This window comes from Panthera onca, chromosome B3 (assembly GCF_046562875.1).
Source record: "Panthera onca isolate mPanOnc1 chromosome B3, mPanOnc1 haplotype 2, whole genome shotgun sequence".
Taxonomy (NCBI): Eukaryota; Metazoa; Chordata; class Mammalia; order Carnivora; family Felidae; genus Panthera; species Panthera onca.
The window spans coordinates 36,429,652-36,501,740 of record NC_138344.1 but is presented as its reverse complement, the minus strand read 5'-3'; the positions used below and the strand labels follow the sequence as shown (position 1 = coordinate 36,501,740).

Genomic DNA, 72,089 nt, shown 5'->3' with positions numbered 1-72,089 from the left:
TGTCGCGTACCTGCTGAATTCTATGGTTCAGGTTGTGCAGATTGTTGTGTTAATCTTCCAATCGGTTTTCTAGGTGTGTAGGATGGTTTGGTATTGGTCTGGCTGTATTTCACGGATGTGAGACGCACAAAAAGCGTCCATGCTGTTCTGCCATCTTGGCTCCTCCCTAGGTAAGTGTACTCTTAATCCCTATTCACCTATAGCACCCATCCCCTCACGCACCTCCTCTCTGATAACTATCAGTTTGTTCTCTACAGTGAAGAGTCCGGTTTTTGGTTTCTCTTTTTCTTCCTTTGGTCACTGTTTTGTTTCTTAAGTGTCACATATGAGTGAAATCAGATGGTATTTGTTCTTCTCTGATCAGCTCACCTTGCTTCAGCATTATACTCTCTAGCTTCATCCATGTTGTTGCAAATGGCAAGATTTCATTCTTTTTGATGGCTGAATAATATTCCATTATAGATCTCTATCTATCTATCTATCTATCTATCTATATACACGTGATTGAAAAGCCTGGCGGCCAATTTGAACATCACCCTCATCAATGACTTGGTCACCTTTGACACAGTTGACCAGAATTCCATTCTTTTCTTTAATTACAAAAATGATTTTATTGTTTGTATATATAATAAAACCTATGCCTACACACAAATGAAAGTTTAGAAAACACAGACAAGGAGGGGGAGGGGGAGGAGGCAGGAGAGGAGAAAAATGCAAGCAAGCATTGACTCAGGCCAGTCACTTAGAGCACACATGTATACTCACTTTGCAAACATGATGCCATGCTGCACATCCACTTTTCTTATTTGCTTTCTTAAGAATCTCTAACATTATATTTTAATTTTTTCCATGTCAAAACATACATATTGTCATTGTTTTGCAGCTATTTTTTAGGGCTTTTAAAAAAAGTGATTATTTATTTTGAGAGAGAGCATGTGCAGGGGAGGGGCAGAGAGAGAGGGGGAGAGAGAGAGAGAGAGAAAGAGAGAGAGAATCCCAAGCAGGCTCCCGAGTGTCAGTGTGTAGCCTGATGTATGGCCTGTGTGTGTATCACATCTTTATATACACACACACACACACACACACACACACACACACACATATATATATGTCACATCTTTTTTTTGAGATGAATTTTTTTTAAATATGAACTTTATTGTCAAATTGGTTTCCATACAACACCCAGTGCTCATCCCAACAGGTGCCCTCCTCACTACCCATCTCCCACCCCCATCAACGCTCAGTTTGTTCTGTTTTTAAGAATCTCTTATGTTTTGGCTCCCTCTGTCTCTAATCTTTTTTTTTTTTTTTTCCTTCCTCTCCCCCATGGTCTTCTGTTAATTTTCTCAGGATCCACGTAAGAGTGAAAACATATGGTATCTGTCTTTCTTTGTATGGCTTATTTCACTTAGCATCACACTCTCCAGTTCCATCCACGTTGCTACAAAGGGCCATATTTCATTCTTTCTCATTGCCACGTAGTATTCCGTCGTGTATATAAACCACAACTTCTTTATCCATTCGTCAGTTGATGGACATTTAGGCTCTTTCCATAATTTGGCTATTGTTGAGAGTGCTGCTATAAACGTTGGGGTACAAGTGCCCCTATGCATCAGTACTCCTATATCCCTTGGGTAAATTCCTAGCCGTGCTATTGCTGGGTCATAGGGTAGGTCTATTTTTAGTTTTTTGAGGAGCCTCCACACTGTTTTCCAGAGTGGCTGCACCAGTTTGCATTCTCACCAACAGTGCAAGAGGGTTCCCGTTTCTCCACATCCTCTCCAGCATCTATAGTCTCCTGATTTGTTCATTTTAGCCACTCTGACTGGCGTGAGGTGGTATCTGAGTGTGATTTTGATTTGTATTTCCCTGATGAGGAGCGACGTTGAGCATCTTTTCATGTGCCTATTGGCCATCCGGATGTCTTCTTTAGAGAAGTGTCTATTCATGTTTTCTGCCCATTTCTTCACTGGATTATTTGTTTTTTGGGTGTGGAGTTTGGTGAGCTCTTTATAGATTTTGGATACTAGCCCTTTGTCCGATATGTCATTTGCAAGTATCTTTTCCCATTCCGTTGGTTGCCTTTTAGTTTTGTTGATTGTTTCCTTTGCAGTGCAGAAGCTTTTTTATCTTCATGAGGTCCCAATAGTTCATTTGTGCTTTTAATTCCCTTGCCTTTGGGGATGTGTCAAGTAAGAAATTGCTGCGACTGAGGTCAGAGAGATTTTTTCCTGCTTTCTCCTCTAGGGTTTTGATGGTTTCCTGTCTCACATTCAGGTCCTTTATACATTTTGAGTTTATTTCTGTGGATGGTGTAAGAAAGTGGTCTAGTTTCATCCTTCTGCATGTTGCTGTCCAGTTCTCCCAGCGCCATTTGTTAAAGAGACTGTCTTTTTTCCATTGCATGTTCTTTCCTGCTTTGTCAAAGGTTAGTTGCCATACGTTTTTGGGTCTAGTTCTGGGGTTTCTATTCTATTCCATTGGTCTATGTGTCTGTTTCTGTGCCAATACCATGCTGTCTTGATGATTACAGATTTGTAGTAGAGGCTAAAGTCTGGGATTATGATGCCTCCCGCTTTGGTCTTCTTTTTCAAAATTACTTTGGCTATTCGGGGTCTTTTGTGGTTCCATACAAATTTTAGGATTGCTTGTTCTAGCTTTGAGAAGAATGCTGGTGCAATTTTGATTGGGATTGCATTGAATGTGTAGATAGCTTTGGGTAGTATTGACATTTTGACAGTATTTATTCTTCCAACCCATGAGCACGGAATGTTTTTCCATTTCTTTATATCTTCTTCAATTTCCTTCATAAGCTTTCTATAGTTTTCAGCATACAGATCTTTTACATCTTTGGTTTGGTTTATCCCTACGTATTTTATGCTTCTTTGTGCAATTGTGAATGGGATCAGTTTCTTTATTTGTCTTCTGTTGCTTCATTATTAGTGTATAAGAATGCAACTGATTTCTGTACATTGATTTTGTATTCTGCGACTTTGCTGAATTCATATATCAGTTCTAGCAGACTTTTGGTGGAGCCTATCGGGTTTTCCATGTATAATATCATGTCATCTGCAAAAAGTGAAAGCTGACTTAATCATTGCCAATTTTGATGCCTTTGATTTCCTTTTGTTGTCTAAATGCTGATGCTAGCACTTCCAACACTATGTTAAGCAACAGCGGTGAGAGTGGACATCCCTGTCGTGTTCCTGATCTCAGGGAGAAGGCTCTTAGTTTTTCCCCATTGAGGATGATATTAGCTGTGGGCTTTTCATAAATGGCTTTTATGATGTTTAAGTATGTTCCTTCTATCCCGACTTTCTCGAGGGTTTTTATTAAGAAAGGATGCTGAATTTTGTGAAATACTTTTTCTGCATCAATTGACAGGATCATATGGTTCTTATTTTTTCTTTTATTAATGTGATGTATCATATTGATTGATTTGTGAATGTTGAAGCAGCCCTGCATCCCAGAAATGAATCCCACTTGATCATGGTGTATAATTCTTTTTATATGCTGATGAATTCAATTTGCTAGTATCTTATTGAGAATTTTTGCATCCATATTCATTAGGGATATTGGCCTGTAGTTCTCTTTTTTTTTTTTTTGCTGGGTCTCTGTCTGGTTTAGGAATCAAAGTAATTCTAGCTTCATAGAATGAGTCTGGAAGTTTTCCTTCCCTTTCTATTTTTTGGAACAGCTTGAGAAGGATAGGTATCATCTCTGCTTTAAACATCTGGTAGAATTCCCCTGGGAAGCCATCTGGTCCTGGACTCTTATTTGTTGGGAGATTTTTGATAACTGGTTCAATTTCTTTGCTGGTTATGGGTCTGTTCAAGTTTTCTATTTCTTCCTGTTTGAGTTTTGGAAGTGTGTGGGTGGTTAGGAATTTGTCCATTTCTTCCAGGTTGTCCAGTTTGTTGGCATATAATTTTTCATAGTATTCCCTGATAATTGCTTGTATTTCTGAGGGATTGGTTGTAATAATTCCATTTTCATTCATGATTTTATCTATTTGGGTCATCTCCCTTTTCTTTTTGAGAAGCCTGGCTAGAGGTTTATCAATTTTGTTTATTTTTTCAAAAAACCAACTCTTGGTTTCATTGATCTGCTCTACAGTTTTTTTAGATTCTATATTGTTTATTTCTGCTCTGATCTTTATTATTTCTCTTCTTCTGCTGGGTTTGGGGTGTCTTTGCCGTTCTGCTTCTATTTCCTTTAGGTGTGCTGTTAGATTTTGTAGTTGGGATTTTCTTGTTTCTTGAGATAGGCCTGGATTGCAATGTATTTTCCTCTCAGGACTGCCTTTGCTGCATCCCAAAGTGTTTGGATTGTTGTATTTTCATTTTCATTTGTTTCCATATATTTTTTAATTTCTTCTCTAATTGCCTGGTTGACCCACTCATTCTGTAGTAGGGTGTTCTTTAACCTCCGTGCTTTTAGAGGTTTTCCAGACTTTTTCCTGTGGTTGACTTCAAACTTCATAGCATTGTGGTCTGAAAGTATGCATGGTATGATCTCGATTATTGTATACTTATGAAGGGCTGTTTTGTGACCTAGTATTTGATCTATCTTGGAGAATGTTCCATGTGCACTCGAGAAGAAAGTATATTCTGTTGCTTTGGGATGCAGAGTTCTAAATATATCTGTCAAGTCCATCTGGTCCAATGTATCATTCAGGGCCCTTGTTTCTTTATTGATCCTGTGTCTAGATGATCTATCCATTGTTGTAAGTGGAGTATTAAAGTCCCCTGCAATTACCACATTCTTATCAATAAGGTTGCTTATGTTTGTGATTGTTTTATATATTTGGGTGCTTCCGTATTCGGCGCATAGACATTTATAATTGTTAGCTCTTCCTGATGGATAGACCCTGTAATTATTATATAATGCCCTTCTTCATGTCTTGTTACAGCCTTTAATTTAAAGTCTAGTTTGTCTGATATAAGTATGGCTACTCCAGCTTTCTTTTGACTTCCAGTAGCATGATAGATAGTTCCTCATCCCCTCACTTTCAATCTGAAGGTGTCCTCAGGTCTAAAATGAGTCTCTTGTAGACAGCAAATAGATGGGTCTTGTTTTTTTATCCATTCTGATACCCTATGTCTTTTGGTTGGAGCATTTAGTCCATTTATATTCAGTGTTATTATAGAAAGATATGGGTTTAGAGTCATTGTGATGTCTGTAGGTTTCATGCTTATAGTGATGTCTCTGGTACTCTGTGTATAACACATCTTCTTTATTCATTCATCTATTGATGGAAACTTGGGCTGCTTCCATAGTTTGCCTATTATAAATAATGCTGCAATAAATATAGAGGTGCACGTATCCCTCTGAATTAGTGTTTTTGTATTCTTTGGGTAAATACCCAGTAGTGTGATTGCTGGATCATTAAAATTTTTAATTTTTTAAAATTACACCATTTGCATTCCCACCAACAGTGCATGAGGGTTCCTTTTTCTCCACATCCTCACCTACAGGATGAGGTAAGTTTCCTGAGTTTTTTATTTTAGCCATTCTGACAGGTGTGAGGCGATAGCTCATTGTGGTTTTGATTTGCATTTGCCTGATGATGAGTGATGTTGAGCATCTTTTCATGTGTCTGTTGGCCATCTGGATATCTACTCTGGAGAAGTTTCCATTCATGTCTTCTGCCGATTTTAATTTGATTATTTTTTTCCCCTTTTTGGTGTTGAGTTGTATAAGTTCTTTATGTATTTTGGATACTAGCCTTTTATGGGATATCTTATCTGCAAATATCTCTCCCACTCAGTAGGTTGTCTTTTAGTTTTGTTGATTGTTTCCTTTTCTGTGAAGAAGCTTTTAAATTCGACATAGGCCCAATAGTTTATTTTTGCTTTTGTTTCCCTTGCCTCAGGAGACATATCTAGAAAGAGGTGGCTATGGCCAGTGTCAGAAAAATTATTGTCAGTCCTCTTTCTAGGATTTTTTGTGGTTTCAGGTCTCACATTTAGGTCTTGAATCCATTTTGAATTTATTTTTGTGTATAGTATAAGAAAGTGGTCCAGTTTCATTCTTTTGAATGTAGCTGTCCAGTTTTCCTAACACCATTTGTTGAAAAGACAGTCTTTTTTCCTGTTACATATACTTGCATCCTTCATCAACAATTAATTGACCATATAATCTGGGTTCATTTTTGGGCTTTCTATTCCATTGATCTATGTGTCTATTTTTGTGCCAGTACCATATTGTTTTGATTACTACAGCTTTGTAATATAACTTGAAGTCAGGAATTGTGTACCTTCAGTTTTCTTTTTCAAGATTTCTTTGGCTATTCAGGGTCTTTTGTGGTCCCCATACAAATTTCAGGATTGTAATAAACAATAGCTAGAATAACTACGTCTGTGAAAAATGCTATTGGTATTTTGATAGGGGTTGCATTAAATGTGTAGATTGCTTTGGGTAGTATAGACATTTTAACAATATTTGTGCTTCTAATCCATGAGCATGGAATGTCTATTTCTTTGTGTCCTCTTCAATTTCTTTCCTCAATATTTTATAGTTTTCAGAGTACAGCACTTTCACCTCTTTGGTTAAGTTTATTTGTAGGTATTTTATTATTTGGGTGCAATTGTAAATGGGATTATTTTCTTTTTTATTATGTGTTTTTAGAGAAATATCTTTATTTTTTTTAATTTAGATTCAATTTAGATTCAATTTATATTAGTTAACATATAGTGTAATATTGGTTTCAGGAGTAAAATTTAGTGATTCATCACTTAAATGTAACACCCAGTGCTCATCCCAAGTGCCCTCTTTAATGCCCTTAACCCATTTAGCACATCACCCCACCACCTCCCCTCCATCAACCCTCAGTTTGTTCTTTATATTTAAGAGTCTCTTATGGTTTTCTTTATTTTTCCTTCCCTCCCCCTATGTTCATCTGTTTTGTTTCTTAAATTCCACATGAGTGAAATCATATGGTATTTCTTTCTCTCACTCACTTATTTTGCTTAGCATAATACACTTAGTTCCATCCACATTGTTGCAAATCACAAGATTTCATTTTTGATCACTGAGTAATATTCCATTATATATATATATATATATATATATATATATATATATATATACACACACACACACATACATACCACATCTCCTTTGTCTGTTCATCAGTCGATGCACATTTGGGCTCTTTCCATAATTGGGCTCTTGTTGATAGCACTGCTATAAACATTGGGGTACATGTGCCCCTTTGGATCAGCACTTTTTTTATCCTTTAGATAAATACCTAGTAGTACAATTGCTGGGTTATAGGATAGTTTTATTTTTAACTTTTTGAGGAATCTCCATAGTGTTTCCAGAGGTGGCTGCACCAGTTTGCATTAATAGGATTTTTAAAAATTTATCTTCCTGCTGCTTCATTATTAGTGTATAGAAATGCTATGGGTTTCTGTACATTTATTTTGAAAAAAATTTTTTATGTTTATTCATTTTTGAAAGACAGAGAGAGACAGAGCACAAGCAGGGGTGGGCGGAGAGAGAGGGGGACACAGAATCTGAAACAGGCTCCAAGCTCTGATCTGTCAGCACAGAGCCCGACACGGGGCTCAAACTCACGAACCGTGAGATCATGACCTGAGCCGAAGTTGGATGTTCAACTGACTGAGCCACCCAGGCGCCCCTTGTACGTTTATTTTGTATCCTGCCACTTTACTGAATTCATTTATCAGTTCTAATAGTTTCTTGGTGGAGTCTTTAGGGTTTTCTATATATAGTATCATGTCATCTGCAATTAGTGAGAGTTTGACTTCTTGCCGATTTGGATGCCTTTTATTTCTTTTTTTTTTTAATTTTTTTTTTTCAACGTTTTTTATTGATTTTTGGGACAGAGAGAGACAGAGCATGAACGGGGGAGGGGCAGAGAGAGAGGGAGACACAGAATCGGAAACAGGCTCCAGGCTCCGAGCCATCAGCCCAGAGCCTGACGCGGGGCTCGAACTCACGGACCGCAAGATCATGACCTGGCTGAAGTCGGACGCTTAACCGACTGCGCCACCCAGGCGCCCCAAGGATGCCTTTTATTTCTTTTTGTTGTCTGATTGTGGTGGCTAGGACTTCCAGTACTATGCTGAATAAAAGTGGTGAGAGTGGAATCCTTGTCTTGTTTCTGACCTCAGGGGGAAAACCCTTAGTTTTTCCACATTGAATATGATGTTAGCTGTGGGTTTTTCATATAAAATATTTATTATGTGGAATTATATTTCCTCTAAACCTACTTTGTTGATTTTTTTTTATCACGAATGGATATACTTTATCAAATGCTTTTCTGAGTCTATTAAAATGACCATACAGTTCTTATTCTTTCTTTTATTGATGTATTGTATCATGCTGATTTACAAATGTTGAACTACCTTTGCATCCAAGGAATAAATCCCACTTGATTATGGTGAATGATTTTTTAACATGTTGTTGGATTTGGTTTGACAGTATTTTGTTGAGGATTTTTGCAATATTCACCAGAGATATTGGTCTGTATTTCTCTTTCTCCTTTTTAAGATTTTAAGTAATCTTTACACTCGAGGTGGGGCTCGAATTTACAACCCTGAGATCAAGAGTTACATGCTCTACCGACTGAACCAGCCAGGTGCCCCTGTAGTTCTCTTATTTTGTGGTGTCTTTATCTGCTGTCTTTATTTGGTATCAGAGCCTCATACAATGTATGCTGGCCTCATACAATGAATTTGGAAGTTTTCTTTCCTCTTCTGTTTTTGGAATAGTTTCAGAAAAATAGGCATTAACTCTTTTAAATGTTTGGTAGAATTCACCTGTGAAGCCATCTGGTCCTGGACTTTTGTTTGTTGGGATTTTTTTTTATTATTGATTCAATTTCATTGTCAATAATCAGCCTGTTCAAATTTTCTATTTCTTCCTGTTTCCATTTTGGTAGGTTATATATTTCTAGGAATTTATCCATTTCTTCCAGGTCATCCCATTTGTTGGTATATAATTTTTCATTATATTCTCTTACAACCCTTTGTATTTCTGTGATGTTGTTATTTGTGATTTCATTTATTTGAGTCCTATCTCTCTCCGTCTCCCTTGCTCTCCTCTCTCTCTCTCTCTCTCTCTCTCTCTCTCTCTCTCTCTCTCTCATGAATCTGGTTAAAGGTTTATAACTTTTGTTGATCTTTTCAAAGAACCAGCTCCTGGTTTCATTGTTCTGTTGTTTGTTTTTTAGTTTCTATATCATTTATTTCTGTTCTAATATTTATTATTTCATTCCTTCTGCTGGTTTTGGGTTTTGTTCTCCTTTTTCTAGCTCTTTTAAGTGTAAGTTTAGGTTGTTTATTTGAGATTTTTCTTGCTTCTTGAGGTAGACCTGTTTTGCTATAAACTTCCCTCTAGAACCACTTTTGCTGCATACCAGAGATTTTGTACCATTGTGTTTTCATTTTCATTTGTCTCCATGTAATTTTTTATTTCTTCTTTGATTTCTTAGCTGACCCATTCATTATTTAGTAGCATGTTATTTAGCCTCCATGTATTTGTGGTCCTTCCAGATTTCTTCTTGCGGTTGATTTCTAGTTTCATAACATTGTGGTCAGAAAAGATGCATGATATGATTTCGATCTTTTTGAATTTGTTGAGTCTTGTTTTGTGGCCTAATATGTGATCTATTGTGGAGAGTGTTCCATACGTACTTGGAAAGAATGTGTATTCTGCTGTTTTAGGATGGAATGTTCTGAATATATCTGTTAAGTTCATCTGGTCTAGTGTGTCATTCAAAGTCACTGTTTCCTTATTGATTTTCTGTTCGGGTGATCTGTCTACTTATGTAAGTGGGGTTTTAAAGTCTCCCACTGTTATTGTATTACTGTTGATTAGATCCTTTATGCTTGTTATTAACTGTTTTATGTATTTGGGTGCTTGCATGTTTGGTGCATAAATCTTTACAGTTGTTATATCTTCTTGTTGGATTGTCCCCTTTATGATAATATAGTGTCCTTTTTAATCTCTTGTTACAGTCTTTGTTTTAAAGACTATTTTATCCAGTAGAAATTTTGCTACTCTGCTTTTTCCTGATATCCATTTGCATGATAAATGCTTCTCCATCCCTTCACTTTCAATCTGCATGTGTCTTTAGGTGTTAAATGAGTCTCTTGTAGGCAGCATATAGATGGGTCTTGTTTTTTTTTTTATCCATTCCATCACCCTATGTCTTTTGATTGGGGTGTTTAGTCTGTTTACATTCAAAGTAATTATTTGTAAGTATATACTTATTGTCATTTTGATATTTGTTTTGTGGTTTTGTAGTTCTTTTCTGATTCTTCTCTTGCTCTCTTTCATGGTTTACTGCCTTTCTTTGGTGTTATACTTGGAATCATTCGTCTTTATTTTTTGCATATCTATTACTGGTTTTTTATTTGTGGTTACCATTAGGTTTGTATACAACATCTTCTGCATGTAGCAGTCTACATTAAGTTGATGGTCACTTAAGTTTGAGCCCATTCTTTACTCTTCCTCCCTCACTCCCACCATATTTTTGGTATATGGTGCTAACTTTATATCCTTTTATTTTGTGAGTCCCTTGTCTGATTTTTACAGATGTATTTATTTTTACTGCTTTTGTGCTTCCTACCCTTTTTACTCTTACTTATGGTCTTTCCTTTCCACATAAAGAGTCCCCTTTAGCATTTCTTACAGGGCTGGTTTAGTGGTCATGAACTCTTTCAGCTTTTGTTTGTCTGGGAAAGCCTTTACCTCTCCTCTTATTCTGAATGATAGCCGTACTGGATAGAGTATTCTTGGCTGCAGACTTTTTCCTTTCAGCACTTTGAATATATCATGACACTCCCTTCTGGTCTGCAAAGGTTCTCCTGAAAAATCCACTGATAGCTTTATGGGGTTTCATTTCTATGTAACTATCTTCTTTTCTTTTGGTGCTTTTAAGATTCTCTTTGTCATTACTTTTGGCCATTATAATTACTATGTGTCTTGGTGTGGACCTCCTTGGGTTGATTTTGTTGGAGGATCTCTGTGCCTCCTAGATCTGGATTTCTGTTTCCTTCCCCAGATTAGGGAAGTTTTCAGATATTATTTCTTCAAATTAATTTTCTGCCTCCTTTTCTTTCTCTTCTAGGATCCCTATGATGTGAATGTTATGCTTGATGGAATCACTGAGTTCCCTAAGTCTGTTTTCATTTTACATAATTTTTTTCTCTCACCTGCTCAGCTTGATTACTTTGTATTACTCTGTTCTCCAGGTTGCAAATTCGTTCTTCTGCTTCTTCTAGCATGCTATTTATTCCATCTAGTGTATTTTAAATTTCATTTATTATGTTCTTCACCTCTGATTGGTTCTTTTTTTGTTTTCTATTTCTTTGTTAAAGGTCTCATTGACGTCCTTCAATCTTTTCTCAAGTCCAGTGAGTATCTTTATAATCATTACTTTAAATTCTCCATTGGATATATTACTTATACCTGTTTTGCTTAGGTCTCTTGTTGTGGTTTTGTCCTGTTCTTTTATTTGGGTCATATTCCTCTGTCTCCTCATTTTGTCTACCTCTCGGTGTCTTTTTCTGTGTGCTAGGAAAGCCAGCTATGTCTCTAGCTCTTGAAAGTAATGGCCTTATGAAGAAGAGGTCGTCTAGTGCCCTGAAGTGCAGTGTCCCCTGCTCACCAGAACCTGGTGCTTCAGTGGTGTCTTCTATGTGTGTTGCTGTTGTGTTCTAGCCACTTTTACTTTCAGTCCAATACTCTGCAGAGGCTCTCTTTGCCTGTTATGGACAGTATTTGGTCCCTGGCTGGGGTGACACATGCAGTTTTAAGAAGGTGCACATCAGTGAACTTGCCAAATGAGACCTGCTGCTAACACTAGGACTGGGATTGGGACTGTCTGGATGGGGTGCTCAGTTTTAAGAAGGTATGCCTTGGGCTTGTACAGCGCCCACAGCCACCACCACTGCCACAACCATGACCAAGGCCCTACAAAACACATTGGTGGAAAGACATGGTGTTTGGAAGATTTGTGTCAGTCTTCTGGGAAAGGGAATCCACAGTGCCTGGACTGAGGTAAAGTGATTGGGAAGGGTGGATACCCAAAGCATGGGGTAGGTGTGTTGGTGTAAGTAACTTCAGTGGTGTGTTGGCACTGGGCTGGTTCCTACAGGTGGCCGTGTGTTTATGCTGGGGAGTGGGAGAGGGAGATGGTGCCTGCCACCTTCTTAGTTCCTGGAGAAGTACCTCCTCAAATGCTGCCCCTCTGGGATGTGCTCTGAGATGCATAAATAACTCTTGCTTCTATGTGCACCAGACATTTTTTTCAAACTGCTGTTTTTGTGCTGTAATTCACAGGCTGTTTGTCATGCTATATCTTTAAGGGTAGAGACTCAGCTTCCTATTGCCCTCCAGGCTCTCCCAGAGCCAAGTCCTCTGAGTTTTAAAATTCAGGCTTTAAGTCTACCTGGTTGTAAGAACTCACAAAATTTGACTTCTCTAGGTTTCAAAGTCAAATATTTTGGGGATTCATCTTACTTGCACAGGCTCCCCAGTGTGATAGTCTGTTTCTCTTTCTTCTCTATGCCTGCAGCTCTCTCTTCATGGTCAGTCACAGTCCCCACCGCATCTCTGCTCTTCCTTCCCTCTTTGATGTGGCCTCTTATCTACCTTTAGTTGTGGAGTTTGTTTTGTCAGTCCTCAGGTCATTTTCTGGCCTTACACTGATGTGAGTGCTATCTAGTTGTATCTATGAGAGGAGGTGAGCCTAGGGTTCTCTTTCTCTGCCATCTTGGGCCCCTTTTCAATTAAAGTAAATTAAGATATTTTAAAACAGGAAGCAGAAACTGTCAGTGAGTGCCTCTAAAAGAAGGGTTATTTCTGGAAGGTTCCAAATGGGCCAGGGGAATGGAGTGGGTCAGGACATACTTGTGAGACCTAACAGTTATGAAGAGACTGAAGAACAACTACTCAAAGACCAAGGATAACTCTCTCCCCACCCATTAACAATGCCTGCCAATCAGCTTAGTACTCTGTGAAAGCAACCAAAGAATTAATGGAGAGTATTAGAAATTTAGGAAATTAAGAAGAATGGCTTTGAACGACATCAGTTTAATCTTGGAAAACATCATTTGAACTCTTATAAAGGGATTGAAAATAAACTTTTAATTGAAGTATAATATACAAACACAAAAGCTCAATATAAAAAGTGTACAGTTTATTAATTTTCACAAACTCAACACACCCATGTAACCAGCATCCAGATTAAGAAAGAGTACATTATCAATACCCCAGAATCCCCCGTTGTTATTTTTTAAATGTCAAGTGACAGTGTGGGCCTGTTTCTGGGCTCTCTTGGGAGGGACTGACATTGTCACAATACCGAAGTCTCCAATTTTTGAACATGGTCTATCTCTTACAAAAGGAAGATTTATGATTCAGCAGCCTCCCTGGGAAATGCAGGAAAATCAGGAAGAGATTGGCTGAGCTCCTCAATTTCTCTGGGGCTTCTAAAAGTCCCTCAATGAAGCAGATGTCCCACCTCTTCATATGACCCAGGAGGAATATGATTGTGCTCTTTGTCTTCGTGTAGTAAGTAAAGTTGTCACCTGGAGCCTCTGGTTCTAGTCACCACTCCATTATTCATCCAAATCACTGCAGGTGTTTGGTGTCTTTCCCTCTCCAGAGGACATCCTCCATAATTTTGTGTCACTTTTTCTCCAGCTCTTCTGCTAAGAATTTTAGTCTGATCCAGTACTTTTGGTGGCAGGGATGTTGGTCTATCCTCTATTCTTGCTGGTCACTTTGGAGTGGTACTCCTGGCTGTTCCTTGTGGACTTGATCTCCCATCCTGAGATTGTCCTTGAAATTTGTTCTTCATGCCTTTGTGTCTAAAAGGAAATCAGGGACACCTTCTTAACCTGGAATGCTTCCTCCCAATTCCCATGATAAAGTTTTCGACGTAAAAAAAACTAGGACAAATCACATAGTTTATATCCACCAACCAATCAACTAGAGTTAACAACTGTTAATATTTGCCATTTTGCCATATTGGTCTTATTATTGAGATGTTGTAAACATGGACATCATTATATTTCACCCTAAGTATTTCAGTAGGCATCTCTGAAAAGTAAGGTCATGGGGTGCCTGGGTGGCTCAGTCAGTTGAGTGTCTGACTCTTGTTTTGAGCTCAAGTCATGATCTCACGGTTCATGAGATCAAGTCTTGCATCCAGCTCTGAGCTGACAGTGCAGAGCCTGCTTGGGATTCTCTCTCTCTCTCTTACTCTCTCGCTGCCCCTCCCCTGATCATCCTCCCTCCCTCTCTCTCTCTCTCTCTCTCTCTCTCTCTCAATAAATAAACTTAAAAAAAAGTAAAAAGGTCACTTCCCTACATGACCACAATAACTTTATCATCTCTAACAACAATTCTTTCATATAATCTAATATCTAGAAGTTACTCAAGATTTTCCAACTGTCCCCCAAATATCTTCATAGCTGATTTATTCATTTATTATCTTATTGTATGTCTCCTCAATCTTAAACTATCTTACCATTCATTTGTTGAAGCCACACCTTCTGGACTTGTCTGCTTGCTTCTTCATCCAGTGGTATGAGTTGTTTTTCTATCCCTTCTCCTTCCTTTCAATCAGAAGTTAAATATTTTTGGCAAAAAATTACCTCATAGATGGTGCTGTGTACTTCATATTTCATCATGTTAAAAGGCACATGAATCTAGTTCTCCCAATATTTGCAATGCTAAGTGTGATCATTGGGTTAAGATGATGATAGCCTGTTACTAGAATTATTACTTGCTTAGCAAGTAACCTGTGGGGTAAAATCTTGTGAATATGTAAAATACCAGTTTCCCATCAGTCTTTCACCTAATGCTTTTAGCATATTTTGTTGATCCTTGCATGAATCAACTATTTCATTAGGGGTTGTAAATTGATTTTCTAATTCTATTATTCCTTCAACATTTATTATCCAGCATTCCTCTATATATCAGACTCTCCCTCATCAACAAGGTTAATCTGATTATCCTGATAACTGATCCTAATGAAAAAATGGAATAAATGCTTAATTACTTTCCTTTAATTACCAATTTTCAAAGTTAATGGTATAGCCACCGCTACTGGTAATAAATGAGCTTATTGTTTTACTCTTATTCAAGCTGCATTGTGAATTTGTAATATAATATCACTATGAATTCTAAATACTTCAACCAATTACATTAAATATTTTTTGATCCTCAGTTTATTCCTGTTGACAAGCTTTTATAAGCCTGTGAAAGTTTCCTTACTTTATGACATAAGAAGATCATCCAGGCTCACCAGCTCATCAACTCACTAGCTGAACAATTTTCTTAAACTTACCAAGCTTCAGCATCCTCATTTATAAGATGGAAATAATGATACCTACCTCAGAGTATTAATATGAAGAATAAATGAATAAATGAATAGTGTTCATAACTGGCATTTAGTAGGCAGGTAATAAATCATAGTTATTATTATTGGTCCAGGTTCTGCCTTCAACAACCTTAGTGAACTTGGGTAAGACATGTGGCCTCAGCTTCTCTATCTGTACAATGTGAGATTTGGACTATAAACTCTGAGGTCCTTTCCACTTCCAACATTCTGTGCTTCTCTTCTGTAATAAGATCAGTGGTTCTGTATAGGCTTGATGAAAACAAAAGCTAAAATAACAACAACAACAAACCAAGAAGGGCATTTATGAAAAACCCACAAATAACACCATATTCAATAGTGAAAGACTAAAATCTCCCTTTAAGATTAGAATCAAGAGAAGCATGCCCTCTTTTGTCACTACTATTCATCATACTGGAAATTCCAGCCAGAGAAATTAGGAATTGAAACAAGTTGAAGGAGCACTGAAGGAGTGTCCTAGAACTGAGCCAATGTATGAAGACTGGAGAAGTCTCTCTGCCATTGAGTTCCTGGCATTCAAGGAAACCTGTTAAAACATTATGTGAATACAAACTGAAAAAAGACTTCAGACATCACTTATAACAAAGATTAAAGACTTTACAGGATAATTTAGAAAAGTAACTAGGCAAACAAATAGCTGAAGCTTATAGCAAGGAACAATAACAAACACTGAAGGAGTAAACAGTCTGATTTCCAGAGTTGCCACATTATAATATTCAAAAGGGTCAGTTTTCAAAAAAAATATGAAGTACAAAAGGAAACAAGAAAGTATGGCTCATTCACAGAAGATACGAACAGAAACTGTCCCTAGGGAAGACACTGAACTTACTAGGAAAAGCCTTTAAGTCAATTGTCTTTAATATTCTCAAACAACTTAGGAAATCATGAATAAATAGATAAAGGAAAACTGGAGAACAATTTGAAGAAGAATATTAATATAGAATAGAAATGATTTTTAAAAAGCCACACTGAAATTCTGAAACTGAAAATACCATAATTGAATGAAAAACTCACTAGAACATTTCAATATATTTGAACAGGAAGAAGAAAGAAATGGTACACTTGAAGATAGAAAGTGAAAATATCCAATTTAAGGAAGAAAAAGGAAAAACAATGAAGAAAACTCAACAAAGTCTAAGAGATGTGTAGGACACTATCATACTAACATATGTACTATGGGGGTCCCAGAAGGAAGGAACAGAGAGAAGGGTGCACAAAGAATATTTAAGGAGATTATAGCCCCATACTCCCCAAAATAAATAAAAGATATGTATCTACACACTCAAGAAGCTCAACAAATTCCAAGAAAGATAAACACAAAGAGACACATAATCAAATTGTCAATAGCCAAGGACAAAGAGAATCTTGAAAGTAGCAACAGGTAAGTTGACTAAATATATAAAAGGGATCGTCAATAAGATTAACAGTAGATTTCTCATCAGACATATGGAGGCCAGAAGGGAGTGAGATGACATTTTTTAATGTTCCGAAAGAAAAAAACTGGCAGCTGAGAATTGTGTATATGGCAAAACTATCCTTCTAAAATGGAGGAGAAATTAGGACACTCCTAGATAGGCAAAAAGTAAAGGAATTTGTTGCTAGTAGAAATGCCATATAAGAAATACTTAAAAGTGTTCTTTGGGTTGAAATGAACAGACTTTAAGCAGTACTCAAAGCCATATGAAAAATATAGCTCTCCAGTAGATGTAACTACATAGGTAAATATAAAAGCCAACATTGCTGTATTTTTGGTTTCTAACTCTACTTTTTATATCCTACATGATTAAAAGACAAATGCATAAAACAATCACTGAGTCTATGTCATGGGTGCACAATGTATAAGATGTAATTTGTAAAAAAACAAAAAACAAAACAACCTAAGGAAGAAATGGAGCTGTATAGGAGCAGAATTTTGTATGCTGTTAAAGTTAAGTTGGAATCAATTCAAACTAGATTGCTGTTTGGGTAATCTTCATGGTAACCACTAAGAAAATATCTAAAAATGATATACAAAAGAAAATGAGACAGGAGTCAAAATGGTACACTACAAAAAAATTAATGAGCACCAAAGAAGCAGTAATGGAGAAAATGGAGGAACAAAAAAGGTATAAGATATACAGAAAAAAAAAAGGTAAATGAAATGGTCTTTTATCAATAATCACGTTAAGTATAAATGAATTAAACTCTCCAACAAAAGGCAGAGATTGGCAGAATGATTTTTAAAAAACTATGGTGCAATATTATTGATTAAAATAGACTCATTTATTTTATTATTATTATTATTATTATTATTATTATTATTATTATTTTAGTTTCAGGTATAGAATTTAGTGATTCATCACTTACATACAATGCTCAGTGCTCATCACAACATATTCCCTCCTTAATACTCATCACCCACTTAACCCATACCCCCACCCACCTCCCCTCCAGTAACCCTGCTTGTTCTCTAATAGTCTGTTTTCTGGTTTGTCCCTTTTTTTTTTTTCTTTTTTTCCCCTACGTTCATCTGTAATGTTTCTTAAATTCCACATATGAGTGAATTCATATGGTATTTGTCTTTCTCTGCTGACTTATTTTGCTTAGCATAATGCTTTCTAGCTCCATCCATGTCATTGCAAATGGCAAGATTTCATTCCTTTATATGGCTGAATAATATTCCATTACACACACACACACACACACACACACACACACACGCACGCCTTCAATTTGGCTATTGTTGATAATGCTGCTACAAACATTGGGGTGCATGTGCCTCTTTGAATCAGAATTTTTGTATCCTTTGGATAAATATCTAGTAGTGCAATTGTTGGGTCATAGGGTATTTCTATTTTTAACTTTTTGAGAAACCTCCATACTGTTTTCCAGAGTGGCCACACCAGTTTGCATTCTCACAACAGTGTAAGAGGGTTCCCCTTTCTCCACATCCTTGCCAACACCTGTTGTTTCCTGTGTTGTTAATTTTAGCCATTCTGACAGGTGTAAGGTGATATCATTGTAGTTTTGATTTGTATTTCCCTGATGGTCAGTGATGTTGAACACCTTTTCATATGTCTATTAGCCATGTGTATATATTCTTTGGAAAAATGTTGATTCATGTTTTGTGCCAGTTTTTTAACTGATTATTTGTTTTTGGTGTTGAGTTTTATAAATTCTTTTTATATTTTGGATACTAACCCTTTATCAGATATATCACTTGCAAATATCTTCTCCCATTCCAAAGGTTGCTTTTTAGTTTTGTTGATTGTTTTCTTCACTTTGTAGAAGCTTTTTATCTTGATGTAATCCCTATAGTTCATTTTTGCTTTTGTTTCCCTTGTCTCAGGAGACATATCTAATAAGAAGTTGCTATGGCCAATATCAAAGAGGTTTTGCTTGTGTTCTCCTCTAGGATTTTGATGGTTTCCTGTCTCACATTTAGGTATTTAACCCATTTTGAATTTATTTTTGTGTATAGTGTAAGAATGTGGTCCAGTCATTCTTTTGCATGTTGCTGTCCAGTTTCCGAAACACCACTTGTCAGATTGTCTTTTTCCCATTGGATAATCTTTCCTGCTTTGTTGAAGATTAGTTGACTATATAGTTGTGTGGTCATTTCTGGGCTTTCTATTCTATTCCATTGATCTATGTGTCTATTTTAGTGCCAGTACCGTACTGTCTTGATTACTACAGCTTTGTAATATAACTTGAAATCTGGAATTGTGATGCCTTCAGCTTTGCCTTTCCTTTTCCAAGATTTCTTTGGCTATTTGGGATCTTTTGTGGTTTCATACAAATTTTAGTATTGTTTGTTCTAGCTCTGTGAAAAAGGCTGTTGGTATTTTGATAGGGATTGCATTAAATGTGTAGATTGCTGTAGGTAATATAGACATTTTAACAATATTTATTCTTCCAATCCATGAGCATAGAATGTTTTTACATTTCTTTGTGTCATTGATTTCTTTCATGAATGTTTTATAGTTTTCAGAGCACAGACCATTCACCTCTTTGGTTAGGTTTATTCCTAGGTATCTTATGGTTTTTAGTGCAATTGTAAATGGTATCAATTCCTTGATTTTTCTTTCTGCTGCTTCATTATTGGTGTATAGAAATGCAACAGATTTCTGTACATTGCTTTTTTATCCTGTGACTTTACTTGATTTATGTATCAGTTCTAGCAATTTTTTGGTGGAGTCTTTTGGGTTTTCAATATATTGTATAATGTCATCTGCAAATAGTGAAAGTTTGACTCCTTTTTTGCTGATTTGGATGGCTTTTATTTCTTTTCATGTTTAATTGCTAAGACTAGGACACCCAGTACTATGTTAAATAATAGTAGGGACAGTGGAAATCTCTGTCTTATTCCTGATAGTAGAGGAAAAGCGCTCAGTTTTTCCCCATTGAGGATAATCTTAGCTGTGGCTTTTCATGTCCCCTCTATCCCTACTTTGTTGAGGGTTTTTTTTTTTTAATCATGAATGGATGTTGTACTTTGTCAAATGCTTTTTCTGTATCTGTCGAGAGGATCATATGGTTCTTATCCTTTCTTTTATTTTTAAAAGATTTTTTTTAATGTTTATTCACCTTTGAGAGAGAGAGAGTGAGCAGGGGAGGGGCTGAGAGAGAGGGAGATACAGAATCCGAAGCAGGCTCCAAGCTCTGAGCTGTCAGCACAGAGCCCAATGCAGGGCCCAAACCCACCAACCGTGAGATCATGACCTGAGCCAAAGTCGGATGCCTAACCAAGTGAGCCACCCAGGCGCCCCATATCCTTTCTTTTATTAATGTGGTGTATCATGTTGATTGATTTGCAAATATTGAACCACTCTTGCAGCCCAGGAATAAATCCCACCTGCTCGTGGCAAATGATTCTTTTATGTACTGTTGGATTTGATTTGCTAGTATTTTGTTGAGAACTTTTGTATCTGTGTTCATCAGGGATATTTACCTGTAGTTCTCTTTTATAGCAGGGTCTTTGTCCAGTTTTGGAATCAGGGTAATGTTGGCCTCATAGAATGAGTTTGGAAGTTCTCCTTCCATTTCTATTTTTGGAATAGTTTGAGAAGAATAGGTATTAACTTTTCTTTAAATGTTTGGTAGAATTCTCCTGGGAAGCCATCTGGCCCTGGACTTTTGTTTGTTGGGAGATTTTTGATTACTGAAACAAAATCTTTGTTGGTTATCAGTCTGTTCATGTTTTCAATTTCTTCCTGTTTCAGTTTTGGAAGTTTATATGTTTTTAGGAACTTACCCATTTCTTCCAGATTGTTCAATTTGGTAGCATATAATTTCTGATAATATTCTCTTATAATTGTTTATATTTCTGTGGTGTTTGTTATTTCTCCTCTCTCATTTGTGATTTTAGTTATTGGGGTCCTTTCTCTTTTTAATAAGTCTGGCTAAGGGGTTATCAATTTTGTTAACTTTTTCGAAGAACTAGCTCCTGGTTTCATTGATCTATTCTGCTGGGTTTTTTGTTTGTTTCTGTATTATTTTTTTCTGCTTTAATCTTTATTATTTATCTTCTGCTGCTGACTTTAGGCTTTGTCTATTGTTCTTTTTCCAGCTTTCAGGTGTAAAGTTAGATTTATTTGAGATTTTTCTTGCTTCTTAAGGTAGGTCTGTATTTCTATATACTTCCCTCTTATGACTGCTTTTGCTGCATCCCAAAAGTTTTGGACTGTGTCGTGTCCTCGTTTTCTTTTGTTTCCATGTATTTGTTTCCTCCTCCTCCTCCTCTTCCTCCTCCTCCCCCTCCTCCTTCATCATCATCATCATCATCATCATCATCATCATCATCATCATCATCAATTTCCTGGCTGACCCTGTTATTCTTTAGTGGCATGTCCTTTCACCTCCATGTATTTGTGTTCTTTCCAAATTTTTTCTTGTGGTTGACTTCAGGCTTCATAGCATTGTGGTCAGAAAATATTCATGGTATGATCTCAATCTTTTTGTAGTTGAGGTCTGGTTTGTGACCTGGTATATGATCTATTCTGGAGAATGTCCCATATATACTTGAAAAGAATGTGTATTCTGCTGCTTTAGGATGAAATGTTTTTACTATATCTGTTAAGTCCATCTGCTCCAGGGTGTCATTCAAAGTCACTGTTTCCTCATTGATTTTCTGTTTTTGGGTGATCTGTCCATTGATGTAAGTGGGTTGTTAAATCCCCTTACTATTATTGTATTATAATAGTATTTTCTAGTTCCTTTATGTTTGTTATTAATTGTTTTATATATTTGAGTGTTTCAAGTTGGGGGCATAAATATTTTCAATTGTTAGATCTTGTTGGATCTAGTCCCCTTTATTACTTTATGGTGCCCTTCTTCATCTCTTGTTAGAGTCATTGGTTTAAGATCTAGTTTGTCTGATATAAGTATTGTAACTGGTTTTCTTTTGACACCATTTGCATGATAAATGTTTCTCTATCTCCTCACTTTCAATCTGCAGGTGTCTTAGGTCTAAAATGAATCTCTTACAGGCAGCATATAGATGGGTATCTCTCTCTCTCTCTCTCTCTCTCTCTCTCTCTCTTCTCCCTCTTTCTCTCCCTTTTTTTAATCCATTCTGATACCCTATGTCTTTTGTTTGGAGTGTTTAGTCCATTTACATCCATTACTGATAGATATGTATTTAATGCCATTTTCTTTTTTTTAAACGTTTATTTATTTTTGGGACAGAGAGAGACAGAGCATGAATGGGGGAGGGGCAGAGAGAGAGGGAGACACAGAATCCGAAGCAGGCTCCAGGCTCTGAGCCATCAGCCCAGAGCCTGACGCGGGGCTCGAACTCACTGACCGTGAGATCGTGACCTGAGCTGAAGTCGGACGCTTAACCGACTGAGCCACCCAGGCGCCCCTTAATGCCATTTTCTTATTTGTTTTGTTGTTGTTTCTGGAGATTTTCTCTATTCTTTCTAGTTTTTGTCACTTTTGGTCTTTCCTTCCACTCAAAAAGACTGCTTTAATAATTCTGGCAAGGCTGGTGTAGTGGTCACAAACTCCTTTAGTTTGTTTGTCTGAGAAACTCTTTACCTACAAGAGAGTCACTTTAGATCTAAAAACATGCATAGGTTGAGAGTGAAAGTTTGTAGAAAGAGATCCCCATGCAAATAGTAACCCAAACAGAACTGTATGACTATACTAAAATCAGGAAAAAATAGACCTTAATTCAAAAACTCTAATGAGACAAACAAGGACATAATATGTAGAAGAGTCAATTCATCTGAATAACAGCTAAGTTGTTTCCAACACTTTTGGTTATTATGAATAAAGTTGCTATGAAGAATCATGTCAAGGTTTTTGTATAAACCTAAATTTTCAATTCTCTTGGATAAATGCCCAAGATTGAAACTGCTGAGTCATATAGTTGTTTTGTTTAGTTTTATAAGAAAATGCCAAACTGTCATCCATAATGGTTATGCCATTTTACATCCCAACAGCAATTATGAATAATCCTGTTTCTCTTCATTTTTTTAATCTAAATAATCTCTGTACCGAACATGGGGCTTGAATTCATGACCCCAAGATCAAGAATAACACGCTCTACTGACTAAGCCAGCCAGCCCCTTTCCCTGCATTCTTGGCAGCATTTGGTGTTGTCACTATTTTTATTTTAGTCACTCTAATTAATGTGTGAAGTCGTATCTTGTGGTGATTTTAATTTGCAATTCTCTAATGGCTAATGATAATTAAATATCTTTTCATGTGTATTATTTGCCACATGTAGAATCTCTTCAATGACGTGTGTCTCGCCCATTTCTAATTGAATTTTTTCTTACCTGCTGAGTTTTGAGAATTCCTTATATATTCTAGATAATAGTGCTTGTCAGATTTGTTGTTCACAGATATTTTCTCTAAGCTATAACTTGTCTTTTCGTTCTTTTAACAAGGGTCTTTCTTGGAAAAAGTGTCATTTTGATGAAGTCCAATTTTTCAATTTTTTGTTGTATAGATCATGCTTTTAGTGTCAAATGTAAGAAATTTTTGCCCAGCTCTAAATCCTAAAGAGTTTTTCTATTTTTTCCCTAAAATTTTACAGTGACCCTTTTTGAATTAATTTTTGTGAAAGGTGTGAAATTTAGGTTCAGTTATATTTTTTAACCTATGGATGTCCAGTTGCTCCAGCTCTATTTCTCGACAAGTTTATCCTTTTTGCACGGAATTGGTTTTGCTTTTATCTATCTATCTATCTATCTATCTATCTATCTATCTATTTTGAGAGAGAGAGAGAGAGAGAGAGAGAGAGAGAGAAAATCTTAAGCAGGGTCCCTGCTCAGCATGGAGCCTGTTGTGGGCCTCAGTCACACAAGCCTGGGATCATGAGCTGAGCTGAAATCTGATTTCACTCTGAGCTGAAATCAAGAGTCAGACATTCAACCAACTGAGCCACTCAGGTACCCCCACTTTTGCATTTTGTAAAAAATCAGTTGGGCACATATGTCTGAGTCTCTTTTTGGATTTTCTATTCTGTTCCATTGATCTATGTGTCTATCCCTCTGCTGCCAATACCACAGTCTTGATTACTGTTTATTTTTAAGAAGCTCTGTACTGGGGCACCTAGACAGCTCAGTCGGTTGAGTGTCCAACTCTTGATCTCGGCTCAGGTCATGATCTCATGGTTCATGAGTTTGAGCCCCACGTTGGGCTCTGCGGTGACAGTATGGAGCTTGTTTGGGATTCTGTCTTTCCCTTTCTCTCTGCCCCTTCCCACCAAAGTAAATAAATAAACTAAATAAAAATTTTTTAAATAAATAAAAAGCTCTGTACTAACTCTGTGCTGTGAGGACTGAGAACCATTGCTGGGGCCAGAAAAGCAGTTTGAGGAGACTGACTAGTACAATTATCTTTTTAAAAAATTTTAAATGTTTATTTATATTTGAGAGAGGAAAGAGAGAGCATGGGTGGGGGAGGGGCAGAGAGAGGGGGAGTCAGAGGATCTGAAGTGGGCTCTGTGCTAACTCAGTGAGCCCAATGTGGGGCTTGAACTACAAACTATGAGCTCATGACCTGAGCCGAAGTCAGGTGCTCAACTGACTGAGCCACCCAGATGCCCCGTCTGCAGGTACACCCAGAGAAGTACAGTGAAAAGCATGCTGTACTTAGAGGCAAAGACCTGTGTTTTGTAGTTTTAGTGCATGAGGATGTGGTGAGGTAACCAAATCTTTTAGCCTGAGTCTCAATTTTCTCATATATGGCACTGGGATGCTAATACATATTTAATCTACCCTTCTGTTATACTTGAGTATAAAAGGAAATATAGAGTCTGTAAGGTTTAGACTAAACCAAGTATTCAAATACAAAGGATTATTATTTGAAGGAAAAGGAAAATGAGATCCAGAGAGATTAAGGTCCTTCTTACCCAAGGTCACTTTCTATTTTATTTGGTGGTTTTGGCAAGAAAATTTCAAGTTATTCAACAAATACTTATAGAGTACATTCTGTGAAAAGTCCCTGGGACACAAACACAAAAAGATACAGTCCCTGTCCTTCAGAATCTTTCTATTTAGTGGGGACATGTAACATTTTTCAAAAGTTAAGTGAATTAAAATTTAATTTGTATTGAGAACTCTTTTAGAATTCCAGGACCCTCCTAAGTAGATGGATCCATGGGGCAATAAATCATTGTTCTGACATCTCTGTAAGTCACCAACTACATTCTAAGACTTTCACGGGATTTTGCACACTGACTTTGTAGAGCTAAAAGGAAAGAGGGAGGGTTTCCCTGGAAAGAACTAAAAACATTCCTAGGTTCATATACTTCCAACCCCTTCCCAGCTCTTCTCATCCACATTCCAAAATTTCTTTGCCACTCATAAATTAAAACAAAGTAAATACATCCCATGGATCCAATTCAGAATCCTGTATTGGGAATAAAAAATGCATTTGCCTACCTCAAGTGGTGCAGAGCCTAGTGAAAGAGGGCAACCCTAACAGTAAGCCTACCTCCTCCGTGTGCTTCCAGGTCTCATTTTACAAACTGATTTCAGGCAAGGTCTGTCTTTAATGTAAGTGCAAATGGAGTAGCTTCAGCAGTTAGTGGAGGACTTGATGTGCAACATTCCTCTAGACTGCCTGCGCTGAAGAAAATCTCTGTTGGAGGACAAAGGCTATTATTATGTAATCATTTTTACTATTATTAAATGCTATTTGGTGTGTTCAGAGTGCAAGGCATGAGAATAAGACAAAACACACAAGAGCAAAACATGCTCCGGCACAACAAAATCAGAACCCACTTCCCAGACTCCCAGCCGGAGTGATGCTCAGAAGTAATTACAAGTACCATGCCAGCCATTGGCGAGGCTCTGCCGCCCCCAGGTGGCTGAAGTCCTTCTCTGACAAAGTCGCTGGTGCTCCTGTTAGGATTTTTAGTGTTAGGATTTTTAGAACTGTGGAGTAGATGGTTGGGTAGGGAGATGGGTGGATTCATTTAGTAAATACTGAACTTCAACTATTCTTCCAGAATAGTGCCAAGTGCCGTTAGGAAGTGACATTTGAGATCTCAGATCTGAAAATTGCATTGGCATTACATAAGGCAAGGGCTATGGTCAGGCTGCCCTGTGCTTTGGTTCCAGAATAGTGGGGGCAGTGACAAAGATTGGGGAAATGACTTACGGTGATAGGGGCAGGACTTCCCAAATATGCTTCATTCTCCAGGGAGACAAACATAACTGTAGCTAACCATAGCCTATGAATTCAAATCCATTGGATCGGGGCATCCGGGTAGCTCCGTCGGTCAAGTGTCTGACTTTGGCTCAGGTCGTGATCTCTCAGTTCGTGAGTTGGAGCCCTGCGTCAGCTCTGTGCTGACAGTTTGGAGCCTGGAGCCTGCTTCAGATTCTCTGTCTCCTCTCTCTGCCCCTTCCCAGCTCATGCTCTCTCTCTCCCAAAAATAAACATTAAAAAAAAATCTATTGGGTCAACAGGTGAAAGAATACAGAGCAGGTAAATGCAGGCTTCAGATACACCCTAGAAGAAGTATAGGGCAAGTTCTAGGTGGGGGCATGGAGGGAGAGTAGGCAGAATTCTTTGCCTCACTGAAAAACAAAGTGAGACAGATTAAAAGAACAAGATACCATATTTAATATGGTTGGTCTTCAAAGATGATGACACCCAGGATTAGTAAGTCATTATACTATTGATGGATATGGAAGTTGGTACAATCCATTTGACAGAAATTCCACAATTAGGAATTTATTGTTCAGAATTACTTGGAGGGGTATATGGAGAAAAGAGCAGATGATGAGACCAGTGCCATTTGTTTCACCTGGGCTTAAATAATGGCGTCACAGACACTTCAGAGCTGAGGAACTCCTTGTTCCTCCTTGAGGAACTCCCTGAAGTTGTCTCTGCAGCTGAGTAACTATTCTTAGTTTCTTTTGGGATTCTGTAAAAGCCTACATAAAAATCCCAACCTTTTGATTTCCTTTGAACTCAAACATGCATTTATCGAGCAATCCGTGAATGCAGGACGTTGGCTGGGCTGGGGAGGGTGCAATGCAGGGATAATTTAGATCTGCTTCTTTGACCTCAAAGACTTTAGTCAAGAGGGTCGACTTGTAAAAATGAAATGCAGTAATTCAATGAAAAATGGCTGTAATAGAACACTGTGGAAATATGGGATAGGGAAAATACAATATAATCTAATTGAGGAAGGGGTGGATTCCTAGCAAACGTGGCATTTGAGCCTTGAAACAAGTGGATTTTGATAGGTCTGGGAAGTTCAGAGGGAGGGAAGGTTGGTGTCTCTTCCTTTAGGTTGGAAGAGCATGAGCTGTTATGTTAGTATATCTTTATGGGCACCAACAAGGTGCTGTGTGTGATAGAGAAGCATAAGAATCATGATAAAGCGGAGATACAATACATCCCTGAGAAAAAAAAATCATATAATAGTAAATGATATTTAACTTAATACTGTGTGATTAAGTTTCAGAACAGTCCACAGACAGAGTCCAGAGGTGAAACAGAGATACAGGCAAAATACTATTTTTGTTTTGTTGTTGTTAGTGAATTAGTCACCTTAAAAATATTTCAGTTAATCAGTAGGAGAAAGTACGAGGCATAAGATATCCATTACTTTTGCTACTGTTTCTCTTCTAAGCTTCTAGATTTTGTAAAAAGTTTTCATTTTTAATTACATGAGGAATTAATATATAATACACTCTTCTTTGGAAAAATTCCAGGGATAAGGAAAAAATTAGAGTAAAGAGAAAAATTCTCCCTTCAAAATCTCTTCTTTCCACCCAATCTCATTCCTTTTCCTAGAAGCAAGCACTGTTATCAGCTTGCTGTGTTTTCTTCCAGAAAGATTTCTGGAGTATTCATGTAAATATTTAACTGTGCTATGATTTCACATAAATTGATATGTATTTTTCTGCACTTTAAAAGATATTCAATACCCTATTTTGGATATTTTCCTATGTTAGTACATAGATCATAAAGTACACAGAGTTAAAAGTCATTCTTGGTAACTAAAATTCCACCGTAAGGATATCCTTTGGCTACTTCACCAGGTCCATTTGGGGTTTTTTTTTTGTTTTTTTAAGCTTATTTACTTAAGTAATCTCTATAGCCAACATGTGGCTTGAACCCACAACCCCAAGACCAAGAGTTGAACGCTCTTCCAACTAAGCCATCCAGGTGCCCTTCAACACGTCCATTTGGATGATCCATGAGAGCCGCTAAGGTGTTACCGGATTTATATAAACACACAAAAAAGCAAAAAACAACCCAACCCTGGGTCTAACAAACTGACATCGTATTTGAACCTCTCACTTACAGCCTTTCACGCAAATTTGGGAGAACAAATCTCTGCAACCACCAAAACCTATCAGGGAGGTTCTGTCTGCAAACCGCAGTCTGTGTTGGGGTGATACCCCCAATCTATAGTTTATGCTCCCCTGTCCTCAGTTTCCTTGGCTTTTGATATTCAAAGTCAAGCATGTCCAATAAAAATACAAACAAAACAGATGAACAGAAACAAAACTTTTCACCTAAGCACCCGCTCCTATAAAGGTGGTTTAACTTTCAACCACATCATGAATTCAAAAACAAAATCCAGCCCCTCTTTTGACTTGTCTGTTCAAGATTCTAGCTGTCTTTCACTGAGGCTCATGCATTAAGGTGGAATGAAAGGTAGTGGGGCAAGGAAGCCCAGGGAGGGTGGGACCTCAATTAATAACTCAAATATAATCCACTCCAATGGGAACATTTCCCCCAAATTAGATATAATTTATGAACCCCATTTTAATAGTTGCCCAGTATTCTAACAGTATTTTAGAATGTTCTTTTATAAACAAAATGTACCATTCTCTCATATTTTTTATTATATTATAGATAATGATCCATTACGGCTATCTTGGGACATATCCCCCTCTGAATTTATGTTATATAACTTATAAAATAGTATTTATAGTACGTTAAGGGTTGTTACATATTCCAAATTGCTTTCCAAGTAGTTGTAATCATTTGATTCTAGAAGGCTGCTAAGACACTGGTAGAGCACATCCAAGACTCCCGCACCAACCTTGAAAAAGTTGTCTGGACTAGCTGTCCCTATTTCCTTGGCTCTTGGTCATTCCTCAACTCACATGGTCTGGATTCTGCATAAACCACCCCACTGAAACTGCTTCTGCCAAGGATCCTGTTGCTAAATGGAAGTTCTCAGAAGCATGTGACAGCCTTAGACTCTCCCCCTCCAATGAAGCTTTCATTCTCTCCTGGTTTTCCTCTCCCCACTTTCAGTCTTCTTTGCAGGTCCCTCCTCCTCTTGCTAGCCTGCCATGTTTCCTAGGATCTGACTTAGGCCCAGTGGCCTTCAACTCTGAAAGCTCTCCTCAGGCAATCTCACACTTCTCCTCTTCTAGATTCTGACGCCTCCTACACCTCCCTCTTCACCTCAGCTCTCTCTGGGGCCCTGCATCCATCTGCTCACTGGACAGGCCCCGCCAGTAGTAGTTCCAAGCCCATCTCAACAGAACAATGTTGAAACTAAACTTCTCTTTCTCCACCGCCCCTCCCAAACTCCTGTATTCCCCATCTCACACCACATGCCAGGGGCTCCAGCCAGAAACATGAGCATGATCTCCTCCCTCAGTCCTCACATTCAGACAATTTCCCAGTTTTGTCGATTCTAATTAAATGTCTCTCAACTCTGTCCACAGGCCCCATTGTCCTCTGCCAGTATGAGTCCAGGTCTCCGTCAATCCATGCCAGGATTTCTGGAACAGCCTTCTCACTTGGCTCCCTGCCTCTCAGTCTTGCTTCCTTCCTGCCAACCCATTCCTGACATTGCAAGGAGAGCTTTCTGAAATGCAAATCTAATTATACCTTTCCCAGCTCTGAACCTTGCAGTATTTCCCCATTGCCTCAGAATAAAACCCAGGCCCTTTGTTTCCTGAAGCAGAGATATGGGTGCCTATGGATTTTTTAAATCACCATATGGTAAACTTATTCTTGGTGGTGTACAGTTCTAAGAATTTTAAGTTTTGTTTATTTATTCTTGAGAGAGAGACAGTGTGAGTGGGGGGTGAGCACAGAGAGAGGGAGAGAGAGAGAATCCCAAGCAGGCTCTGCGCTGTCAGCACCAAGCCCTATGCGGGGCTCGAACTCACACATGTGAGATCATGACCTGAGCCGAAACCAAGAGTCGGACTCTTAACGGACTGAGCCACCCAGGCGCCCCAACAGTTCTAAGAATTTTAACACACGTATAGAATCTGAGGCCACCACAACTCTCCATCACTCCTATTCTCTCATACATACTCTTTTATAGTCACGCTCTCCCCATTCCTAACCCCAGACAACCCACCCATCTATTCGCCATAGCTTGTTTCCATAGTTTGTCTTTTCAAAAAAAAAAAAACAAAAACGGGGGGGGGGGCCGTCTTTTGAACAAAACAAACCCAAGCCCCTTAAAGTGGCTTTAATGACTACCTAGCTCTCCTCTCTCACTTCCAACATGTGCTCCCTCCCAATCGCTGCAATTAGACGGAACGATTTCCGGTTCTCTGGGAGTGGGAGCGCCCAGCTTTCTTCACGTGGGGGGACCTCCTCCCCGCCCTTTTGGGTTGGGGAGGGGGGGCTCCTCTGTGCCCACGGTGCCTAGTGCTTCCCCCACTACAGCACTTCCACGCGGCTGCGACTGCCACGCTACTTGTCCATGTCTTCCATCACATAGCTCCCTCCAGGCACCGCCACACGCCCAGCTTCCACCGGCCGGCCGAGCTCTGCCACATCCCAGCCCTCGTAGCTCCAGAAGTCGCCCGGGCGTCAAGACATTCGGAGCCGGCGCCTGCCACGGAGCTTGGAAGCCAAAGCGAGCATGCGCACCGGGGCGGGGCAGAACGTTGTGGCCCAGTCTCCTGCGCGCTGCTCCAGGAAGGGGCGGGCCTCGGCCACTCGCGCTCCCCTCCCCCAAGCCCTCGCTGCGCCTGCGCGCTGGGGACAACCGTTGCAGGGCGCCCACGGCCCTGAGGAGGGACTGTCGCGGCTGACACCCTCTCTTTTCGGCCCTGAGGTACCCGGCCTGGTGGCCCAGGACGTTCCCGTCGCATGGCGGAGTGCTGCGGACGGTGCCCATGAAGTCCTTAGTCCTAGTTGTGCTGTTGCTATGGCTTTCATCCGTGCCTGCCTTTCCGAGTGAGTGACCGACCTGCGGCGGCAGCGACCCAGGGGACAGTCCTGGGGGAAGCTCCCTGCTCCGGGGTCCGCCGGAGACCCGGTCCTGCACTCTTCCCACACCTCACTGCCCGGGGTCCTGGCCTCCGTTGTGGAGGTGTATCCCTCCCCTACTCGCGCCTTCCTCCGCCGCGACCTCCGCGCCGCCGGTAGCGATGCAGCGGGTCCCAGGCGTCACCCGGGATGCGCTGGGCTGGCGGGTGTGACCTCCTCGCCCTTGGCGGACACATTCCTTGACATTAACCTCGTTCCCCTTGGCCAGAGTCGCTGCGTGTGAGAGAAAGCAGGGGTCTGCAAACTGCTGCCCGTGGGGCCAAGGGGCCCTGTTTTTGTAAGGTTGGCTGGCCAAGAATGGCTTTTACGTTTTTAAAGGTGAATATGAGATATACTCTCTCCTGACTTGTGGAAAACTATGAAATTCCAGTGGCATTGTTGATAAATAAAGTTTTATTGGAACACAGCCATGCGCATTCCTTTATTAATTGGCCATGGCTGCCTTACCGCATTAACAGCAGAGTTAAGTAGTTGCCACAGAGACGGGATGGCGTGCAAAGCCTAAAATGTTTACTTCGGGCCCTTTACAGAAAAAGTTTGAACCCTGTGGTGAAACACGGAGAGCAGGTGGATTGTGGTGGCTGTCTAGGACACTCTGTGTCCCCCTCTGCCCCCCAACAGTGGATCCTCCAGTGCACAGGATTCAAAACCTCCGTTGAGCAGAATTCTAACTTACGACTTGTTCCTGCCCCTCCCCAATAGCTGAAAACTAGTAAGATCAAGATCAGACGTGCTAAGACTACTATGTTGACGAGGACACCTTGAAATATTTAAGTGCATGTCTGATATTCCAGATGTAACTGTGAGGCTCATCCATCTAGTTTAACTGTAGTTCATTGTAACTTTTATTAATGTTGGGGTTGACCTACCCAAGTAAATAAATAAAGTTTAACAGGTAGGTGTGAAAAAAGTACTAAGGAGCATGCCAGTTATGAAGAACTCTGTTTCAGAATTGTTAAAAGGTCTTAGTAAAAAATTAGATTTAAGAAGTGAAAATACAACACAACCTAAATCGTGAATACTGGTGAGAAAAGTTCTGGATAAAGTGCCGTATACCAAAGTCATCCCTTTAAGTACTAGCATTTATGATTGTTAGCTATTTTGAACAAAGATCTTTTGTAAAAATTTTCTTCTTTGCCATAAAGGAACAATATACTGAAGATGATATCTTTTCGTGATGTCTGATGGTCATTATTACTAACATCAGTTATTGCATTTTGGTAGCCATAGATCAGTAAGTCGCAACTGACTGACATGTATGGAGACTTTAATTGAAGTGACGTTAATATTGTCACACACCACACTCTGCGATTGCTGGATCCTTAACTCAGTGCAGTCTCCTGCTTAACCGCATCATTTCATGGCTTGTTCTTTTTTGTATGTGTGCCCTCTTCCCTAAGCTTTCGTAAAGCTCACAGGAAATGAAAAGAAAAAAGAGTGGTATTGTGTTGAAGATACAGATGACACAAGACATAAGGAAAATATATACAGATCACACAGGATATCTTGGAAAATGTAATTGACTTCCACAGGATTGGATTAAGGGATATGTAGAGCAACGTTTACATGGCTACTTTCTCTGTCTCTCTCATTCTCTTTCTCCTGGTAATTTTAATTCTGCTTATTTATTTTTTGGAGTAAGTACACCAAAAGAAACCAGGCTTATCCTTGTGTTTGGTTTAAATCCAATTTGTATTTTTTATTTTATATGGCCAGTATTCCAACATGTGTGGGTGAGAGTCATATAAAAAATGCTGTCATGCCAAAGAAAAGGCACATAGATTTTTATAATGAAAAGTACAGTTTTGCCTTTTTTTTCAAGAATACTAAGACAGTTTTGAGGTCATCTTACACAAATATCATAGGTATTTTATTAAGTAATTACATTTTTTTGAAAACCTCAGTACTTCTTTTAACTGTCCATACCTTTCTAATGTGCCCAACCCAAGTTTAGCTAGTACCACTTTAATCCAAGTTCAGTTTGACATGAGTGAGGCTTGGATTCTTCCACATGCATACACCTCCTGATGGTGCATGCATCACCTTTGTACCATATACTTAAATTTGTATACACTCAATTAATTTTCTTGTATCTTATTTTTCCATAGTTTTAGTTTTAAATATTACCACATTTAAAAATCATACCCCTTTCATGTGTTGGTGGTGTATAACTTGCTTTACTTCTTAATGAGAGTTCTGGTTGCTTTAAAAGAAAATTGTAACTGGGGCGCCTGGGTGGCGCAGTCGGTTAAGCGTCCGACTTCAGCCAGGTCACGATCTCACGGTCCGTGAGTTCGAGCCCCGCGTCAGGCTCTGGGCCGATGGCTCGGAGCCTGGAGCCTGTTTCCGATTCTGTGTCTCCCTCTCTCTCTCTGCCCCTCCCCCGTTCATGCTCTGTCTCTCTCTGTCCCAAAAATAAATAAAAAACGTTGAAAAAAAAAATTTATAAAAAAAAAAAAAAAAAGAAAATTGTAACTTTGAAAGTATCTATAGTTATATATTTAAATTTTTTAAATTTTTTTTTTTTCAACGTTTATTTATTTTTGGGACAGAGAGAGACAGAGCATGAACGGGGGAGGGGCAGAGAGAGAGGGAGACACAGAATCTGAAACAGGCTCCAGGCTCTGAGCCATCATCCCAGAGCCTGATGCGGGGCTCGAACTCACGGACCGTGAGATCGTGACCTGGCTGAAGTCGGACGCTTAACCGACTGCGCCACCCAGGCGCCCCTATATTTAAATATTATTAAAATAAATTATACGATTTGCCTTTTATAATTTTAAGTCACCAAATATTCATAAGCCTGAAGCTACAAACACAAGAATGTGAAATATTAGCTTTTGGGCTCTTTTTCTTTCTTTTTTTTTTTTTAAGTTTATTTATTTTGAGAGAGAGGGTGGTCATGTGTGCTCACACATGTGAGCAGGGGAGGGGGAGAGAGAAAAGAAGAAAGAATCCCAAGCAGTCTCCCAGCTATCAGCGGAGAGCCCCACGCGAGCCTTGATCACATGACCTGAGCCAAAATCAAGAGTCAGACTCCTAACCAATTGAGCCATGCAGGCTCTTTTTTATATCTTATAATTAAATTGTTTTTTTTTCCCCTGGTTATCTCTTTGGATCAATCAGCGAAAGTAGAGTTATTGACATAGGATTGTTTCAAGCTAGGATCAGAAAACCTCTTAACTTGCTTCTCTAGATTGGTGTTTAAAGAAGGCTAAATATATAAGTTTTTTGGCATCTATCTTTGTCCCTAGGAAGGCCTTTGTCCTAATAGACCACAGAAGGCAAAGGAAGTAGTAAAGCAGCAAACAGCAATAATAATTGTTGAAATGTATTGGCAAATAAATTCAAAAGAAAAGCAGATTCCTTTTATTTATTTCAAGTACAATCAAAAGATCAAATTCACTTGGTTCTGGTGCTGCAAGTTCACTTTACACTGTTTCAAGGCCCAAGGCTATGGCTCTGGGAGGGTCTCTCAAACCTGTACATGCAACGTTGTAACATACCTCATTAATGTTTATGAGGAGCATGTTATCTAATATGGAATGTCCAGAGGGGAGGCGTAACAGTAGTTGCATTAGGCTGTCCTTCGATGTTTTATCAGAAAAAAGTCCTGTCTGTCTGTTCTTTTGAGCTGTTTTTTGTGTTGTTTTGGTAGGATCTCATGTGTTTTTAAAGACTTCTTATTTTCTCTTATTAGCTGGTTGTCCCAAGACCACTTTTTATCTTCCCTTCTTTCAGTGGGATCGACCATCCTTCTGAGGAGACATAGGACATAGTATTAGAGACTAAAGTACCTGGGATACATATCGGACTTACATGATGGGGTGATATTGTTATTTACATCATTTTATTGAACAGAACTAGAAGAGATATATTTCAAAGTCATCAGTTTGTTTTGGTTCCAATTAAAATTTAACATTACTCCTGGGATAACTTTCTGATTTTTAACCTTTTACCTGAATTAAATTTGTATCCCTTTTAAAAAATGTAATTTGGGGTGCCTGGCTGGCTCAGTTGGTAGAATATGTGACTCTTCAAAAAAAAATTTTTTTTAACGTTTATTTATTTTAACAGAGAAAGAGCATGAGCGGGGGAGGGGCAGAGAGAGAGGGAGACAGAATCTGAAGCAGGCTCCAGGCTCTGAGCTGTCAGCACAGAGCCCAATGTGGGGCTCAAACTCACAGACTGCGAGATCATGACCTGAGCCGAGTCAGACACTCAACTGACTGAGCCACCCAGGTGCCCCAAGAATATGTGACTCTTGATGTCAGGGTTGTGAGTTCAAGCCCCATGTTAGGTGTAGGGATTACTTAAAAATGTGTGTGTGTACATAAATATATGACACTTTTTTGGTTATGTGTTGCAGAATAAAGTAACACCCCCCAAATTTATTATTTCTCATGAGTCTATGGGTTGACTGGGCTCAGCAGGACAGTTCTGCCTCATAAGGTGGAGTTGAGGTCAGTCATTCAGCTGTATTCAGCTGGAAGCTCAAGTGGGATGAGAACATCCAACATGGCTTCTTATCTTCCAAGGTCTTTCTCTACATGATTTCTTATCTTTCAGTAGTCTAGCCCAAATGTCTTTCTACCATGGCAGCTTGCTTCTAAAAGGGAGTTTTACAGGACCCCAGTATGCAAGTTCTTATCAAGCTTAAGGTGTGTCAGACTCACTAATGTCTCTATAGGCCAAGATAGTCACATTGGGCAAGCCCATATTCATTATGGGAAGACACTAACCAAGAACATAAATACCAAGAAGTGCAAAGCCCAAAGTTACAGTTCTTTTTTCTCCCCCAGCCTTATTGAGGTGTAACCGAGAAAACTAATATATTTAAAGTATACCATGTGATGATTTGATATATGTCTATACTGTGAAAGGATTCCCACTATTGAGTTAATTAGTGCATCACCTTACATAATTACCTTTTTGTGTATATATCAACCATAGTCCCCATGTTATATATGTTATACATTATCGCTTCTTGGCCTTTTGGCTAAGATCAAGTGTATATATGTTATACATTAGATCCTCAGGCCTTACTCATTTTATAACTGCAAGTTTGTACCCTTTTACCAGACTCTCTCTCTATTTCCTCCACCCCCAACCCTAAAGTTATATTTCTTTAACTGGAACACTTAATTCATGGGAACATAATTGTTCATTTTACCTGTCAGCAAAAATTTAAATGTGAATTAACAAATTATAGGAAAACTGCTGGATGAATAACAAGATAGAATGTTTCTCTTTGTGACCATTCTTTGAGTGTACCCCCCTAATGAAGCAGTTATTAGAACTTTGATTTGAGTTGGAAGTACTTCATCTTTGTGATTTAAGTTCATTTTAATTTGAAGGTGTTGGTGTGTTAGCTGGCAGTTCTTATGTGATGAAATATTTCAGATATTAATTCTTATTTGCAGCACTTCTGTAGAATAAGGGAAGTCTATTTGTGAGCCCACTTAATGACATGGGTGGAAAATAGAAAGAAATTGTTCTCCAAAGTTAAGGACATTCAACCAGAGTCTGGTCCACCTATACATGATTCCTTGCTTGGGTCTATATTAAGCTTTATATACATGAGTTCCTTATCAATAAAACCATTCCGTTTTTCATTCTTGTGGTAATAAAAATCCTAGTTATATTTGAACCTTTAAAAAAATGGGCATCCATGATTCTTAGTTAAATTTTGAGTGTGATCACCAGTTTCCCTATCGAGGTTACAGGCCATGGGCAAAGTAAAAACATGTGAGTCCTTAAAGCACAAGGACCAGAGGTATTCCATTGAACTTTAACTTCTTTGTCTTTGTATGAAAGTTAAAAAGTTTACTAAGTTTCCCCCAATTATAAGGAACATTTTACTACTACCTTACCAGGTATGTATTCTTATACCAAACCACACATTTAAAAATTAACAGTATTTTTGGGCTTTAAAGCCTTCGTTTTTTAGGGGCACCTCGGTGGCTCAGTCAGTTGAGCTTCCAACTCTTGAGTTTGATTCAGGTCATGAGCCCTGGGTCGTAGGATAGAGCCCTGCAGCGGGCTCTGTACCGAGCATGCCACCTGCTCAAGATTCTCTCTTCCTTTCTCTATCCCCCCACCACTTTTCCTCTCCAACACTACTCCTCTCCCCTTCTGCTCCTCTCCCCCATTCGTATGCTCTCTCTCTCTCTCTCTCTCTCTCTCTCTCTTTCCCTAAAATTAAAAAAAAAAAAAAAAAAAGCCTTTGTTTTTTAAACATAAGTTGTATATTACATGGTCAGATAGCACCCATCTTATATTGAGAGATACAGATTTTTTTTTTAGAATTCCATCTGACTTAAGGTGTTTTTGAGTGTATTTCTTTGTATAACCTACGTATTACATTATGCATATATAACTTATCACGGTCTATTGGTATCAACATTTTACCAGTTTGAATGAAATGTCAAAACCTTACCTCCCTGGGGCACCTGGGTGGCTCAGTTAAGCATGCGACTTCAGCTCAGGTCTGATCTCACGGTTTGTGGGTTCGAGCTCACATTGGGCTCTGTGCTGACAGCTCAGAGCCTGGAGCCTGCTTCGGATTCTGTGTCTCATTCTCTCTTTGTCCCTCCCCCATTTGTGCTCTGTCTCTCAAAAGTAAATAAATGTTAAAAAAAATTTTTTTAAACAAAACCTTACCTCCCTTTATGTCCTTTACCTCTCCCATTTGCAGTATAATTGCCTAATTGCGTTAAATATTTCGTCTACATACACTGAGAACCAGAGTATTGCAAATTTTGCTTCAGCTGTCAAATGTAATTTGGAAAACTCAAGAGAAAGAAACTGTTGCATTTACTCAGGCTTTTACTCATGCTTTTGCTCTTCCTTTTGTTCTTTCTCCCTTCTCAGTGTTCCAATATTCCTTCTTTTATCAGTTTCTTTCTATTGAACAAACCTCATTTAGCCATTCTTTTAGGGTAGGTCTTTGGACAGCAACTTCTTTCAATTGTCCTTCATCTGAGAGGTATTGATCATTCTTTCATTCCTGAGGGATATTTTCCCTTGATAGAGAATTCCAGGTTGACAGTTTTGGGTTTTTTTTTTTTTTAACTCTTGACAAATATTGCTGATCTCCATCGTTTCTCATAAGAATTCCAGTTGTCATTCAGATTGTTTTTCCACTATAGATAAGGTGTTATTTCTTTTTTTTTTTTTTCTTTGTCTTTAGTTTTCAGAAGTTTGACCATATGTCTTAGCATGGATTTCTTTTGGTTTATTTTGTTTGAAGTTCACTTAGCTTTTTGAATCTATAAGTTCATGTCTTTTGCCAAACTTGGAGTTTTTTCCAGTTATTATTAATATGTCTTTGATTACTTTTTCAGACTCAACCTCTTTCTTCTTGGATGACTTGAATGTTCCAAGACTTAGATGACATGAATGTTAGGCCTTTTCGTTACAGTCTCACAAGTCTCTGAGGCTCTGTTCATTTTTTTGTTTCCAGTCCATTTTCTATTTTTCACATTAGGTATTTCCCATTGTTCTGTCTTCCAGTTCACTGATTCTTTCCTCTGTCCCCTCCATTCTGTTGTGAGCCTATCCATGAAGGTTTTTTTCATTTTAGTCTTTGTGTTTTTCAGTTCAAAACTTTCAGTTTGGTTCTTCTTTATATATTCTGTTTCTTTGCTGAGATTTTCTTGTTCTTTGCTGAGACTTTCTATTATTCATTTGTGTCAAGCATGTGCATGATGGCTTGTTGTAGCATTTTTATGATAGCTGCTTTTAAATCCCTGTCAGATGATTCTAACATCTGTGTCATCTTCGTGCTGGCTTCTTTTGCTGCCTTTGCTCATTCAAATGGAGATTTTCTTGGTTCTTGTTGTGACCAGTGTCTTTTGATTAAAACCTGGGTATTTTTGGTATTATGTTGTAAGACTCTAGATCTTATTCATATCTTCTGTTACAGATTGACTGAATTAGAGATTTAACTGATTTATAGATTTAAATGAATGTTGCCTTGTTACCACATGGTAAAGATGAGAGTCCCAGCTGTTCCTCAGCCTTCTCTACCGGAAGAGAAGGTATTAATTCATACCTGGTAGCAGCACTTCTATGAGATAAAGGCAGAGAGGTTGGAGCACCTTACTGAAGCCTGCCTGATGAGGGTAAAAGTCTGGGTTCTCCACTCAGCCTTTGCTACTGGCCATAGGGCTATAAGGTTTTCTATGGTGTTTGGCTGGAATAGGATGGTTATTGCCTAAAAGCTTTCTGTCTTGCTAGGCTACTGTTCTACTTGTCCTTTGGCTATAGAGAGCAGTCTTCTCTCGGAAAATTTTTTGTCTGCATCCATTGGTGTTTCTCAGTTGCCAGCTTCTCCAGTCTCTAGTTTGAGGTGTGTGTGGGCAAAAAGAAAACCCAGGGAACTCACTGCTGTGTCATTCCTTAGGTCTTGAAGTTCCTAGTTAGTCTGTCTTCTCTCTGCCTTTCAGATTACTTGTTTTGTATATGGTATCCAGGGTTTTTAACTCTACTTAGTGGGAAGAATAGAGGAAAAGTGCATGCTATCTTTTTGGAAGTGAAAGTCCAGATACATTGTTTTAAAACATTTTATTTGGGACTTAGTAGAAGAGACCATCTGTTTTACAAATAAGCAAGAATACCTAAGTAGAGCATACATGGGAATTATGTGATAACCTGATTTTATTTTTAATTTTGGTCAAAATATGTTGGAAGTATGTTTGCAATGCTTTTCTTTATATTATTTCCTAGTTTGTGTATAAAGAAAGTACTAGATATTAGAAAGGAGAGAGGAGTCTTAATAGACCATCAGACATCTAAATTTAGATCGAATTTTATCTGACTAGTGATTCATAATACTCTACCTAAATAATTGAGATAGAATGTAAATAAATTCAATATTTTGAGAGTTTGTCTAAAATTCTCCCTTAATTTTTTATTTTTATAGGCAGTTAACCAATGTACATTACTTTATTAGCAACATTCCTTTTAACTTACAGGCAGTTTGATGCCAAACCTCAATGTTTTTCTTCTAAGTCTTTAGAGAAATACATATTATTAATTTAAATGTTAGCTTATACATCCATAATTAAGAATGTCAGGAAATATAATCAAGTTAATGTCAAAATAAAATACAATTCATGTTAAACATTATCAGTGAATTATAACACTTAAAATCTATACATAAAACATTTTAATGGAAGAATTCTGTTGGTCATTATGATTTTATAATATTATAACTAATTTTTAAGACACCAGATATTTTGTTTGTAGCACATTTTAAGTGAAATTGCATATTCACATTATATTTATGTTTTTCAGTACATTTCTCAAAAAGTTTAGGTACATTAGCTTAAATGCAGAAATCCAAATTGTGCATAGGTTTGGATATGCCTTATTTACTTTTGAGTTTTGTATTCTGTGATAGCAATACAATCACCACACAAATGAAGCACATAAAAAAAAAATACTTTTTTAAAAAGTAAAGTTTTTTAAAAGAGCTACATTTTACCAATATTCTTCCAGAATTTTAAATTGTAGCATTAAGTAAGAAACTCCCCAAAGAAATATTAAAATTACTTACTTTTATTAGAGCCCGGTATTTTTTTTATCCTTTAAAGTATAAGTTCTCAAATTTGAATTACATGTATATTTTTATTTATTTTGAGAGAGAGAGAGAGAGAACACAGGAGGGGCAGAGAGAGAGGGAGAAGGAGAGAATCCCAAGCAGGCTCCACACTGTCAGCACAGAGCCTGACATGAGGCTTGAACCCACAAGGTGAGATCATGACCTGAGCTGAAATCAAGAATCAGATTCCCAACCGACTAAGCCACCCAGGTGCCCGTGAATTACATGTACATTTTTTAAAAATTATATTCCCCCTCCTTTTTTTTTTTAACCAAAGGAGGTAGGAGTGGTTTAGTTTTCCTTAAAAAAATTTTTTTAATGTTTATTTATTTTTGAGAGAGAGAGAGCATGAGCAGGGGAGGGGCAGAGAGAGAGGGAGACACACATCTGAAGCAGGCTTCAGGCTCTGAGCTGTCAGCACAGAGCCCAATGTAGGTCTCGAACCCATGAACTGTGAGATCGTGACCTGAGCCGAAGTCAGACACTTATCTGACTGAGCCACCTAGGCGCCCCTAGTTTTCCTTTTTTTTTTTTTTAATTTTTTTAATGTTTATTTACTTTTGAGAGACACAGAGACAGAGCTTGAGTGGGGGAGGGGCAGAGAGAGAGGGAGACACAGAGCCTCTAAGGAGGCTCCAGGCTCTGAGCTGTCAGCACAGAGCCAGACGCAGGGCTCGAACCCATGAACCATGAGATCACGACCTGAGCCAAAGTCAGACACCCAACCGACTGAGCCACCCAGGCGCCCCTAGTTTTCCTTTTTAATTCAGCTTAGAAACTATTGACTCTTTGCCCAAGATTCAGAGTGACATGTTTTTCCTTATTTTTTTTAAAAAAAATTTATTATTTTATTTTATTTTATTTTATTTTATTTTATTTTATTTTATTTTATTTTATTTTATTTTATTGTTCTGAAATTAGTTAACATACAGTATAGTCTTGGCTTCAGGAGTAGAACCCTGTGATTCGTCTCTTACATATGACATGCAGTGCTCATCCCGAAAAGTGCCCTCCTTAATGCCCATTCCCCATTTAATCCACCACCACTCCCCTATCAACCCTCAGTTCATTCTCTGTATTTAAAAGTCTCTTATGGTTTGCCTCCCTCTCTGTTTTTATCTTATTTTTCCTTCCCTTCCCCTATGTTCATCTGTTAACTTTCTCAAATTCCACATATAAGTGAAATCATATGATACCTGTCTTTCTCTGAGTGACTTATTTCACTTAGCATAATACCTTCCAGTTCCATCCATGTTGTTGCAAATGGCAAGATTTCATTCTTTTTCATAACCAAGTAGTATTCCATTGTATATATACATATACCACATTTTCTTACTGCATTCATCAGTTGATGGACATTTGGGCTCGTTCCATAATTTGGCTATTGTTGATAGGGCTACTATAAATGTTGGGGTGTATGTGCCCCTTCAAATCAGCATTTTTGTATCCTTTGGCTAAATATCTAGTAGTGCAATTGCTGGGTCATAGGGTAGTTCTAGTTTTAATTTTTTGAGGATCCTCTATACTGTTTTCCAGAGTGGCTGTACCAGTTTGCATTCCTACCAACAGTGCAAGAGCATTCCCATTTCTCCACATCCTCACCAACATGTGTTTCCTGTGTTGTTAATTTTAGGCATTCTGAGGTAGTGTCTCATTGTGGTTTTGATTTGTATCTCCCTGATGATGAGTGATGTCGAGCATCTTTTCATGTGTCTGTTTGCCATCTGGATGTCTTCTTTGGAAAAGTGTCTATCATATCCTCCGCCCGTTTCTTCACTGGATTATGTTTTTTGGGTGTTGAGTTTGGTAAGTTCTTTATAGATTTTAGATACTAACTCTTTATCTGATACGTCATTTGCAAATACCTTCTCCCATTCTGTTGGTTGCCTTCAGTTTTGTTGATTCTTTCCTTCACTGTGCAGAAGCTTTTTGTCTTGATGAGGTCCCAATAGTTCAGTTTTGCTTTTATTTCCCTTGCCTCTGGGGACATGTCAAGTAAGTAGTTGCTGTGACTGAGGTCAAGGAGATTGCTGCCTGTTTTCTCCTGTAGGATTTTGATGGTTTCCTGTCTCACATTTAGGTCTCTCATCCATTTTGAATTTATTTTTATGTATGGTGTAAGAAAGTGGTTCAGTTTCATTCTTTTGCATGTTGCTGTCCAGTTTTCGCAGCACCATTTGCTAAAGAGACTGTCTTCTCCATTGGATACTTTTTCCTGCTTTGTCAAAGATTAGTTGGCCATATATTTGTGGGTCCATTTCTGAGTTCTCTGTTCTATACTGTTGAGCTATGTGCCTGTTTTTTGTGCCAATACCATACTGTCTTGGTGATTATACCTTTGTAATATAGGTTAAAGTGTGGGATTGTGATGCCTCCAGCTTTGGTTTTCTTTTTCAACATTACTTTGGCTATTCAGGGTCTTTTGTGGTTGCATACAAATGTTAGGATTGTTTTCTTGAGCTCTGTAAAGAATGCTGGTGCTATTTTGATAGGGATTGCATTGGGTAGATTGCTTTGGGTAATATTGACATTATTAACAATGTTCTTCCAATCCATGAGCTTGGAATGTTTCTCAATTTCTTTGTGTCTTCTTCAGTTTCTTTCATAAGCTTTCTAAGTTTCAGCATACAGATCTTTTACCTCTTTGGTTAGGTTTATTCCTAGGTGTTTTATGCTAGGTTTTTGGTGCAATCGTAAATGGGATCAATTCCTTGATATCTCTTTCTGTTGCTTCATTATTGGTGTATAAAAGTGCAACTGATTTCTGTACATTGATTTTATATCCTGTGACTTTGCTGAATTTGCGTATTAGCTCTAGCAGTTTTTTTGTCGAGTCTTTTGGTTTTCCATGTAGAGTATCATGTCTTCTGCAAAAGGTGAAAGTTTGATTTATTTGCCAATTTGGGTGCTTTTATTTCATTTTGTTGTCTGATTGCTGAGGCTAGGACTTCTAATACTATATTAAACAACCGTGGTGAGAGTGGACATCCCTGTCATGTTCCTGATCTCAGGGGTAAAGCTCTCAGTTTTTCCCCATTGATGGTGATATTAGCTGTGAGTCTTTCATAAATGGCTTTTATGATGTTAAAGTATTTTCCTTCTATTCCAACTTTCTTGAGGGTTTTTTTTTTTTTTTTTTTTTTAAGAAAGGATGCTGTATTTTGTCAAACGCGTTTTCTGTATCTGTTGACAGGATCATATGGTTCTTATCCTTTCTTCTATTAATGTGATGTATCATGATTGATTTGTGAATATTGAACCAGCCCTGCAGCCCAGTAATGAATCCCACTTGATCATGGTGAATAACTCTTTTAAAGTACTGTTGGATTAGATTTGCTAGTATCTTGTTGAGAAGTTTTTACATCCATGTTCATCAGGGATATTAGCCAGTAATTCTTCTTTTTAGAGAGGTCTTTGCCTGGTTTTGGAATCAAGGTAATGCTGGCTTCATAGAATGAGTCTGGAAGCTTTCCTTGCATTTCAATGTTTGGGAATAGTTTGAGCAGAATAGGTATTAACTCTGCTTTAAATGTCTGATAGAATTCCCCTGGGAAGCCATCTGGCTCAGGACTCTTATTTGTTAGATTTTTGATAACTGATTCAATTTCTTTGCTGGTTATGTGTCCATTCAAATTTTCTATTTCTTCCCGTTTGAGTTTTGGTAATGTGTGAGTATCTAGGAATTTGTCCATTTCTTCCAGATTGTCCAGTTGGCATATAATTTGTCATAGTATTCTCTAATAATTGTTTGTATTTCTGTGGTGTTGGTTGTGATCTCTCCTCTTTCATTCATGGTTTTATCTATTTGGTTTCTCTTTTCTTTTTGAGAAGTCTGGCTAGGGGGTTATCAGTTTTGTTTATTCTTTCAGAAAATGAGCTCTTAGATTCATTGATCTGTTTTTGTTTTGTTTTTTTTTTCTCTATTTGTGTATTTCTGCTCTAATCTTTATTATTTTCCTTCTTCTGCTGGCTTTGGGCTTTATTTGCTGCTGCTTTTCTAGCTCCTTTAGGCGTACAGTTGGGTTGTGTATTTGGGACCTTTCTTGCTTCTTGAGATAGTCCTGAATTACAATGTATTTCCTCTTAGGATGCCTTTGTTGCATCCTAAAGGGTTTGGACTGTCATGTTTTAATTTTCATTTGCTTCCATGTATTTTTAAATTTCTTCTTTAATTTCCTGATTAACCCATTCATTCTTTAATAAGATGTTCTTAACCTTCAAGTATTTGGGGGCTTTCAATTTTTTTTTCTTGTTGCTGATTTCAAGTTTCCTAGTGTTGTGATCTGAAAATATGCATAGTTATGATCTCAATCTTTTTGTACTTGTTGAGGGCTGTTTTGTGACCCAGTATGTGATTTGTTTTGGAGAATGTTCTATGTGCACTTGAGAATGTGTATTCTGCTGCTTTAGGATGAAAAGTTCTGAATATATCTTTTAAGTCCATCTGGTCCAATGTGTCATTCAGAGCCGTTGTTTTCCTTATTGATTTTCTGCCTAGGTGATCTGTCCATTGACGTAAGTGGAGTGTTAAAGTCACCTACAATTATAGTATTATTATCACTAAGTTTGCTTATGTTTGTGATCAATTGATTTATATATTTGGGTGTTTTAAGTTGGGGGCATAAATATTTATAATTGTTAGCTCTTCTTGATGGATAGACCCCTTAATTATGATATAATGCCCTTCTTCATCTCTTGTTACAGTCTTTGTTTTGAAATCTAGTTTGTCTGATGTAAGTATGGCTGCTCTGGCTTTCTTTGACATCCATTAGCATGAGATGGTTCCCCATCCCCTCACTTTCAGTCTGCAGTTGTTCTCAGGTCTAAAATTAATCTCTTGTAGGCAGCATATTGACAGATCTTGTTTTTTTATCCATTCTGATACCCTGTGTCTTTTGATTGGGGCATTTAGTCCATTTACATTCAGAATGATTATTGAAAGATATGGATTTAGTGCCATTGTGTTACCTGTAGGTTTTGTGTTTGTGGTGATGTCTCTGGTCCTTTGTAGTCTTTGCTGCTTTCCACTCACAGAGTCCCCCTTTGGATCTCTTGCATGGCTGGCTTAGTGGTCATGAACTCCTTTAATTTTTGTTTGGGAAAGCCTTTATCTATCCTTCTATTCTGAATGACAGCCTTGCTGGATAAATGATTCTTGGATGCATGTTTTTCCTATTCAGCACATTGATTATTTCCTACCATTTCCTTGTGGCCTGCCAAGTTTCAGTGGACAGGTCTCCTACTACCCTTATGTGTCTACCCTTGTAGGTTAAGGACTGTTTGTCCCTAGCTGCTTTCAGAATTCTCTTTATCTTTGGATTTTGCCAGTTTCACTATGATATGTTGTGGGGTTTTTGTTTTTGTTTCATTTTTATTTTGAAGGGAGTTCTCTGTACCTCTTGGACTTGAATGCCTATTTCCATCCACATATTAGGAAAGTTCTCAGCTATAATTTGTTCAAATAAACCCTCTTCCCCTTCCTCTAGCTCTTCTTCTGGAACTCCTCTGATACGGATATTGTTTCGTTTCATGGATTCACTTAGTTCTCCAATTCTCCTCTCATGATCTAGTAATTTCCTTTCCCTCTTGTTTTCAGCTTCATCATTTTCCATGATTTTATCTTCTATTTCACCTATTCTTTCCCCTTCTTCTTCCACCCTTGCTGTCACTGTGTCTAGTTTATTTTGTATCTCAGTTACAACGTTTCTTAATTCATCGGGACTAGTTCTTAGGTCTTTGATGTCTATAGCAAGGATTCTCTGGTGCCTTCTATGCTTTTTCAAGAGCTGTTAGTCTTATGACTGTTACTCTAAATTCTTTTTCAAATATATTGTTTATGTGTTTTGAGCAATTCTCTGGCTGTGATTTCTTCTTGAATTTTCTTTTGGGGAGAATTCCTCCATTTTGTCATTTTGGCTAAGTTTCTGTCTTTTGTGTTTTTTAAAAGCTTGTTATGTGACCTGCACCTGAGAGTATTACTATATTAAAAAGTGCTCATACCCTGTCCAGGTCCTGGGACTTCAGGAAGTGTTTTTTGTGTATGTTTCATGCATTCTGTTGTTGAGTTTCGGCTGCTCTATCCCACCTCTGCAGAGCTCTTTACTTGCTTATAGTGGTGGAATGTTTGGAACCTTCAACCCGGTGTGCTTTGATTTGTTTGTTGAAGTAACCCTGGAAAAAGAAAAGGAAAAAAAGTGGAGTGGGGGTGGGGGGAAGCCTGATCCCATAAAAAAAGAAAAATTAAAGGGTAAAAAAGAAGACCAAACAGAATCAAAAAACTGTAAGGCTAAATCCAGAGAAAGAGAAAGGAAAATAAAGAAGAAGAAGATAGAGAAAAGGTGGAAAAAGAATAGAATAAAAATGCCTGATCAAAAAAATTATATTTATATATTTATATTTATAATGTATATAAAATAAGAATTGACCAATAAAAAAAAAACAGGAAGTATGGGCTTGATTCCAAAAGAAAAAAAAAAAGAGAGAATCTAGAATAATAAGATAAACTAAAATTAAAAAACAAAAACAATTGTCTGTTGGCTGTGCTGGTCTGGAGGAGAGGCTGACTTTGTGTTGGGTCAGTCTTGCTCCAGCACATAAGCAGTTGCCAGGCACCAAGGGGCAGGGTTTGGTGTAAATTGGTACCACTTCCATTGGGAGCCCACTGTCCTGCTCCCTGAAGTCCCTTCATGTTGGTGTTGAGGAGGAAAATGGCGACACCCAATCTCTCCTCCTCTGACCAGGTGTTGCAAATCATGCCGTTCAGGCAGCCCTCACAGAGTATGGAGGGCCGTCAGCTTGCCCTGTGCCACAGTTCTCCTGTGCCTCTAGGAGCTCAACTGGGATTCAAAATCTGATGTCTTAAATGACCCTGCACTGTGCAGACCCTGTTCTGGAGTAGCACCACTCCGCCCTGCTGATAAAAGGCCTTTGGCTGGCACCTGCAGGGTGTTTTTTCCTTGGGGAGGCAGTAAACCCTCTTCTTACAGTACTCTGGGAAGAGGACTGTTCTCTCCCAGTGTGCCCCTGAGATGGCTACACTCCACTGTGCATTCCAGGGCTGGCTCCCTCTTCCCCAGGAGCATGGCAATGGCTTCCAGCTCCATTTGGAGAAAGTCGCTCACTTTTGTACCTCCAAGTTTTAGCTCCAGAGGCTCCATCCTGCCAAGCTGTCTCCCTCCAACTGTGGAGATCTTGATGTCACTCCACATCCATTTCCTAGGTGCTCCGAGTGACCTGACCTCAATACAGCTGTGTTTGAGGGACAAGGAAAATCCCGGTCCCCTTACTTCTCTGCCATCTTAACCCGTCCTGAAATCAAGCTGTTTCCATGGTTTTCCTCTCTTAAAACTTTAGTCTCAAGGAACTGGGTATATTACTGTATAAGATTTTTAATATTAGCATTTTTATTATTATCATTACATTTTATTGTAATTTTTGTCATACTGTCACTTCTTAGAAGCATAGAATCTTTTTTTCTTTTTTTTTCATTTTTGAGTGTAAGTTTTTTGTGGAAAAAAAATTGTTAGTTAAAACAGTTAATGCATAATACCATTTTAGCTTTACCAATTACGAAATCTCTCCAGAAACAAATAAAGGTGTAGCCTTTTGGATTTTTATGAACATAGTCGTATATATTCATTCTCTTAAATAGACATTGTAGAAGAAATTATTTGGTTTTTTACACCTCTTAACAATTGGAAGTTTTATGTATACAATTAGATATTTTAATTGATGCTTGATAGTGCATTTGTAAGAACTTGAGACTTCCAAATATTTTAAAAACTCGATTAATTTACAATATATTTGCATAGATAATAGGGCACTAGGTTTTCTTGGGTTTGTTATTCAGTTTCTTTAAAAAAAGAAAAGAAGCCACTTAATTTACATGTTAAAACCATGATTTGCGGTTTAAAATGACTGACTAGAGGTAAAAAAAAATCACATTTTTTAATTTCTAAAAATTTGTAATATCTCTGGCCACAAAAACCATAGTTTCTCAGGTGAGACAAGGGAACCAGACCACTCCTAACTCTTTGGTAGAAGAAAAAAATCTTATGAATTATACTGTCATATCCATAATCTTAAATTTAAGAAATTTTATGTTAATTTTGTCTCAGTTTAAAGTAATGAAATTTATGGCATGATGTAACTAGGAAATATAGCTTGGTTTATAGAATGTGTTCAATTAGTTACATTACAGTGAAAATAGCATCTATTGATAAAATTAAATTTTATAAACTAGTTCTTTAAAAATGATATTTTTGTTTTATCTTTGTGTTAATGTCCAGTAGCTATAATGCAAAACAGAGTTATAAGCATGACATTTTAAATACATAATATACATACAATGAGGTACACAAATCACAGGCCTGAACTAAGTGATAAAATATTACCAGCCTAGACTAGTTTACAAGTATTATATTTTAATGCTTGCAATTATTTAAAATCTTGCATAGGAATTTAAGTGACTGGAATTTTCTAAATTACTTACACTTACAAAACTGGGTTTCTCCAGAAAGAACTTACGTAGAAAGATTATTCATGTAACTACATGAATCATTAGGTTAACCAAATAAGATTCTTGAATATGACAGTTCAAACTGTTTATATTTTTCATCCATGTCATAAAGTGTACTAAAAAAGAACAAGCTTTTTTTAAACTCTAGCACTGTAATGCTGCACTAAGAAAAAATTGTCAGTTAAAACATTAAAATTAAGCAATTAGAACAGAGAATATATCAGACAGTGGTGTATTTAACAACAAAACGGTTTTTAAAATTACACAAAACCCCAAACAAGATAATTTGACCATTCATTAGTTGGAGTGGAATGTAGTCTGATTATACAAAAGCAATTGTAATGTTTAACCTTGTTATTCATTAGTATTTTTATGGTAAGTTTTAATATTAATAAATTGTTATTGACAGAACCAATAATTATGTCAGTTTTAATCAAGATTTCCAGCTAAAAGTAATAGTTGTATGGCTTATTATATTATAAAAAGGAATGCAATTATAATTTAGGTAGGGGGTTTAAAATTCAGGTTGGTGTGCCTTAATGTTAAAACTCAGCTGGCAAAGATCAGTAAAAATGAATGTCTGTTCATATATATTTTTTTAGTTCTGTTGACTAAAATGGCTTGATAACAATATCACTTCTTAATGTTAGTCTTGATATGTACCTCTAGCCCTCAGATTTTTATCTCTAATATTATTTTCCATGAAAAGAACCCAGGTTCCTTGAAAGGATAGCTGATCTTCATCTTTAGGAAAATAAAGTCTAGACTTGAGGGGTAAGGATGAGAGTGGGGTAGAAGATGGGAGGGAGGCAGGCAGCAGTAACTACCAGAGAACAAACAAGGATACTTTAAAAATTCAGAGGTTCCCTCAAACGGATACAAGAGACAGCTTACAGTGGCTCCAGCTGACTAAGTTGTGACTATTTGAGCATAAAAAAACAAAATGATAGTTTAAAACTGTTGGGGCGCCTGGGTGGCTCAGTCGGTTAAGCGGCCAGACTTCGGCTCAGGTCATGATCTCGCGGTCCGTGAGTTCGAGCCCCACGTCAGGCTCTGTGCTGACAGCTCAGAGCCTGAAGCCTGTTTCAGATTCTGTGTCTCCCTCTCTCTGACCCTCCCCCGTTCATGCTCTGTCTCTCTCTGTCTCAAAAATAAATAAACGTTAAAAAAAATTAAAAAAAAAAAACTGTTAAAAAAAATCTAAGAGTCGTAATGAAACTCAAAAGTGTGAGAACTACTTTTTACTACCTAATATTTTACTCAGGTGAAGTTTATTCAGATATTTAAAAATACTGTTTACGTTTAATTTTATTTATGTGCCCAAGACAGGCAAAAGTGTTTCCTTACACAAAACTAATACAAATCAATGCTTTACAAGATCTTACTTTCTTCCTGTAAAATATTTGTGGACAGACTCATGATTCTTTTGCTACTACCCACCCCCATAGGCTACCCACCAACAGGATTCACATATTAGAAGATATACTACCATATTGTTTCGGAAGTTAATGAAATGTATTAAGATGGTCCATGCACATGAAGGTGCTCTCTCAACTGATCCTGATAGCTATACCACAACAGGATAAAGAAAACTTGATGCCAAAGTCAAGTGACCTTTTAAATGTGCTTAAAATACATAGAATTATGGGGCACCTGGGTGGCTCAGTCAGTTAGGCATTCAACTCTGGATTTCAGCTCAGGTCTTGATCTCACAGTTTGTGAGTTCAAGCCCCACATTGGTCTCTGTGCTGACGGCGTGAAGCCTCCGTGGAATTCTCTGTCTCCCTCTCTCTTTACCCCTTCCTAGCTCACATGCACACTCTCTCTTTCAAAAATAAATCAACATTTAAAAAGTAATAAAAAATAGAGAATTGTGCTTTTTCTTTACATTTGTTTGCTTTTTGATGGGTTTAGTAGTTGTTGCTGGTGGCTACTTTAACTTCTCTCCTTGCCCTTCATGGTTCTTAAAAAGAATGGAGTGGATGAAAACATCCCCAAAGACAATGTTAGAAGCCAAGAACTGACACACTAGGCCTAATAATCTTGCTCTGAAAATTTCATTTGTACCATTTAGTCATAGAAGATGAAATGAACAATAAATTGTGTTGCTTACACTTCAGATGAAAAATACCCAATTTTTTCGATTCTTGGCTTTGTGTCTTCATTAAATAAGGACTTAACAATGTATAAAAGGCATTTCAATAAAAATTTAAATGTTGATCAAATATAATAATATATTACGATCCTATTTATAGAAATATGTATAATCTTGAATTCTGTTAAAAAAATCTATCAGATGGAGGGGTGCCTGGGTGGCTCAGTTGTTAAGCATCCGACTTTGGCTCAGGTCATAATCTCACTGTTCCCGAGTTCGAGCCCCATATCAGGCTCTGTGCTGACAACTCAGAGCCTGGAGCTGTTTCAGATTCTGTGTTTCCATCTCTCTCTGCCCTTCCCCTGCTCATGCTCTGTCTCTCTCTTTCTCTCTCTCAAAAATAAATAAACATTAAAAAATTAAAAAAAAAATCTATTAGATGGCAATACTCCCCAAATTGATCTACAGATTTGACACAATCCATTTCACAATCTGGCTTGCTTTTTTTGCAGAAATGAGCAAGCTGATGCTAAAATTCATATGGAATTGGAAGGGACCCAGAGTAGCCATAACAATCCCGAAAAAGAACAAAGTTCAAGGATTCACACTTCCTGATTTCAAAATTTACTATTACAACTGCAGTAATCAAGACAGTGTAGTACTGGCATAAGAATAGACATATAGGTGACAAATTTAATTCAGAGTCCAGAAAGGACCTTTTACATTAGTAATGGTCAGTTGCTTTTCAATAAGGATACCAAGACAATTCAGTGGGGAAAAGAATAGCCTTTTCAGCAAATGGTGCTGGGATAACAGCCAAAGGAATGAAGTTGGACTCTTGCCTCAGGCTATATACAAAAGTTAATTCAAGCTAGATCATAGATCTAAATGTAAAAACTAAAACTATAGAACTCTTAGATGAAAATGTAGGTGTAGGTCTTTGTGCCCTTGGATTTGGCAATGGTTTTTTAAGATGTGATATCAAAAGCACAAGTAGCAACAACAAAATAGATAAATTGAACTATATCAAAATTAAAAACTTTTGTGCTGCAAACGATAACCTTAAGAAAATGAAAATACAACTAACAGAGTAGGAGAAAATACTTTCAACTCATATATATGCTAAAGGACTTGTCTCCAGAATATATAAAGAATTCTTGCAACTCAATAATAAAAAGACAACCCAATTAAAAAGTGGGTAAAATATCATCAGAATACAGATTTATCCAAAGAAGATATATAGGTGGCCAACAGGCATGTGAAAAGATGTCCAATATCATTAGCCGTTAGAAAAATATAAGTCAAAACTCAATGGGATATGACTTAACACTCACAAGGATGGCTGTAATCAAAAGAACAGAGGATGATCTGGAGAAATTGAACCCCTTATATATTGTTGGTGGGAATGCAGCTGCTTTGGCAGTTCTTCGAAGCTTAAACATAGTATCACTATATGACCTAGTAATTCCATTCCTAGACATATGGACAAGAGAAATGAAAACATACATCCACACAAAAGCTTGTAGGTGAACATAGCAGCATTACCCATTGTCACTAAAAAGTAGAAAGAAGCCAAATGAGCAGCAACTGATGAATTCATAAATTGTGGTATATGCATACAATGGAATATTATTTGGCCATTAAAAGGAATGAAATACTGATGTGTGCTCCCAAATGGATGAGTCTAGAAAACATTATGCTAAGTGAAAGAAGCCAGTCATAAAAGAATGCATGTTATATAATTTCACTTATATTAAACACCAAGAATAGGCAAATCCATAGAGAAAGAAAGTAAACTTGTGGTTGCCTAGGGCTGAGGGAAATGGGGAATGGGCTTATTTGGGGGATGATGAAAATGTTTTAATGGTTATGGTTGCACAACTGTGACTATACTAAACACCACTGAATTGTATACTTCAAAATATGTAAAAGATAAGTTATGAAGGAATTTTATTCCTAGTAACCCTTAGGGATTTTTAATCCCTAAGATTGTAATTTACTTAAAATTATGTTAATTCAATGTTACCTTAGAGATTGATAAAGTGAATTAAAAGGGGATTAATAGAACTTAAACAAATTTAGTTAAATTTATGTGATCTAAATTTATACTAGGCCATTTAGTAAGGGCCAGTTTAAGGAAGTGCAGGGACTTTCTGAAAATTGTAGCTATTTAACTACAATATTTATGATACTGTTGATAAACTTCAGACTTAGAAATTTAGAAAAATATAATTAAAGCTGTATCTTTTATTGTTGTAAAAAAGTGCCTCTTTGCCTAAAATAAGAGGACTTTTTTTAATGTCCAGATTTTCTCCCTAATAATAATTGGACTGTTAGCTAAAAACCAAAACCAAACAAGCAAAAACAAACCAAAAGACAGTCTTTAGACCAGCAGATTTATTTTAAACATAACATGATGTTAGTTTTCCTCAATAGCATTCTTCTATAGAACTGCTTTAACCTGTTATTATTTCTTTAAGATAAATGACTGGAGGTACAATTAATTTATATACTTACCAGCATTCGGTTCATTTATTCAACCATTCATTTGACAAATGCTTTTTGACTGTCTGCTATGGCTGTAGGCTCTGGGTATAACAGGATATAGAGAACAAAGTAGACATGGTCACAGCTCTCAAAGAGTTTTCAATATGTAGTAGTTAACAGACATTAAATTTAGATAGTTAAGATGGTCTTAAATTCTATAAAGAAAAGATCAGTGTGCTAGAGAGAGACCGATGAAGGATCTGGGATTCATAAAGGAGGTATTGAAGTTACTTTTGTTACTAAGGAAGTAACTATACATACACATGCCAATCCTAGGTTTTATTGTTTTTAAAAAATTTTATCTCCCTGACTGGCAAAATAAAGATTGTTTTCAACGTGCATTTCTTTTATGAACAGTGAACTATAGCAACTTTTCATGCTAATGGGCTTTTTATTCGTTATACTCTCTTCTTCCTTCTTTAAGTGGCCATTCTAGGAGAAGGAATGTATGTTTTGAATATATTATTTGTTGATTGAAGTTTTATATTTCATTGCTTATTTTAAATCATGATTTTATTATTTTCCTCAAAATAAACTCAAAAGTAACTTATTTTTGCTTCTGTGTGAAGTGAATGGATCCTTTTTGCATCATTGACTGTCAGTTCCTATGTATACTTTGTAGTACCAAAACATATCTAATTTGGATCAGTTTTAGACATTTTTCCAAAGAAGACGTACAGATGGGCAACAGACACATGAAAAGATGCTCATCATCACTTATCACCAGGGAAATGCAAATCAAAACTACAATGAGATATCACCTCACACCTGTCAGAATGGATAAAATCAACACAAGAAACAACAGGTGTTGGTGAGGATGTGGAGAAAGGAAAACCCTCTTGCACGATTGTGGGAATGCAAACTGATGCAGCCGCTGTGGAAAACTGTGGAGGTTCTTCAAAAAGTTAAAAATATAATCCAGCAATTGCACTATTAGGTATTTACCCAAAGAATACAAAAATATGAATTCAAAGGGATACATGCACCTCAATGCTTATAGCAGCATTATCTACAATAGCCAAACTATGGAAATAGTCCAACTGTCCGTCAATTGATGAATGTATAAAGAAGATGTATAAAGAAGAAGATGTATAAAGAAGAATGTATATACATATATATGTGTATATATACACACAATGGAATATTGTTCAGCCATAAAAAGGAATGAAATCTTGCCATTTGCAATGATGTGGATGGAGCTAAACAGTATCACGCTAAGAGAAATAAGTCAGAGAAAGACAGATACTGTATGATTTTGCTCATATGTGGAATTTAGGAAACAAAACAAACAAGCAAGTGGAAAAAAGAGAGAATGGGAAACCAAGAAACAGAGTCTTAACCATATAGAAACAAAATGATGGTTACCAGAGGGGAGGTGGATGGGGGAGAGGGGATGGGTGAAATAGGTGATGGGGATTAAAGAGTACACTCGTTATGATGAGCGCCAGGTATTGATTCTATGGAAGTGTTGAATCACTATATTGTACACCTGAAACGAATATTATACTGTATGTAACTAACTGGAATTAATTAATTAATTTATTTATTGAAAGAGGGAGAGGACATATTCAAGGAGGGGAGGGGCAGAGGTAGGAGAGAGAGAGAGAGAGAGAGAGAGAGAGAGAGAGAGACCCAAGCAGGCTCCATGCCCAGCTCAGGGGCCTGATGCTGAGCTTGATCCCATGACCATGAGATTGTGACCTGAGTTGAAATCAAGAGTCTGACTCCCAACCAACTGAGCCATCCAGGCACCCTGTTAACTAGCTGGAATTTAAATAAAAATAGAAAAAAATAAAAATTCAAAAAAAGTAAAAAATTTTGGGATCAGTTCAAATGTTTCCAAGTACATCTTAATATATGAATGGGGTGTATTTTTGTCCAGTTGACAGTAGAGCAAAATTCTGTATATTTTACTTATGTATTGACTGCATTTTCATATTTACATGTATTTTAAAAGAAAGTTGTATTCCTCCAGGATAATTTTATTATCATACTTCTACTTTGCCAGCATCCTTGTGTCATGTTTTTATGACAACATTGTGTAGTTATTATGTGTACCTGCTTTGAAAGAAGGCAGCCTGTTTGAATGCCATTCTTCCCACCTACAAATTGAATATAATCTTAGGCAAATTACTTGTCCTTTCTCAGTATCCTCCTTTTCCTCTTTATAAAAACATTGCTCACATTCAGAGCCCTCAGTGTAGTGCCAGGCACGTAGTAATCCCTCAGTCAGTCAGAGCTATTATGGTCTTTTCAATCACTGTCTTGCAATTTTGCCCTTCAGATTTGGTGCCACTTTTGTTCCCTGCAGTTGTTTTACCATTTTGTTTAGTTTCCTATTATTCCTGTCATGTGACTCATTCTCCCTTGTACTATTTCAAGAAAAGAAGTACAGATAGTCTCAAGCACAGCTGTGACATCCATATCTATGATTCATGTTAAACTGTAAACCTGCTTTGCAGGGAGCCATCCTGCTTACTAGAGGCACTGGAAAGCAGCATTATGATTTCTCAAGGTGGAAGAGGTTCTTACTTGTCCTCATTTGGAGACATTGCCCTGTTTAGCTGGAACATTACCTGGAGACATTGCTCTGTTTGGCTGGAACATTGACTGGTAAAGAGAGAGGGGGATATTATAAAGCGTGCCAGGGTAAACTACAAGTATCCAAAGTACAAAAACTCAACTTCTAGCAGAGTAGTCTGGTCTTTGTAAGAATTTGAATTTTGTTCATCTTTCTCATAACTTCTGAAGAAAGAGGAAAAGCAGGTTTTCTTAGTGGCCAGGACCATTTGTAGGGATATTGGAGTCTTGACTATCTTTTACTACCTTGCTTGCAAATATCTGTATAAAGATCAAATTGATTTGCAAGAGCAGTCCTGATTAGTAGAACTATGAAGTCACTATGAAGTATGTAGATTTTTTAGTGGGACAAAAGTAGGAGGTGGGAAGTGTGTGGGAGTGGATGGATTTAACAACAGAACAATATGGAGACAAAAGGTACATGAAGAAGGGAAGAAAAGCAAGGTAGAAAGTAGGGTGCTGTATCGTTCAGCAGCCATGAACAGGCTTTTTAATGTTGCCTAAGTAATAGTGTAAAGGGATAATGAGTACTTCAGTTTTTTTTAGGAATCCACCAGCAGTAAGGATGTCCTTTTTCAGTCCTTTGACAATCTACTTCACCTAATAGTAACTTGGGTGTCCTGTTTACTACTTTGAGAAGGGACAAGCTAAATGATTAAAAATGGAGTGTTTAGCAGCCTACCATCTAATGGCAATGTCTTTTTAAAAGCACTTAGGCCTTTGTTGGCTGCAGATTTTAGATTTGTATGTGAATAGTGGCCCAGAATTCAAAATTTTCCAAAGCATATATTAAAAAAATTCGTTATGGAAAAATTTAAATATATACACAAGTAGAAATAATGGTATAATAAATCTCCATATATCTATAACCAGACTCAACTACTAACCCATAATTAATCTTGTTTTATTGATATTCCTTTCCCTCTCATCTTCCTGGTCCCTCTCTCTAACTTCTCAGATTTGAATTTTTTAGAAGCAAATTCCAAACATCATATAATTTCATTAGTAAATATTTCAATATGAAGACTAAATATAAGTACTTAAACACAATAACAATGTTAGTTTCACACCTAAAAAGATAATAATTCCTGAGTATTATCAGATATCTGGCCAATGTTCAAACTTTCCTGATTTTCTCTCTTCAATTTTGTTTGGATGAATTGGGATTCAAATAAGATTCATACATGTAATTCATTGATATGTCTTTTAATTCCATTTTAATGTATATTCTTCTTTCATCTCTGTTTTTCTCCTTGCAATGTAATTGTTAGGAAATTGGATCATATGTCCTATAGTTTCCCACAGTCTAGATTTTCCTGATTATATCCCTATGGCATAGTTTATATCTTCCTTTGTTTGTTGTCCCATGGATTTTCAGTATATTGTTAGTTAGACCTAGAAAAATCGTTAGATTCAGGTTTTGACTGTTTTTGCAAGACTGCTTCATCGGTGGTATTGTATTCTTTCATCAGGAAATAGATAATATCTGATTTTGTATCTTTTGGGGGGTATAAACAATCACTGATATTAATAATCATTGCAAAATGTCATATTCTAAGTGGCTTCTTCATTTATTAGCTAGAATAAGTTTATAAATTGAAAGCTTCCCTCACTTTGAGCTATTTTTCCATATACAGTTGGGTCTGTTTCTATCTTTTCTGTTCTGTTCCATTTATCTGAATATTCATGTGCAGTGCTATACTAGATTTATAACAGAGGCTTTATAATATAATTTCATGTCTATTGGGTCTATCTAGCCCCCATTTTTTGGGCTATTCTCACTCAGTTTTCCTTCCTGATGAACCTTAAAATCCATTTTTCTAACTCCAGGAAATAGTGATATTTTGTTAGAATCATATTAAATGTATACCTTAACAGAGAGAACATGACATCTGAGCATCTGTATGATGTTGAATCTTTTTGTCTAAGAACATGGTATATCTTTCCACTTGCTAAAGCTTGCATTATGTCTTTCAGAAGATTTTATTATATTCCTATATCAGTTTTCTGTGGCTGCTATATTACAAATTACCATAAACTTGGTGTCTCAAAATAGCAGAAATTTATTCTCTCACAGTTTTAGAGGCCATAAGTCTAAAATCAGTTTCACTGAGCCAAAATCAAGGTGTAAGGCAGAGCTGTGTTCCCTCTGCAAGCTCTAAGAGATTTTTTAAATGTTTATTTATCTTTTTGAGAGAGAGAGAGAGAGAGTGAGTGTTAGCAGGGGAGGGGCAGAGAGAGAGGGAGACACAGAATCCAAAGCAGGCTCCAGGCTCCAAGCTGACAGCAGAGAGCCTGATGCGGGGCTTGAACCCACGAACCGTGAGATCATGACCTGAGCTGAAGTCAGATGCTTAACTGACTGAGCCACTCAGGTGCCCCAAGAGATAATATTTTAATTGGCTCTTCTAGCTTCTGGTAGCTGCCAGCATTCTGTGTTTTATGGCCATTTCACTCTATTCTCTGCTTCCTCCTCTATATTACCCTCTTCTTCTTCTGGGTATCAGATCTCTGTCTCTCTCTTATAAAAACATTTGTGATTGGATGTAGAGTTCACCCAGATAATCTAGGATAATCCCCTGTCAAGATCCTTAACTTAATCATATCTGCAAAGACCTTTTTTTCTTATAAGGTAACATTTACAGGTTCCAGAGATGAGGACCTGACCTCTGCATGCCTATATTCAGCCTAATAGAATTACTCCTATAGTTTTGGGCATGTTTTTTTAAATTTATGATTAGATATTTTCTTTCATTATTTGTTATCAAAATAGCATCTTCTTTCTCATCTTTTAACTGGTTTATATTTGTATATCGATTTTCATAGATTGATTTTATAACTTGCTACTTTACTAAATTCTCTTAGTCCTTGTAGGAGCTTTTCAATGAATTCTTTTGTGTTGTCTGGAAGTATTATTATATCGTTTACACATAAAGATAGTTTAACCTTTTTCTTCCCAATTCTCATGCTTCCAATTATTTTTGTTGTCTAATTACTAATAACCTCCAACACGATGTTAAGTGGTAATGGAAATCTTAGTATCCTGATCTTGTTTCTGTCTTTAGTGGGAAAGGGTCTAAGGTTTTTTATAGATAGGATCCAAGACATATTTTTAATGTTTTTTTTTTTTTAAGGATTTAAATTTATATTTTAAGATGAGAAATGTCAGGAGTTATCTTTATAGAACTTTTAAAGTGTTTTCAAGTATCTGTTTGGTTCCAGGTAGATACAGTATCTTAATTTTATAGTTAAGTAAATGTTCAGAGAAATTAAGTAATTATCTAAGGTCATGATGTTAGAAAGTGGTACCCACAGGACAAAAATCAAAAAAAAAATTTTCACTGCAGTAGGCTACCTATTACTTTAATATTTTCCTCCAGGAAAACTATAGATTCAGGACAATGATTTACATACCCATGAGAATACATAAATAAGTTATTTTCCCTTTTAAAATGTGAGTTTTACTGGTTTACTATATTAAGTGATTGGGTGTGTGTGCTTGTGTGTTTTTAGAGAGTAAGATACTATATACGGAGAAGGCTAGTCCTCTTTAATGACCAACTCTGGTCCCATTTCCTCTCCTCAGAATCAATGTAGTATAAACCCTGACAGTTGTAGTATTTTTCTTTTTTGTAATGCAAAGGCCAGACTTAAGCTTTGATTGTAGAGGCATCTATTTCAAAGAGCCATCCATTTCAAAGACTGCTATCTTGAATAAACACATTGCCAGCAGGCCACCCTGGTTCATTTATTTTAGAGATCTTAATTGATTTTGATAACTGACCTTTTGGGCTACTTGTTTTTCCCTTTCCTGTGCTTCAAATTCATGGTCTTAATGTTTTAAATTCGATAAAGAGTGAACCCTAGGGTCCCCACATTTGACCCCAACAAAAAAAGAACCCCTGTCCCATTTGCACTCTCCACCCCTACCACCCTCTCTCTGGTACTTTCTAGGGTGCTCTCTCCCTCCCTCTCTTTCTTTCTCTTTCTCCACCCTGTCCACCCCGTCCTCCTCCCCCAGTGTGGCCCCAGGTGTGCTATGCAATTTCAAGATCTTGTAAGTAATAAACTTTTTTCCCCCCAAATTTCCTGATGGTTGTTGCTGAAGGGTGTTTTGCAATTATAGTAAGAACCACAAGGGTCAGTCCAGTGGTCACATTGGTTTGGAAAGGGGACTCTTCTGTGGAAACAGCTGCCCCCACCCCACAATGGCCAAGCCCAGGTGAGTACCACCAGGCATTTCTAGCTGGTAGTCTTACTATAGGTAGGCTGAGACTGACACAAAATAGGCAATAGCTCACAAGAGTTAGGTATGTTAACCTTCTAGTTCCTTTTTAAAAATCCACAATTCACGGACAAAAATGTTTGATACTGTGTCAGTGATTTTAAGAAAATTATTACAAGGTTTGGGGCACCTGGATGGCTCAGTTGGCTAAGGGACAGACTCCTGATCTCAGCTCAGGTCTTGATCTCAGGGTTGTGAGTTCAAGCCCTGCGTTGGGCTCCACACTGGGTGTGGACCTACTTAAAATATATATATAAATATTACAAGGTCATTATCAAAATCTACCTCCTCTTTTTTCCTCACCCATCATCATCATATGGATCTTGAAGTATGCAAGGCTTTTCTAAGCATAACATGAAACACAGAATCTACTCTTAGAGTCAGATCTCCAGACAAGTCTGGTATCTTTCCACTGTCTCTGCCTCACTAAAATGTTCTTATTAAGAAATTTTTAAAATTGAGAAATAAGCTTTCAATTTTGGTTAAATATCCATCTGGTCTCTCTAAGTTGCAACAGAAGAGTTAAGGAAGAGAGGAAAAACATGTAAATATAAAGCTTTTTTTTTTTTTTTTTTTTTTTTTTTTTTTACTGTTTTGTGCTTGCCGAAGTGCTGAATAGAAGTGCCTTCTGAACAGAAAGTTTGTTATTTCATTTTGCCTGAAGAGGGAGGGTTTAGGTATGAGTTATGCATGACAGTTTGGTAAAAAGTGACTTACTTTCTTCAATTAAGCCATTTATATATATGATAGTGGCAAAATGATTTCAAAATGACATGTATAAAATCCCAGCACTTAAAATTAAAAGCTGTTTTAAGAAAAGGGGAGTTGAGCAGAATTTCAGAATATCTTATTCAATTATCTTTTTTGTTTTCCATGTTGGAAATGAGAAGCTTCATCAACCACTCAGATGCTGCAAAATACCAGTATAAATAGAACTGCCATTTTTGAACTAGAGTGTATTATACTAAGTGAAATAAGTCAGTCAGAGAAAGACAAATACCGTAATTTCACTCATGTGTGGAATTTAAGAAACAAAACAGATGATCATAGGGGAAGGGAAGGAAAAATAAGATAAAAACAGAGAGAGAGGCAAACCATAAGACTCTTAAATACAGAGAGCAAACTGAGGGTTGCTGGAGGAGAGGTGGGTGGGGGGATGGGCTAAATGGGTGATGGGCATTAAGGAGGGCACTTGTTGGGATGAGCACTGGGCGTTATATGTAAGTGATGAATCACTGGGTTCTACTCCTGAAACTAATACTACACTGTATATTAATTACCTTGAATTAAAAAAAAACCAAAAACTGCCATTTTGTGTTAAGAGTGAAATGTTGATGGTTTAGAGCAGGAATTGGCAAACGTTTTCTGTGAAGGGCCAGATAGTAAGTATTTTCAGTATTTGTATACCATATGGTCTCTATTGCAACTACTCAATTCTATTGTTGCAACCCAAAGCAGCCATGATAATACATAAACAAATGGACGAGACTGGCTGGATTACAAGAAAACTTGATTTATAAAAACAGTTAGATGGATATGACCCACAGGCTGTAGTTAGAGCTTTGCTGGGTTGAGGGCAGTTGGATACTGGTAAATGTTCGACAAATGATTTTTTGGAGAGACTAGTAAACCCAGATTTATAGCATTTGCCCATTTATATGATGTAAATACTCCCACCATTGTTGGTTTCAAGCTATGTATTTGACATTACTGAACAGGGACATAGAAAGAGATATAGAGTAGTACACTATCGCAAGCATTTCTGCCATACAGCTATGCAAGATGTAAATAACCTCAAGACCATAGATAATAGTAAAATGACATAAAAATAAGAAGTGATGAATTTTGAATATTTATTACCTTTATTTCTGATACAATATATCTAATTGCAAATTAAAATAATTTTTAAGAGTGTCTATGTTTAACATTTGGCTTACAAAATTCCTAAAAATTTAATAATTGGCTCTAGTGAGCCAGTATGAGGCAATTCCAACACACCACTTCTAGAGATTATAATCAGGAATTTTGTTTTAATAAACTGCCTACAGAATCATAAGTTATATGGGAGGTAGGAGCGAAAAAATATAGAGAATTGTGTTAATACGCAACTTTTACACTAACCTTGTTCATCTGTTTAACAATCTGAAAAAATAATTTTGTTTATATAAGTGAGAGTTGACTGAGTCAAAAGTGCTTTATTTCTTGGTTCTTTATCTCAACTTTTAAGTGATAATATATGAAGTAAATTTAGGTCAGTAGATTCTGTCAATATGTCAATATGTAATACTAAGTGTTACCATTTGATTTTTTTCCCCTTAAGGTATAACTGTGACGCCTGATGAAGAACAAAACTTAAATCATTATGTAGAAGTTTTACAGAACCTAATACTAAGTGTTCCTACTAGGGAGCCAGGTCGTGAGGAAAAATCAAAGTCTCCAAATAATGCTCATTCTATAGGACCAAAGTTATCAAGATTTAAGGAGATAATTACACATGGAGACACTTCAACTGAAAATGATGTTTTAATGAATCCTGTCAGTGAAGAAACCACAACTTCTCCTACTGGAGGCTTCACAATGCCAGGAAGGAAGGAAAAATCTACTGAAAGTACAGCATTCTGGTCAATTAAACCAAATAATGTTTCGGTTGTTTTACATGCCGATGAACCTTATATTATTAAAGAGCCAGAGCCAGAGCCAGATTCAGAAGTAAGATCCACTGAGGCGCCAAAGCCATTGCCAAATGTTACTAAATCATCCACAAGTCCAGATGTCACCCCTTTAAGTAGGAGCACTGACATGGATACTGTCACAGAACCAGAAGATGTTCCTCAGCTCTCAGGCGAATATACAGTGGGAACACTTGAAACAATAACATTTGGAAGACACCCACAGATTTTGAATAATGAAGACATTTTGAAAAAAATTTCAGATATTAGTTCACAGGTGCGGCAGGCACCTCTTGTTGAAAGCCTCAAGCCAGAATACAGAGAGGACATTCGAGCCTCTAGAGAGCACCTAAAACGAAGCCTTGCTTTAGCAGAAGCAGCAGAACATAAATTACAAAAAATGTATAGATCCCAGTTCTTACCACTTGGCCGAAGCAGTAGTGAAATTGATGACATTGAAACTGTAATTAACATGCTGTACAATTCTAGGTCTAAATTATCTGAATATTTGGATATTAAATATGTTCCACCAGAGATGAGAGAAAAGGCTACTACAGTCTTCAATACATTGAAAAAAATATTATGTGTAAGTCAACTAGAAACTCAAAACCTTATTAGGAAGTTATTAAACAATAATATAAAAATGTTGCACCTACTTGATATTCCATGACAAAAATTGATTGAAACAAACTATGCATTCACTTCACAGAAGAAATAAGCACATTAGTGATTCACAAGTTGTATAACAAAATATTTTCTACTGTTCAATGTGCCAACATCTCTACATGTCATATGTTCTAAAATATTCTCATGTGCACTAAAGCCTAATAATTTAAAATAAAATTTTGGTTCAGGAGTTCCTAGTTTTTTTTCCTCATTAATTAACTCAAAAAATTATGAAGATCTAATCTTTAAAATGTTTAAGCTTTGATTTTACTTGAATAGATTAAATTCACCTGTTTTATTGAAAGTCTAGAGACTGTGTGCAATCTGTATGTAGCCTGTTTTAAATAATTGAATATAAATGTAAGATTTTAGTACATATGGTCTTTTTTACTCTTTCAGAGAAACTGAGAGTTTTCAGTCTGAATAGCAAAGTTGGAACTTGAATCAGAACTTTTATTTGTATATATGTCTGCCTCCTTTCAAAGGTGGATGGTATATGAAGATACAACCCTTTTTCTTTGTTAGTAAGTACTTCTGGAATATCAGTGAGTGACTGTAATTTGGGTTTATAACGTAGTCATTCACACTTCCTCCTTTTGTTTGTTTCTATACATTTATATTGAAGCTTTGCAAATCTTTTGTTCGGAGTATGACTAATGAAATTAAGGTTAATTGTGTAGTATCATGATCGTGGGGCAAGTAATTCTCTTTCATGATTTGATCGGTATTATATTTAAATTCATTTATTCATTCACCGAGCCAGTAGTTTTAGCTTACTGGAGGCTTATTGACCTCCTACACATAGGTGCAGGACAAAATGCTAGGCTTTGGGGATATAGTAAGACCTAGTTCCTTCTCTCTTTGAGAAAGACAGATGTTGAATAAATGACTTCAATAATTTTTAAATTTCAGTTGTGACCAATCAGTAAGAATCTGTGAGAAATTTGACCTCACCTAGACCAAAATAATGGGAAAGCTACCCTGAGAAAGTAGCATTTAAGGTGAGATCTGAAGGATTAAGGTGTGTGTAGGGAGAAGGAGGCATTCCAAGCAGAGGCAACAACAGGTGTGATGCTCTGAGTTGGGAATGAGTATGGCAAGTTCAAGAAGTAACGAGTGTAAAAAGGTAGGCAGAACATCTCAAGATGGAGCTGGTCAGGTACACAGGGTTGGAGTAGATCCTGTGAGGCTTTAAAGCGTGTACTGACGATGTCAGCTCTTATCCTATGATCAGTGAGGAGCATTTGTGGACTTTAAGCAAAGGATGAGGTATGATCAAATTTGTGTTAAAAAAAAAAAAACACTCTGGCTGTAGTTTTGAAGGTAGACAGAAGTAGAGGCGCACTATGCAAAGGCCAAATTTAGCTTGGACTAGTTCGAAAGAAGTGTTAGTTTAGAGGTAGGAATCAACAGTATTTGGTGATTTCATGGATATGGAGACTGAGAGAGTAGCAGGGATCAAAAAGAATTCCTACCCAAAAGACCACATGGATTTTGTTTCACAACAACACTCTTCACTGGATTTTTTTGTTTATTTATTTTGTGCGTGTGTGTGTGTTGCTTATTTTAAAAAATAATTTTACTTTAGAAGATTTCAAACATGTGAAAAGTCAGCAGATTAACGTAATAAACCTATGTGACTGTCATCCGGTTTCAACAATGATCTGCTAACGACCAGTCCTGTTTCACCCAAACCCCCACCGTTTCTCCTCTTTCCTACTTAATGTTGAATTAAATCCCAGATACTTTTCATTTCATTTGTAAATATGACAGTATGAAGCTCTTTAAGTTTAAAAAAAAAAAACTACCACAATTTCATCACACATACAAATTTAATGATTCTTTAGCATCATCAAATACCCAGTCAATGTTCAAATTTTCAACTAATAATTTTTAAATTTAGAATTTGTATGAATCAAGATCAAATAAAGTTCACACACTGAGATTGGTTGATATGACTCGTAAGTCTTTTAATCTTTCCCCCTTGAAACTTATTTGTCAAAGCAATTGGTCATTTGACCTATAGTTTTACACCTGTGGATTTTGCTGATTGTATCCCCATGATGCCATTTATATGTTTTCCTGTCTTCTGTATCTTCTGTAAATTGATAGTTGAGCCTGTCAGACTTTATCAGACTCAGGTTTGTCTCTTTTTTTGTCAAGATAGTGTAGTATTCTTCCATCTGGTTGTGTTTGCTTTTGTATTTATAGAGCAGCCTTTGATAATCATTATCTAGATAGACTATTGATCAGTGTTGCAAAATGGACGTATCATCCCTTCCTTATTAGCTGGAATATGTCTGTAATGAGAAACTTCCTCTCTATTATTTGATTCCCTAGGGGTCTGGGATATATTGGAAAGACATAAAATCTTTCTTTGTTTAACAGTTTTCAAAATAATTTAGTTCATAGAATCCTCTAATGGTGACCTGTTTTTTAAAATTAGAACTTTATTGGGGCTCCTGCGTGGCTCAGTCGTTTGAAAGCGTCCCACTTTGGCTCAGGTCATGGTCTCACGGGTTCGTGGGTTTGAGCCCCATGTCCGGCTCTGTGCTGACAGCTCAGAGCCTGGAGCCTGCTTCCGATTCCGTGTTTCCCTCTCTCTCTGTCCCCTCCCCCACTTGCACTCTGTCTCTCTCTCTCTCTCTCTCAAAAATAAATAGACATTAAAAATTTTTTTAATTAGATCTTTATTCTTTTGGAACAATTATAGTCTTACAGAGAAATTGATGGGAAAATACAGAGTTCCTAAATACCTCCCTCTAGTCTACCATAGTTTCCTGTATTATTTACATCTTAGTGTGGTACATTTTTTACAAGTGATGAACAAATATTGATACATTATTATTAACTGAAGGTCCATAGTTTACATTAAGGTTCACTCTTTGTGTTGTACATTCTATGGGTTTTGACAAATGTATAGTAACATGTATCCACCATTACAGTATCATGCACAGTAGTTTGCCCTAAAAATTCCCTGTGCTTCACCTATTCATCCCTCTCTCTTCCTCCCCCATCCCTCCAAACTCTGGTAAAACTGATATTTTTACTCTCTCTATAGGTTTGTCTTTTCTGGAATGTCATGTAGTTAGAATCTTATAGAATATAGCCTTTTAAGATTGGCTTCACTTAACGATATGCATTTAAAATCCCTCCATGTCTTTATGTGGCTTAACAGCTTTCTTTTAGTGCTAATATTCCATTGTATGGATGTACCACAGTTTATACATTCACCTATTGAAAGACATCTTGGTTACTGTCAAGTTTTGGCAATTATGAATACTGCTATAAACATCTGTGTGCAGGTTTTTAAGTAGACATAAATTTCAATTATGCCAGTTTTTTTTTTCATATCTTTGAACATGCAAAGTTAGCAAACTTTTATATTTTGGCCAATCTGATAGATGAAAAGTGTTACCTAGTTGTTGCTTTAATGTATATTTCTTTAATTATGAGTGAGGTTGGGCATTTTTTAAAAATTTTTATTTCTGAAAATGGCTTGCTCATGTTTATTTCTCTACTGGTTTGCTTTTCCTTAGTGATACATACAATCTTTTTGTGTAACAAGGGAATTGGAATTTTGTGTCATATTTTTACAGCTATTTTGTCTAGTTTACTATTTGTATTTTGATATTTCCATGTATAAATTGAAAATATTTATAAATTCAAATTTATATATTTTTTTCCTTTGGGTGCCTTTATGTTTTGTGTTTTGTGTCACCTTTCCTTCTCTGAGATTTTACAAAATTCCTCTTTTTTATTCTAGTGTTTTAATAGTTTTACTTTTTAAAAAATGAACTTTATTTTTTAGAGCAGTTTTAGGCGAATTAAGCAGAAAGTGCAGCGATTTCCCATATATACTCACACATGTATAGCCTCTCCCATTATCAACATCCCCCACTGAAGTGGTATATTTGTTACAATTGCTAAATCTACATTGTTGTATCATTATAACTCGAAGTCTGTATTTTTTTTTTTTTTCAACGTTTTTTTATTTATTTTTGGGACAGAGAGAGACAGACAGAGCATGAACGGGGGAGGGGCAGAGAGAGGGAGACACAGAATCGGAAACAGGCTCCAGGCTCTGAGCCATCAGCCCAGAGCCCGACGCGGGGCTCGAACTCACGGACCGCGAGATCGTGACCTGGCTGAAGTCGGACGCTCAACCGACTGCGCCACCCAGGCGCCCCGAAGTCTGTATTTTAAATTAGGGTTCACCCTTGGTGGTATATTCTGTAAGTTTGGCCAAATGTATAGTGATATTTTTCCACCATTATAGTGTCATAAAGAGTAGTTTCACTGCCCTAAAAATCCTCTCTGCGCTGCCTATTCATCCCTCCCTCCCATCAACCCCTGGCAACCACGGATCTTTTTCCTGTTTCCATAGTTTTGCCTTTTCTAGAACATCACGTAGTTGGACTCATACAGTATATAGCTTTTTCACATTGGCTTCTGTCACTTAACAATACACATTTAAGATTTTTTTGTGTCTTTTCATGGCTTAATAGCTCTCTGAATAATATTCTGTCATCTGGATGTACCATAGTCTATTTATCCACTTACCAGTAAAGGACATTTTGGCTGCTTCCAAGTTTTGGCAATTATGAGTAAAGCTGCTATAAATAACCATAAGCAGGTATTTGTATGGACATAAGTTTTCAATTCCTTTGAGCTAATACCAAGGAGCACAATTGTGTTGTGGGGTTGTATGACAAGAGCATTTTTAGGTTTGTAGAAACCATGAAACTGCCTTCCAAAGAGGCTGTACCATTTATCATTCCCACCAGCAATGAATGAGAGTTCCTGTTGCTCCACATCCTCACCAGCATTTGGCGTTGTCAGTGTTTTGGGTTTTCATCATTGTAATAGGTGTGTAGTGCTCTCATTGTTGTGACCTATTATTTTTTAATTAAAATTTTTATTTTTTGATAACTATAAACATGCAGCTGTAAGAAATAATATGAAGAGATCTAGTTAATGAGCTCTTTACTCATTCCATCCAATGGTAATATCTTTTAACACGATGGTAAAATATCACAACCAAGATAAATATGTTGGTATAAGATACATTAACCATTCCATGAGGATCTCTTATGTTACCCTTTTATAGCTACACCAACTCCCCTCCTGCTTTCACACCCCCCTAACCACAGGTAACCACTATTATCTGCCCCATTTCCATAATTTTATCATTTCAAGAATATTACATAAGTAGAATCATACAATATATTGTATACTTTTGAGATTGACTTTTTTCACTTGGCTTAATTCTCTGGAGATTTATCAGGGTTGTTGCACCTTATCAATCCCTTCCCTTTTACTTGAGTCATGCCGCACACTTTGTTTAACCATTTACCTGTTTAACAGCCTCTGGGTTATTTCCAGGTTTGGGCTATCACAGAACTCGTGTAAACATTCATTTACAGGGTCTTTGGGTGGACATAAGTTTTCATTTCTCCGGGATAAATGCCCAGGAATGAAATTTCTGTGATATGTGGTAGTTACATATTCAGTTTTATAAGAAACTGCCCACCATTTTCCAGAGTGGCTGTGCCATTTCATAATACCGCCAGCAATGTATGAGTTTCTCTGAAACCTCACCAGCATTTGGTGTCCTCACCATTACTTAACATCTATTTATTTTAAGATGTACAATTCAATAGATTTAGTATATTTATAAAATTTTACAACCATCACAACTGTCTAATTCCAGAATATTTCAACACCCCCATGAGAAACCCCCATACCCATTAGCAGTCATCTCTCCATTCCTCTCTCCCCCAGTCCCTGGCAACTGTGTTCTGTCTCTATGGATTTGCCCATTCCAGACACTTCATATGAAGTGATCACACAATATGTGTTTGTAACTGGCTGCTTTCACTTAACAATGTTTTCAAAGTTTACCCATATTCTAGCTTGTATCAGCACTTCATTACTTACATAATGGAATATTCTATAAACATACTGCATTTTGTTTATGCATGTCTCGGTTGATAGACTTCAGGTTGTTTCCGCTTTTGGGCTATTAGGAATAGTGCTGCTACAGATGAACGTGCTTTTGTGTGCACGTAAGTTTTAAATTCTCTTGAGTGTATACCTAGGAGCAGAATTGCTGGGTCATATGGTAACTTTATGTGTAACTTTGGGAGGCTGCCAAACAGTTTTTGAAAGGGGCTGAACCACTTTTTACATTCCCCCCCCCCCACAATGTATGAGGATTTCAGTTTCTCCACATCCTCCCCAACACTTACCAATGTCTTTTTTTTTATTATAGCCATCCTTCTCTGATGGCCAATGCAGTTACATACCTTTTCATGTGTCTGTTGGCTATTTGTACATCGTCTTTGGAGAAAAGTCTATCTGGATCCTTTGCTATTTTTTAAGTTTAATTTATTTTTTTTAATTTACATCCAAGTTAGCATCTAGTGCAACAATGATTTCAGGAGTAGATTCCTTAATGCCCCTTACACATTTAGCCCATTCCGCCTCCCACAACCCCTTCAGTAACCCTCTGTTTGTTCTCCATATTGAAGAGTCTCTTATGTTTTGTCCCCCTCCCTGTTTATTATTTTTGCTTCTCGTATGTTCATCTGTTTTGTATCTTAAAGTCCTCATATGAGCGAAGTCATGGTATTTGTCTTTCTCTGAATGACTAATTTCTCTTAGCATAATACCCTCTAGTTCCATCTTCGTAGGTGTGAATGGCAAGATTTCATTCTTTTTGATTGCTGAGTAATACTCCAGTGTGTGTGTGTGTGTGTGTGTGTGTGTGTGTGTGTATATATATATATATATATATATATATATATATATATACCACATCTTCTTTATCCATTCATCCATTGATGGACATTTAGGCTCTTTCCATACTTTGGCTATTGTGGATAGTGCTGCTATAAACATTGGAGTGCATGTGCCCCTTCAAAACAGTATACCTATACCCCTTGGATAAATACCTAGTAGTGCAATTGCTGGGTCTTAGGGTAGTTCTATTTTTAATTTTTTGAGGAACCTCCATACTGTTTTCCATAGTGGCTGCACCAGCTTGCATTCCCACCAACAGTGCAAAAGAGATCCTCTTTCTCCGCATCCTCGCCAACATCTGTTGTTGCCTGAGTTGTTAATGTTAGCTATTCTGACAGGTGTGAGGTGGTATCTCATTGTGGTTTTGATTTGTATTTCCCTGATGATAAGTGATGTTGAGCATTTTTGATGTGTTGATTGGCCATCTGAATGTCTTCTTTGGAGAAACGTCTGTTCATGTCTTTTGCACATTTCTTTGCTGGATTGTTTTTTGGGTGTTGAGTTTGATAAGTTCTCTATAGATTTTGGATACTAAACCTTTATCTGATATATCATTTGCAAATATCTTCTCCCATTCCATTGGTTGCCTTTTAGTTTTGCTGATTGTTTCCTTCACTGTGCAGAAGATTTTTATTTTGATGAGGTCCCAATAGTTTATTTTTGCTTTTGTTTCCCTTGCCTCCAGAGATGTGTTGAGTAAGAAGTTGCTGTGGCCAAGGTCAGACCCGCTCAGACATTCTCGAGGAGGGTCTCACCGATCAAAGGCCAGGTGCTGGCCACACCGAGGAATGTTCACAGGACCTTGCTGCTGCCAATACCCAGAGACTGCAGCTGGGTGTCAGCCCCTGGGTGACAGCAAAAGTTCACATGATCGTGTAGCAGCAGCATTTCAGGGATTATGGAAAATCACAACACACATCTGGCACCAGGCTTCACCCTTAACAACCTTATTCCAGCACCAGCAAATGTGGTTGTTCTCTGGGGTCTGCTGAGACCTTTGCCTGTGGGATGGCCACACAGCCTCTACCAAATGTCCTTCCAACAGTGGAACTGCTTCTCCCCTGTGGCCCAAGGACCCCCTCACCCCCCCCACCTCACCCAGACCTCACTCTGCTCCTGGGGATTTGCCCTTCCCACCAGAGCACTGCCAGGTATCAAGCTGCAGAGTTTCAGACTCTGCGCTCCCCCTGTTTAT

General features: G+C 37.4%; 1 protein-coding gene across 1 annotated transcript; it reads left to right on the top strand.

Moving 5' to 3' along the window:
* Positions 1–30,777: 30,777 nt before the first annotated feature.
* Positions 30,778–64,280, top strand: SPESP1 (sperm equatorial segment protein 1). Its single transcript, XM_060618176.3, has 2 exons — positions 30,778–31,030; positions 63,076–64,280. The coding sequence occupies exons 1-2, from the start codon at positions 30,970–30,972 to the stop codon at positions 64,092–64,094; spliced, it is 1,080 nt and encodes a 359-aa protein (XP_060474159.1). The 5' UTR covers positions 30,778–30,969; the 3' UTR covers positions 64,095–64,280.
* Positions 64,281–72,089: the final 7,809 nt, after the last annotated feature.

Bases quoted from the DNA above. Each gene is read 5' to 3' on its own strand.
- SPESP1 (XM_060618176.3), top strand. From the start codon at position 30,970: ATGAAGTCCTTAGTCCTAGTTGTGCTGTTGCTATGGCTTTCATCCGTG. The intron at 31,031-63,075 runs GTGAGTGACCGA...TTTCCCCTTAAG, and splicing joins ATCCGTGCCTGCCTTTCCGA to GTATAACTGTGACGCCTGAT.